The 71,542-nt window shown below is 50.3% G+C and overlaps 2 protein-coding genes across 2 annotated transcripts; both read right to left on the bottom strand.

Annotated features, from left to right (window-relative positions):
* Nucleotides 1-61,102: 61,102 nt before the first annotated feature.
* LOC137464190 (zinc finger protein 3-like) lies at nucleotides 61,103-62,123 on the bottom strand. Its single transcript, XM_068175507.1, has one exon. It carries the CDS (start codon nucleotides 62,110-62,112, stop codon nucleotides 61,204-61,206), a length of 909 nt encoding a protein of 302 aa, XP_068031608.1. The 5' UTR covers nucleotides 62,113-62,123; the 3' UTR covers nucleotides 61,103-61,203.
* A 6,681-nt stretch (nucleotides 62,124-68,804) lies between these two features.
* Nucleotides 68,805-70,279, bottom strand: LOC137464186 (serine/threonine-protein kinase pim-1-like). Its single transcript, XM_068175503.1, is given in 4 exon segments — nucleotides 68,805-69,011; nucleotides 69,013-69,137; nucleotides 69,424-69,600; nucleotides 69,823-70,279. Coding segments are annotated over 4 exon segments (966 nt in total).
* Between the last annotated feature and the right edge of the window lie 1,263 nt (nucleotides 70,280-71,542).

Below are 71,542 nucleotides of genomic sequence, written 5' to 3'. Positions count from 1 at the left end.
CCTCCCAAAGCCTTTCAGCAGTAGACTTGGAGAAGGACTTGCTATGTGCTAAGATGAGAAACTAGGAATGCAATAGAGCCGATATTTACCTGGAGATCTTCCATGTTTGACAGCTATTTTTATTTAAAAAACATGTGTTTTCAACCTTTGCCAGTTCACAAATCCTGCTTTTTTAGAACGGGAGCAAAACCTGATCCGAGTCAGAGATTAATGAATTGTTTTTTTATTGTTGTAAAAACGGCCTTGGGCTTCTGGCTTGACCAGTCCTGTGATGAGCAAGAAGCAGAGGACTGAGCAGTAGCTCAGTTACCTCCAGCCAGCACCTGGTGGCCACTCTTCTTCCTGGGTGCTGGCTTTGACATCCCATTCTACTTCCTGCCTGTCTCCAAATGTCGGCTCCATTTCCCCTGCACCCTTTAGGTTCAAGAAAGACACAAATTTCTGAGTTCTACAATGACAGCACTCGTGTGCTGAAGACTACCATGTCAAAAAAGATGTGAAGAGAATTTGGGAGGCTGAAGCACTAGTGTCCCTTGGATCTCAATGAAGGTATCAATGTGCAGCTTTTCCTAACTCCAGTGTGGATAATGATGGAGTAAAGATTTGATGATTGAGAGAAGCCTCTGCATGAATTAAGGGGCAAGAAAGACCATATGCCAGAGTCAATAGCACAGACATGATTTAATAGTAAATGTGAACTGGGGAGATAGAAAGCTAAAGGAGGAGATGGGCCAGGTGGGGAGAAGTGCTGAGATGAACACCAAGGAGGGTTGGGCCCGGACGGGCCCTCCCTTCCTGCAGGGCAGTTGCACAGGCTCAGCTGCAGCAGTGGTGCTGCATCCCCTCATCGTATTTGCAGGGCAGGAGGGGAGGGAGAATTGTGTGTGCGTGTGTGTGTGTGTATGGTAAAAAACTCTGGAAATTGCTGCAACCTTGTATTGGAGCAGTGGCCCCTTAGTTCCATGCGGTTCTGTTGTGTCACAAGGGAAATCTTCCTTTCTTCATATCACAATAGCTCCTTGGCTCCATGCGGCCTTACCTGTTGGTTTAATCATCTTCCATCATGTCACAATAACTACTTGGTCTGAAAAAGCTGCACTGTGTCACAATGGATCCTTGGCTCCATGTGTCTTTTCTCATGGGTTCAATCATCTTCCATCATGTCACAAAGGGTTCCCCTGTTTATCGACCTGGCCCCTTGCTTCCATGCCGTTCTGTATTCCAAAATGGAATCCTTGGTTTCTTCGTGTCACAATGGCTTCTTTGATCCGTGCGGCCTTACATGTGGGTGCAATAATCTTCCATCATGTCCCAATTATCTCCTTGGTTTCAAAAAGCTCCACAGTGTCACAGTGGCTCCTTGACACTATGTGGCCTTTCCAGTGAGTTCTATCATCTTACATCATGTCACAACAAACTCCTTGGTCTGAAGAAGCACCACGGTGCACAGGTGGCCCATTGGTTCCATGCGGTTCTGTCGTATCACAATGGCATCCTTGCTTTCTTCGTGTCACAATGCCTCCCTGGCAACATATGGTCTTTCCTGTGAGTTTGATCATCTTCCATCATGTCACAATGTTCTCCTTGGCATGAAAAACCTCCACTCTAGTCACAGTGGCCCATTGGCTCCATGTGGTTCTGTTAGGCCACAGTGGAATCCTTGCTTTCTTTATGTCACAATGTCTCCTTGGCTCCATGTGGCCTCGCCTCTGAGTTGAGTCATCTTCCATCATGTCATAACATTCTCCTTGGATTGCAAAGCTCTACAGTGTCACCATGGCTCCTCCATTTCATGTGGCCTTACGTGCAGGTTTAATACTCGTCCATCATGTCTCAGTGGTCTCCTTGGCCTGAAAAAGCTCCAGTGTGTCACAGTGGCCCATTGGTTCCATGCGCCATGCAGTTCTGTTGTGTCACAATGGAGTCCTTGCTTTCTTCATGTCAAAACGACTCCTTGGCTCTATGTGGCCTCACTTCTGAGTTCAATCATCTTCCATCATGTCAAAATGGACTCCTTGGTCTGAAAAACCTCCACTGTGTCACAGTGGCTCCTTGGTTCCATGTGGTTCAGTTAGGCCACAGTGGAATCCTGACTTTCTTCATGTCACAATGCCTCCTTGGCTCCTTTTGGCCTTACCTCTGAGTTCAATCATCTTCCATCATGTCACAATAATCTCCTTGGTATGAGAAAGCTACAGAGTGTCACCATGGCGCCATGATTCCATGTGGCCTTACCTGTAGGTTCAATCATCTTCCACCATGTCACAATGGTCTCCTTGGTTTCAAAAAGCACCACTGTGTCACAGTGGCCCCTTGGTTCCATGCAGTTCTCTCATGTCACAATGGAATCCTTGCTTTCTTCATGTCACAATGGCCCTTGGCTCCATGTGGCCTTACCTCGGAGTTCAATCATCTGCCATCATGTCATAATAGTCTCCTTGCATTGAAAAAGCTCTACAGTGTCACCATGGCTTCTCCGTTCCATGTGTCCTTACCTGTTGGTTTAATCATCTTCCATCGTGTCACAATAACTCCTTGGTCCTAAAATGCTCCACTATGTCACATTGGCTCCTTAGCTCCGTGCGGTCGTAACTCTGCGTTCAATCATTTTCCACCATGTCACTGTGGCCCCTTGCTTCCATGCGCCAAGAGGTTCTGTCGTGTCACAAAGGAGTCCTTGCATTCTTCATGTCAAAACGACTCCTTGGCTCTCTGTGGCCTTATCTGGGAGTTCAATCATCTTCCATCATGTCACAATGGTCTCCTTAGTCCACCGTGGCTCCTTGGATCCATGTGGTTCAGTTGGGCCACAACGGAATCCTTGCTTTCGTCATGTCACAATGCCTCCTTGGCTCCATGCAGCCTTTCCTCTGAGTTGAGTCATCTCCCATCATGTCACAATAACTCCTTGGTCTGAAAAAGCTCCACTGTGTCCCAGTGGCTCCTTCGCTCAATGTGGCCTTACCTGTTGCTCAATCATCTTCCATCATGACACAATCGTCTCATTAGTCTGGAAAAACAACAGAGTGCACAGGTAGACCATTGGTCCATGTGGTTCGGTCGTATCACAATGGCATCCTTGCTTTCTTCGTGTCACAATGCCTCCTTGGCACCATATGGCCTTACCTGTGAGTTTGATCATTTTCCATCATGTTACAGTGGTCTCCTTGGCATGAAAAACCTCCACTCTAGTCACAGTGGCGCATTGGCCCCATGTGGTTCTGTTAGGCCACAGTGGAATCCTTGCTTTCTTCATTTCACTTCAATGCCTCCTTGGCTCCATGTGGCCTTACCACCGAGTTCAATCATCTTCCATCATGTGATAAAAGTCTCCTTGGATTGCAAGGTTCTACAGTGTCCCCATGGCTCCTCCATTTCATGTGGCCTTACTTGTAGGTTTAATCATCTTCCATCATGTCTCAATGGTCTCCTTGGTCTGAAAACGCCCCACTGTGTCACAATGGATCCTTGGCTCCATGTGTCGTTTCTCTTGGGTTCAATCATCTTCCATCATGTCACAAAGGGTCCCATGGTTTATTGCCGTGGCCCCTTGGTTCCATGTGGTTCTGTATTCCACAATGGAATCCTTGCTTTCTTCATGTCACAATGCCTCCTTGTCTCCATGTGGCCTTACCTCAGAGTTCAATCATCTTCCCTCATGTCATAATAATCTCTTTGGATTGCAAAAGCTCTACAGTGTCACCATGGCTCCTTCGTTCCATGTGGCCTTACCTGTTGGTTTAATCTTCTTCCATCATGTCACAATGGTCCCCTTGGTTTCCAAAAGCTCCACTGTGTCGCAATGGCTCCTTAGCTCCATGCGGTCCTACCTCAGCGTTCAATCATTTTCCACCATGTCACAATAACTCCTTGCTATGAAAAAGCTCTACTCTGTCACAATGGATCCTTTGCTTCATGTGTCCTTTCTCCTGAGTTCAATCATCTTCCATCATGCCACAATGGTGTCCTGAGTTTGAAAAAGCTCCTCTGTGTCAAAGTGGCCCCTTGGTTCCGTGAGGTTCATTTACGCCACAATGGAATCCCTGCTTTCTTCATGTCACGCTTGTTCCTTGGCTTATGTTGGCCTTATCCTTTGGTATGGACATCTTCAATCATCTCAAAATTATCTCCTTGTTTTAAAAAAACTCTACTGTGTCGCAATGGATCCTCAGCTCCATGTGGCCTTACACATGCGTTCATTCATCTTCCATCATGCCACAATCGTCTTCTTGGTCTGAAAAACCTCCACTGTGTCAAAGTGTCTCCTTAGTTCCACATGGTTCTGTTAGGCCACAATGGAATCCATTCTTTCTTCATGTCACAATGCCTCCTTGGCTCCATGTGGCCTTACCTCCGAGTTCAATCATCTTCCATCGTGTCATAATAGTCTCCTTGGATTGAAAAAGCTCTACAGTGTCACCATGGCTCCTCCATTCCATGTGGCCTTACCTGAAGGTTCAATCATCTTCCATCATGTCACAAAGGGTTCCTCGGTTTATCGCCGTGGCCCCTTGCTTCCATGCCGTTCTGTATTCCACAATGGCATCCTTGCTTTCTTCCTGTCACAATGGCTTCTTGGATCTGTGCGGCCTTACATGTGGGTGCAATAATCTTCCATTATGTCACCATGGACTCCTTGGTTTGAAAAAGCTCCACAGTGTCACAGTGGCTCCTTGATTCCATGTGGCCTTACCTGTGGGTTCAATCATCTTCCATCATGTCACAATGGTCTCCTTGCTCTGAAAAAGCACCTGTCATCGTTTGACACTGGGAAAATTCCAGCGCCCCCCATGAAATTACACCTTCCTAAATAATTGCTGTGAGATATGATCAGGAACAGAGCAGAGCAGGCCCAAACTTGATAACTAGGTAGAAAACTTTATTAAACTACTACTACTTTGAAAACTACAAACATTAAATCCTTGATGAAGACCTCCCTGAACACCCCTCCTCCTCCCACCTAATTTCCAAACAAACCCATGATGAGACACCACCCAGGATCCTGACCAAGTTGCCACCCTTCAGATATTCAAATACTCAATCTTTCAAGGGAGACGGGAGTCTCTCCTGTGCCACAGACCCCCCAGGAAACACAATTGCCACCCCTGTGTTTCCATGTCACACATGGCAACCGCCCGGAGAACAGCTGCCATGGTGACACTCTCCTTTCCATGTCACAGTGCTCTCACCACCGTGCATGGACAGACTGCTCATAGGCCTCCTTTAAGGACGCTTTGCCAAGGACCAAGAAAAATAACAGTTCAGTTTCTCATCTCAGGACTACAGTCCCCCCCCCCCCCCCATTTTCCCCTGTGGAAGAGGGTGCAAGAACAGAGATCTTCTTCTCTTCTTCTTCTCTGAAGACTGAGGGCCTCTCCACACCCTCTTCAACTTTCCTCTCTTCTCTCCATTCTTCTGTTGGTAGTCACTGAAACAGGTCTCTTGGCCTACCAATGCACCCCACTAAGTACAGCCTCTGTCAGGAGAATTTGGTTCAGTCTATGGCTAACAAGAAAAGTCCAGCCACAAGCCATTCCATCATCTCCTTACAACTCAAAAATTTCCTCTTCCATCATCTTGGATCCCAGACTGTCTCTCTTCTACTTCAAATCAAGGAGGAGTAATATTTTACAAAGCTTTCATTTCTCAGGAAAGGGTTAAAAGTTCAGACTCCCTGGACGGCCGAAATCTCTGCCCAGCAGCCGATTCCCAAGGCCAAGGCTGGGCGCCTTCCCCCCCCCCCCCCCGCCTTCTCCTCCGCGCCAGCAAAGTTACAGGTGCCGTCCGGACTCTCTGTCTCTTCCCTCTAGGGGGGAATGACAAAGACATCTCCACTTCTCTCCACCCTTCTGTCCACAGGAGCTGGCTCGGTTCCAGTCCTTCTACCCCTCAGCTCACCTCGACCAGGCCTCATGGCTTCCCCTCCCCCACCCAGCCCCATGGCTGGGCTGGGGAGATCTGCACTGCACCCTGACAGGAACCAAAGAGAGCGAGCTCTTGGGAGTTCCTCCTTTAACACCCTGTGTTCTCAGAGGTGTATCCCTATCTTCAGTGATCACTTCAGGTGCCAATATCCAAACTTGACCACTGATTGGTTTGACCCAACTTCCTGAAAAAATCACTTCCATGTCAAACCACGACACATGATGGAAGATGATTGAACCAACAGGTAAGGCCGCATGGAGCCAAGGACACATTGTGACATGAAGAAAGCAAGGTTTCCGTTGTGACACAACAAGACCGCATGGAACTAAGGGGCCACTGTGACACAGTGGAGCTTTTTGAAACCAAGGAGACAATTGTGACATGATGGAAGATGATCAAACTCACAGGTAAAGCAATATGGAGCCCAGGAGCCATTGTGACATGAAGAAATCAAGGATTCCATTGTGATATGACAGAACCACATGGAACTAAGGGGCCAGTGTGACTCAGTTGAGCATTTTCAAACCAAGGAGACCATTGTCACATGATGGAAGATGAATGAAACCATGCGTAAGGCCACATGGAATGAAGGAGACATGGTGACACTGTAGAGCTTTTTCTGACCAAGGAGATTATTGTGACATGATGGAAGATGATTGAACGCAGAGGTAAGGCCACATGGAACAAAGGAGGCATTGCGACACAGAGAAGCTTTTTCAAACCAAGGAGAATATTGTGACATGATGGAGGATGATTGAAGGCAGAGGTAAGGCCACATGGAGCCGAGGAGTCGTTTTGACACGAAGAAAGCATAGACTCCATTGTGACACGACAGAACCGCATGGCACAGGGAACCAAAGAGCCACTATGACACAGTGGAGCTTTTTCAGACCAAGGAATTATTGTGACATGATGGAAGATGATTAAACCAACAGGTAATACCACATGGAGCCATGGAGCCATTGTGAAATGAAGAGAGCAAGGATTCCACTGTGGCCTAACAGAACCACATGGAACCAATGGGCCACAGTGACACATTTGAGCTTTTTCAGGCCAAGAAGACCATTGTGACATGATGCAAGATGATCAAACTCACAGGAAAGGCCATATGGTGCCAAGGATCCGGTGTGACACAAAGAAAACAGGGATTCCAGTGTGATACGACAGAACCGCATGGATCAACGGGACACCTGTGCACTGCGGAGCTTTTTGAAACCATAGAGACCATTTTGACATGATGGAAGATGATTGAACCAAATGGTAAGGCCACATGGAGTCAAAGAGCCACTGTGACACAGTGGAGCTTTTTCAAACAAAGGAGTCCATTGTGACATGATGGAAGATGATTAAATCACCGGGTCAGGCCAAATGGAGCCAAGGAGCCATTATGACACAAAGAAAGCAAGGATTCCATTGTAAAACAATAGAATCGCTGGAACTAAGGAGCCACTGCGACACAGTGGAGCTTTTTCAGACAAAGGAATTATTGTGACATGATGGAAGATGATTATACTAACACGTAAGACTGCATGGAGCCAAGGAGCCATTGTGAAATGAAGAAAGCAAGGTCGCCATTGTGACACAACAGAACCGCAAGGAACCCATGGGCCACTGTGACAAAGTGGTGACTTTTGAAACCAAGGAGACCATTGTGACATGGTGGAAGATGATTGAACCAACAGGTAAGGCCACCTGGAATCATGGCGCCATGGTGACACTCTGTAGCTTTCTCAAACCAAGGAGATTATTGTGACATGATGGAAGATGGCTGAACCCAGAGGTAAGGCTAAATGGAGCCAAGGAGCCATTGGAAAAAGGAGAAAGCAAGGTTTCCATTGTGACACGACAGAACCGCATGGAACCAAGGAGCCACTTTGACACAGTGCAGGTTTTCAGACGAATGCGATTATTGTGACATGATGGAAGGTAATTGAACTCACAGGCAAGGCCACATGGAGCCAAGGAGTCATTTTGACATGAAGAAAGCAAGGACTCCATTGTGACACAACAGAACCACATGGCGCATGGAACCCAAAGACCACTGTGACACACTGGAGCTTTTTCAGACCAAGGCGACCATTGTGACATGTTGGAAGATGATTGAACCTACAGGTTAGGCCACATGGAACGGAGGAGCCATAGAGACACTGTAGAGCTTTTTCAATCCAAGAAGACTATTATGACATGCCGGCAGATGATTGAACTCAGAGGTAAAGGCCACACGGAGGCATTGTAACATGAATAAAGACAGGATTCCATTGTGGCCTAACTGAAGCACATGGAACCAAAGAGCCACTGTGACACAGTGGAGGTTTTTCTGAACAAGGAGACCATTGTGAAATGATGGAAGATTATTGAACTCACAGGTAAGGCCTCATGGAATGAAGGAGCCCTGGTGACACTGTAGTGCATTATCAAGCCAAGGAGATTATGGTGACGTGATGGAAGATGATTGAACTCGGAGGTGAGGCCACATGCAGCCAAGGAGTCCTTTTAACATGACGAAAGCATGGACTCAATTGTGACACAACAGGACCGCATGGCGCATGGAACCAATGGGCCACTGTGTCACAGTGGAGGTTTTTCAGACCAAGGAGTTATTGCGACATGATGGAAGATGATTAAACCAACAGGTAAGGCCACATGGAGCCAAGGACTCCCATGTGACACGACGGAACCGCATGGCGCATGGAACCAAGGGGCCACTGTCGCACAGTGGAGGTTTTTCAGACCAAGGAGTTATTGTGACATGATGGAAGATGCTCAAACTCTCAGGAAAGGCCATATGGCTTCATGGATCCATTGTGACACGAAGAATGTAAGGATTCCATTTTGGAATACAGAACTACAGGGAACCAAGGAGCCACGGCGATTAACCGAGGAACACTTTGTGACACGATGGAAGAAGATTGAACCCATAAAAAAGGACACATGGAACCAAGGAGCCACTGTGACTCGAGTGGTGGTTTTTCAGACCAAGGAGACCATTGTGACATGATGGAAGATGATTGAACTTACAGGTAAGGCCACTTGGAGCCAAGGAGTCCTTTTGACACGAAAAAAGAAAGGACTCCATTGTGACACAACAGAACCACATGGCGAATGGAACCAAGGGGCCACTGTGACACATTGGAGCTTTTTCAGACCAAGGAGACCATTGTGACATGATGGAAGAAGATTAAACCAACAGGTAGGGCCACATGGAGCCAAGGAGGCATTGTGACATGACGAAGGCAAGGATTCCACTGTGGCCTGACTGAACCACATGGAACCAAGGAGCCACTATGACACAGTGGGGTTTTTTCAAACTCAGGAGACGATTGTGACATGATGGAAGTGATTGAACACACAGGTAAGGCCACTTGAAGCCAAGCAGCCGTTTTCACACAAAGAAAGCAAGGACTCCATTGTGACACGACAGATCCGCATGGCGCATGGAAGCAAGGGGCCACAGTTACACAGTGGAGCTTTTTGAGACCAAGGAGTCATTGTGACATGATGGAAGATGCTCAAACCAACAGGTAAGGCCACATGGAGCCAAGGGCCATTGTGACATGAAGAAAGCACGGTTAACATTGCGACATGACAGTACTGCAAGGAACTAAGGGGCCACTGTGACACAATGGAGCTTTTGGAAACCAAGGAGACCATTGTGACATGGTGGAAGATGATTGAACCAACAGGTAAGGCCACATGGAATCATGGCGCCATGGTGACACTCTGTAGCTTTCACAAACCAAGGAGATTATTGTGACATGATGGCAGATGATTGAACTCAGAGGTAAGGCCACATGGAGCCAAGGAGGCACTGTGACATGACGAAAGCAAGGATTCCACTGTGGCCTAAGTGAACATCATGGAACCAAGGAGCCACTGTGACACAGTGGAGTTTTTTCAAACTCAGGAGACGATTGTGACATGATGGAAGATGATTGAACAAACAGGCAAAGCCACATGCAGTCAAGAAGTCGTTTTGATATGAAGAAAGCAAGGACTCCATTGTGACACAACAGAACCACATGGCGCATGGAACCACGAGGCCACTGTGACACATTGGAGCTTTTTCAGACCAAGGAGACCATTGTGACATGACGGAAGAAGATTAAACCAACAGGTAAGGCCACATGGAGCCAAGGAGGCATTGTGACATGGCGAAGGCAAGGATTCCACTGTGGCCTGACTGAACCACATGGAACCAAGGAGCTACTGGGACACAGTGGAGTTTTTTCAAACTCAGGAGATGATTGTGACATGATGGATGTGATTGAACAAACAGGTAAGGCCACATGGAGCCAAGGAGGCACTGTGACATGACGAAAGCAAGGATTCCAGTGGTGCCTAATAGAAGCACATCGAACCTAGGAGTCACTGTGACACAGAAAGGGGCCACAGTTACACAGCGGAGCTTTTTGAGACCAAGGAGTCATTGTGACATGATGGAAGATGCTGAAACCAACAGGCAAGGCCACATGGAGCCAAGGGCCACTGTGACATGAAGAAAGCACGGTTAACACTGCGACATGAGCGAAATGCATGGAACCAAGGGGCCACAGTGACACAATGGAGCTTTTTCAGACAAAGGAGACCATTGCGACATGGTGGAAGATGATTGAACCAACATGTAAGGCCACATGGAATCATGGCGCCATGGTGACACTCTGTAGCTTTCGCAAACCAAGGAGATTATTATGACATGATGGAAGATGATTGAACTCAGAGGTAAGGCCACATGGAGCCAAGGAGGCATTGTGACATGAAGAAAGCAAGGATTCCACTGTGGCCCAACTGAACCACATGGAACCAAGGAGGCACTGTGACACAGTGGAGGTTTTTCAGACCCAGGAGACCATTGTGACATGATGGAAGATGATGGAACACACAGGCAAGGCCACATGCAGTCAAGGAGTAGTTTTGATATGAAGAAAGCAAGGACTCCATTGTGACACGAGACAACCACATGGCGCATGGAACCAAGAGGCCACTGTGACACATTGGAGCTTTTTCAGACCAAGGAGACTATTATGACAAGATGGAAGATGATTAAACCAACAGGTAAGGCCACATGGAGCCAAGGAGGCATTGTGACATGACGAAGGCAAGGATTCCACTGTGGCCTGACTGAACCACATGGAACCAAGGAGCCACTGTGACACAGTGGAGTTTTTTCAAACTCAGGAGACGATTGTGACATGATGGAAGATGATTGAACTCACAGGTAGGGCCACATTAAAATGAGGAGCCAGGGTGACCCTGTGGAACTTTGCAAACCACGGAGATTATTGTGACATGATAGAAGATGATTGAACTCACAGGTAAGGCCACATGGAGCCAAGGTGGCATTGTGACATGAAGAAAGCAAGGATTCCAGTGGTGCCTAATAGAACCACATCGAACCAAGGAGTCACTGTGACACAGTGGAGCTTTTTAAGGCCAAGGAGACCATTGTGACCTGATGGAAGATGAGCAAATTCACAGGTAAGGCCCCATGGAATGAAGAAGCCCAAGTGACACTGTAGAGCTTTTTCAAGGCAAGGAGACTATGGTGGCGTGATGGAAGATAGTTGAACGCTGATGTAAAGGCTTCATGGAGCCAGGGAGGCGTTGTGACACGACGAAAATAAGGATTCCATTGCGGCCTAAGTGAACCTCATGAAACCAAGGAGCCACTGTGACACAGTGGGGTTTTTTCAAACTCAGGAGATGATTGTGACATGATGGCTGTGATTGAACACACAGGTAAGGCCACTTAAACCAAGCAGCCATTTTCACACAAAGAAAGCAAGGATTCCATTGTGACACGACAGATCCGCATGGCGCATGGAAGCAAGGGGCCACAGTTACACAGTGGAGCTTTTTGAGACCAAGGAGTCATTGTGACATGATGGAAGATGCTGAAACCAGCAGGCAAGGCCACATGGAGCCAAGGGCCATTGTGACATGAAGAAAGCACGGTTAATATTGCAACATGACAGAACTGCATGGAACCAAGGGGCCACTGTGACACAATGGAGCCTATTCAGACCAAGGAGTTATTGTAACATGATGGAAGATGATTAAACCAGCAGGTAAGGCCACACGGAATCATGGCGCCATGGTGACACTGTAGAGCTTTTTCAATCCAAGGAGACGATTGTGACATGATGGAAGGTGATTGATCTCAGAGGTAAGGCCATATGGAGCCAAGGAGTCATTGTGACATGAAGAAAGCAAGGATTCCATTGTGACCCAATTGAACCACAGGGAACCAAGGGGCCGGCCACTGTGACACAGTGGAACTTTTTCAGAACAAGGAGACCATTGTGACATGATGGAAGAATATTGAACCAACAGGTAAGGCCCCATGGAGTTAAGGGGCCCTAATGACACTGTAGAGCATTTCAAGCAAAGGAGATTATTGTGACATGATGGAAGAAGATTCAACTCAGAGGTAAAGGCCACATGGAGCCAAGGAGGCACTGTGACATGAAAAAAGCAAGGATTCCATTGTGGCCTAACAGAACCACATGGAACCAAGGAGCCACTGTGACACAGTGGAATTTTTTCAGACCAAGGAGTTAATTGGGACTTGATGGAAGATGATTGAACTCACAGGTAAGGCCACTTGCCGCCAAGGAGTCATTTTGACACAAAGAATGCAAGGACTCCTATGTGACACGACAGAGGCGCATGGCGCCTGGAACCAAAGGGGCCTCTGTGACACAGTGGAGCTTTATCAGACCAAGGAGTTATTGTGACATGATGGAAGATTATTAAAACTCTCAGGAAAGGCCATATGGTGTCAAGGAGCCATTGTGACGCGAAGAATCTAGGGATTCCATTTTGGAATACAGAACTGCATGGAAGCAAGGGGCCACGGCGATAAACGGAGGAATCCTTTGTGACATGATGGAAGATGATTGAACCCATGAGAAAGGACACAGGGATCCAAGGATCCATTGTGACACAGTGGAGGTTTTTCAGAACAGGGACTTATTGTGACATGATGGAAGATGATTGAACCAATAGGTAAGGCCGTATGCAGCCAGGGAGCCATTGTGACACGAAGAAAGCAAGGATTCCATTGTGACACAAGAGAACCGCATGGAACTAAGGGGCCACTGTGACACAGTGGTGCTTTTTGAAACCAAGGAGACCATTGTGATATGATGGAAGATGATTGAACCTGCAGGTAAGGCCACATGGAATCATGGCGCCATGGTGACACTGTAGAGCTTTTTCAATCCAAGGAGACGATTATGATATGATGGAAGGTGATTGAACTCAGAGGTAAGGCCAAATGGAGCCAAGGAGGCATTGTGACATGAAGAAAGCAAGGAAACCACTGTGGCCTAACAGAACCACATGGAACCAAGAGGCCACTGGGACACAGTGGAGCTTTTTCAGTCCAAGGAGATCATTGTGACATGATGGAAGATGATTGAACTCACAGGTAAGGCCACATGCAGCCAAGTATTCTTTTTGACACGAAAAAAGCAAGGACTCCATTACGACAAACAGAACCGCATTGCGCGTGGAACCAAGGGGCCACGGTTACACAGTGGAGCTTTTTCAGACCAAGGAGTTATTGTGATATGATCGAAGATGATTAAACCAACAGGTAAGGCCCCATGGAATGAAGAAGCCCTGGTGACACTGTAGAGCTATTTCAAGCCAGGGAGATTATGGTGACGTGATGGAAGATGATTGAACTCCGAGGCAAGGCCACATGGAGACAAGGAGGCATTGTGACATGAAGAAAGCAAGGATTCCACTGTGGCCTAAGTGAACCTCATGGAACCAAGGAGCCACTGTGACACAGTGGAGTTTTTTCAAACTCAGGAGACGATTGTGACATGATGGCAGATGATTCAACACACAGGTAAGGCCACATGGAGCCAAGCAGCCGTTTTCACACAAAGAAAGCAAGGATTCCATTGTGACACGACAGAACCACATGGCGCATGGAACCAAGAGGCCACTGTGACACAATGGCGGTTTTTGAGACCAAGGAGACTGTTGTGACATGATGGAAGATGACTGAACCAACAGGTAAGGCTACATGGAGCCAAGGAGGCATTGTGACATGAAGAAAGCAAGGATTCCAGTGGTGCCTAACAGAACCACATAGATCCAAGGAGCCACTGTGAAACAGTGGAACTTTTCATTCCAAGGAGGCCATTGCAACATGATGGAAGATGATCAAACACACAAGTAAGGCAATATGGTGCCAGGAAGCCATTGTCACATGGAGAAATCAAGGATTGCATTGTGATACGACAGAGCTGCAGAAACTGCTGACAGAAATGCTGTGGGCATGGAGGTAGGACATAAGAGGATGCTGGGCACTGCAGCATTTCCTGGTCGGGCCGGGAAAAGAGCTAGGGAAAACCAGTGCTGTGTCCTCCCTCCTGTTTAAAGAGAATTCTTTTAAGGCATAGAAAATATACCTTTCATGCAGTGTTTTCCAAGATTCTTTCAAACCTTTTTCCTTGCCCTCTTGTACTGGCCATCTCTTGATTTTAAGCCTGACAAGTCCAGGGTATTCCCTGATGAATCAGAGTCCCCTCCTCACACATGGGATAGCCTGAATCAAAATGGGAGCCTAAATGCTGCTTAGGACAGAAAAACAAGTTTCCTACAAATGCCTCAGTACTGGAATTTGTCCTTATGCTAGACTTCCCTAAGATTTCTCTTCAAACAGTAGCACTGGCATTACTGTGCATGATTTAGGTACTAGAGCTGCCATATCGTAAAGAACCCTGCAAAGACACAGCTAGGTACCAAAAACATGTCCACACCTTGTCCTTAGCAGAGTTTCCTACGCACCATAAGAAACAAGTCATGTGTGCAAGCTTGTGGCAGGCTTTGACATTGTAAGCATCTTGAAAAGTATACAGGAATCCCATTAGAAGTACACACTTCGGGTTTATATGATATAAAGACAACACTACTGCTTCATATCACAGCTTGGACACCAAGAGCAAGTGGGATAAAACATCATCTAGGGTACAGAATGTTTAAAAATTCACAAAATACCTGAGCCGTTCTTGGTGGAGTATTTCTTTCAGAAGGTCCCAGAGACGGTGACTGGCTGGTGCTGGTGGCATTTGGAGATGGAGCTGTTTTTCTGTAAGGATGGTCCAACATTTCCGGTTACAAGGCAAAAATATCAGCAGTCATCGCTCTTTCCTCACAGCGAAAACAGACCTTCATTTCCCAGAGGGTTTTTTTGAAATGGCTGTTGTCCTGACTGAACTTACTGAAAAAGGGTCACCTCCAATGTCTTTCTATCTCTTTCACTGTAGCCAGGCCAATCAACCTGAATGTCTTTGAAGAAATGTTCCTTCAGACTGAAAGAATTCTCATTTGCATCCAGGCTGGCTACCTATGGGCAGACATTTAAAACGTCAATATTCACTACACCTAAAGGCAGACTACAGATGTAAAACTGGTAGTGCAAAGCTAAAGCAAAGCTGAAAAGAAAATCATGCACCAGTTTTCCAGGACTTTAGTTTGATGTGAAGAACAAAGCAGCTGTCATGTAAGAGGCAACAAAATTAAACAGGTGTGGTCCATTTGGGCTGTAGAAATTTGGATGTAAGTAAATGCCAAAGTGCTGCAAGCATGGAGGAAATGGACGCTATGAAAACCTCTCCCTGCACCAGAGATCCAGGTTTTTTGGTCTTTAACGCAGCTTTGAGAATCAAGGTACACTATGCCAGAACTCTCAGTTTTCACCATTTGAAATACATGGAGAGGCCAGGTTTTTCCTTTCTGTCTTCCTTTTCTTTTGAGTAGGACCTGGAGAACATCATCTCCATGAGCAAGTCCATATTTTTCCACCCTCAGGAGGACACCTGCTGCCCTCTTGTTTCACCCAGCTACATTGCCATGGCAGAGCACAGCCTGGACCTGTAACGGGGCATGTTTTCATCATCCAATGAAGCACCACAGGATGCTGGCATTTGTCTCTGCAAACAGAACTGCTTTTCTTTCTCAAGTGTCTGCTCAGAGGAAACTACAACTTCCTATGGAACTCTTACAGGAGATAACCTACCTAGAGCTACACTTCAACAGCTTAAAAGTAACAAAGATACCCAGAATCAGGAATTCACTTCTTAAAAGCAGAACTAAGGCTGTATTGGAAGAGAAGGAAGGCTGTGAGTATAAGAGCTCAGCAAGTTCTCCCTACTGGTTTTTCATGTATAGCAAAAAATAACACCACCTCCCCATGAAGTTAAGAAAAATGTGAATAACCGTTTTCAGGATGTAGTGCTGTTCACAAAGCCCTTTCAGAATGCAAACCAGTATCTTGAGGCAGTTCACACTGCAAACAAGAAACTACTCCTTCAAAATCTCCTTAAACATTAAGAACAAGCAACAGAAAGGAGAATTTTCTTTCATCTCTTGCCCTCTAAGGAGCTGAGTTTTGAAATCTTACCATCGCTTTTTTCCTAGCTAAAAAGGAAATATTGCTACTTGATACGTTAATGCTTGCATAATTCAGCAACAGCCTACACTGATGGGGACTATTGAACAAGGAAGGAAACAGCCACTGCATCCTTCAGTCAATGTGAATCGGATGAATGGCTGTAATAAAGAAATACCAGTGGCACTAAAAGGACAACTGGAAAATTATGAGAAATAATAGGTGCCAAGGAAGTTGAAGACTCAATCCACACAAGAGCAAAGAAACTCTGTGCTCAAAGTTGGGCCACCACCTTTCTCATGTAGGATTTGCCTGGAACACCCTTCCCTGGAAGGCAACCCCCACAGACCCCAGTAGAAGCAAATACCATTGAGAGGCCACCAAGTCCGTTCAAATGAAATACTGCCCTGTGCAGCTACCAAAATTCTCTCCTCTGAAACTTGTCCCAGGGTATTTTAAGGACCTCAGCTAAGTGTTTCACCCACTTGAGAGTTTCACCCTGTGAAGTTACTTCATCAAGCAGTTCAACAGTGCAAGGAAAAGAGGGAGGGTTCAAATAAGGCATGAGAAGCAACAACATTACAAAGAATTTATCACTGCCAGCTATTCTAGATAAACAACAACAAGTTTTGAGGATTTTTTTCTTTTTGTCACATGGACTTGCAGTTGGGTGGAAACTGGGTAAAACTGATGGGAAAATGTAAACAAGGAGCATTTCCTAAGCCTCTCATTAGATTCTAATTGAAACCTGAAAGTAAGACTGCTAAGAGTTAGCATTGCAGGCAGCAGCTCCAGGATCTCACCTCCTGAAGGATCTTTCCAAGGGACTCCTTGTCCTCTTCCACAACTCCCTCTCTCTTTAAGCAGGCAAGTAGCTCTGACTTCTTGTAATTCTTCAGAGCCAGTAAATGAATCACCACGTCTCTGATGGGTCGTTGAGAAACAGTACTGAAAGGTCTCTGGAAGAATTTTGCAGGGTTCGTGGGCATCGTTCTCTTTCTCTCAGGCACAAAATCTGGAGAGCTGTGTGGGGCTCTCCTGAGCTCTGGTATTTTCACTTCAGTTAAGAAAAAACAGAAAACAAATTGTCAAATGGGGAGTGGGAGGAAGCAAGGTAGTTGACGCAAAAGGATGTACCAAGACTGTTGAAACTCTATTTGTTCAGAATTTATAGATCAGTACGAATCCAGACAGTAAAGCATTAGGAAGGAACAGTCATTAAAAATGCCATGTAAAGGAGTGATACTGGAGGTGAGGTATTTATGAAAAACTCTTTATATGCATGGTGGTTTTCATATTACTTCATATGATGTCCATAAGAATGATATGGACAGTGGGATTAAATGCACCTTTGGCAAGTTTGACAACACCAGAGGCCTGGGATGCCATCCAGAGGGACATGGAGAACCTTGGCAAGTAGGGCCCTGGGAACCTCATCAGATTCAACAAGGCCAAGTGCAAAGTGCTGCATCTTTGGGGTTGGGACATGGCCTGTCCCTGCTGGGCAGGGATGCTGCGATGGGATGGGGCGGCTGGGATGAAGGTGGGGAGGACTTGGGGGTGCTGGTGGATGGGAGGCTGGGCATGAGCTGGCAACGTGTGCTGGCAGCCCAGAAAGGCAACCGTGTCCTGGGCTGCATCAGGTGAAGCGTGGCCAGCAGGTCAAGGGAGGGGATATGACGCAGCAGGCGCTGTTTTGAAACCAGGAACTCCTGCTTAGTGGCTGATGGAGACTTCATGCGTACTGGTGAGAAATCCGGGAGCTTTGTCCCTGCCATCACACACACGGAGACTGACCTTTCTTTACACGCTCCTTCAGTCTTTCAATGTAGGTCAAATTTTTAATGCCTTTCTCCACTTCCTGTTCCTTGGACCATGCCTCTCTGCTATTTGTCTGCAAACCTAAGTGCACAAACATCACACACTTCAATTATTGAGAACACTGTAAACATGCCAGTTGTCGAGTGAAGACACTACTAATGTTTGAGAAGTTCAATCCAATGTGGATAGAGAAACTTCCCACAGCATTCAAACAAAACACCTCCTAAAACCATACCCCTGAATGACTTCTAAAGAAAATTACCTGAAACCATAACCAAGCATTAAGATGAAAATTAGGTAAGAGTTCTTCACCCAGAGGGTGATCAGGCATTGGGACAGGCTCCCCACAAGGCTGTTCAGGGTACCAAGTCCACCAGAGCTCAGAAAACATTTGGACAAGTTCCACAGGCACCTGGTGGGATTCTTGGGGACAGAGCTGCACTTGCATATCCTTGTGGATCCCTTCCAACTCTGATTCTGATTCTCTGATTCTGTGACAAAGCCCAGTCCCTAACTGGTACTGCATGGAGCAGGTTGCAAAGGCACCCTGTACCCTACCAGCAACCAGACCTGTCTCACCTGAGTTTCTCTGTCCCAGCCTAAAGCCAAAGCGGCACCAAGTTCCACAATTGTCTCACTACTGCCAGTCCTCATACCCCAGTTACTGAATGTTAAATATTCCCTTAGGAGCTGTGTAGACCACCACCAAGAATCACACAAATCATCATCCACGTGTGAAACAGAATGTCCCCAGGGAGAAATCTGAAGTTTAGCTTTGTCTCTCCGGAAAGCCACCATGATGCTAGTTTAAAATGCTCTGCACTAGGCTAAGGCAGAGCAAGAGCTGCCCTTGCAGTGGCAGGGAAGTCCCTGCAGGCAGGTGACTGCAGCCACAGCCAGGTGAGAGCCTGCTTTTCTCAGGGCAGCTGGCTGTACCTGGCTCAGCTCACTGCTGCAGGCAGCACCACTGAGTGCCTGTACGGGGAATGTGCACCTCGAGTCTGCCTGGAGCCAGGCTCCTTGGGGAAACAGCACTGAGAGCAGATTAATAACAAATGACATCACCCAAGCACGTTGTGCTTTGTGGGAAATGATGGAATCCGTGGGGAAGATGACATCAGTATCTTCCTTTCCATTTCCTTGAAAAGAACGCAACACAGTGTTGTGGCAACACTCGCTTATCAACGACCAAGACAAAAAGTTAAATCAAGCAAAGTTTCCCATGCTGACCTTGTGGAATTCTCTACGCAACTTCCTCAAGGTCATTTTGTTTCAATTTCCCCATTAAATTTAAAGGATAACGACAGTGCCTAGATACTCCAAAACCAAAAGCTTAGCTACCAAGGCAGTGAATTTAGGTGCATGGAGTGGTCCAAACCTTGACCTCAATGCTCCAAATTGCATCCCATCAAGCAGTATGGGAACAAGGAAGGACTGGCAGGCTTTCTCAGGGGAAAACAAACCAGTGGCTACATGCAGTGACAAGAGACTGCAAGGTTGACCTGAGGGCATACCACCTCCAGCCAAGATCTCTGAACACAAGAGATCCCCTGTCCCGAGAATATGCTGCAAAAATGAATTACCAAGTTGAAAGTCTTACAGATATTGAGCAAAATGTGAAAGGCAACCATACCTCCAAGTGGGTTATACAATTGGACATTCTGCGCACTTCCATTGTGCAATGCCTCGCTGGCATTTGGCTAAAAGGAAAAAGATATTTTCTGTAAAAACTTCAGCCTACTCTCCATCACTGCTGATTAACTAGGCCCTTCACTTTAAACAAGAGCTGTATTTGAGAAGGCTTGCTGTCACATCACTAAAAAGGGCTGCTTTGACACAGTTCTCCCTCTGCAAGCAGCCGGCTACAAAACTGCCCTGAGAGAGCAACCCTCCCTTAGCCTCTAATGCAGCCAAGCGTTCAAGTAGCAAGTCATCCATTCCCAATTGCTGGAATTTATAGGCACAGGCTTCCCTTGAAATCAAGTGCCTGAGTACAACTGAACTGGCCAGTGTTCAGCTAACAATCCAGGTGAGAGTGGCTGACAAAAATGTAAGAATTTTGGACACGACCTGATGCTGGGATTTATTTGGTACTAAGGAAGCATATCCTGGAGTCAGCTCCAAGAAGAATTTCACCTGCATAAGGTGAATTTTGACTCTCAACAGGCATGAGAGCCCTTTCTCTTGTCCTCAGCTCTAGATGCAATTCTTTGCAGGTGCGAAATGGAAGCAGTTTATCCTAGGTTAATCAGATATTACAAAATTTGGGTTGCTTGGCTGATCTCATCATTTAGTACAGAATGTATTGCATTCCGCTGGAGGTTAAAATGTTCATCAGCCTAAGTACATTTTTTTAATGAAAACAACTACTGCCATCCAACTGCTTCATTCCACAGGCAAAATTGCCTTAGAAAAAATCTGAAAAGCTATGATAAATGGACTGAAAGATGTGCACTAATTACCATGTGAAGGGAGACATCAATACCGAAGATAGAATATTACTTAATTGAAGAACTGATGTAATTTAGAACCAATGAAGATTCATGTCTTTGGCTGCTAAAAATGCTAAAATTTCTTTGTTTGGAAAAGCTTTGAAAATGGTGTGCATGTAGCTGGAGCTCTCCACTATGCATCACAGCTGAGAATAAAGAAATGGCTACTCCTAATAGTAAAAAATACTGTTAGAGCGTTTCCTTTCTCCTGATATGTTCAGTGAGTGCAGGGCAAACACAGAACAATGAGAAATCTATGCATTTTGACCAAGAGCCATGCCCAGAGCATGAATTTCCTGAGTGTCCCAGCATGGAGAACATCTGATTTTCACTGGCATCTCCTCAATGGCATCCCTGGGAACCACTTCCATCAGAGAACTTCCCACTTCCACTGGCACCTCCTCCGTGTCATCCCTGTGAGTCGTTTCCACCGGGGCAGCTTCCTCAAAGGGGCCCTTGGAGCACCAGTGGGGCCCCAGCCCTGCCCGACAGGTCCCGCGGGGTCAGCAGCACCTGACACCAGCACCACGGCCAAGCCCCCACCCGCTGGCAACCCGCAGAGCCCGACAGCTGCCCCTCACCTGTTGGTCCTGGGACCCCTGGGTCACCCTGACGGGCATCGCAGCGCTGTTGGGGGCCCTGCGGGACGCAGTGCGGGCTGGGGCCCTGCCGAACGCTCTGGATCGTGCCCAGGCCCACAGCTCCACCATCCCGCTCTGCCTCGGGTGCTCTGGCTCCCACACAGCCACTGATCCTGCTGAAAAATCTGCAGAATGCAAAATATTTGTTAGGAAAATGTGTTCTTTGATGTTTCTCCTTTGTGGCTTTCAAGGCTCATCAACAAGGAGGGAGATTATTCCCATGAAACAAGAAGTAGCCAACAAGCTCTCAGTGATGGCCAGGCCTTTGAAAGGCAGGTTGCTTCTGGGCTGAATTGCCTTGTGGAGGTGCAGGGCTTGACAGGCTTCAGTTTCCTCAGACACAGGGGAGGTTAGCAAGGCTTGGGAAGAAGGATGTACCACTGATGGTGGACACAAAGAATGGAGAATTTATGGGCACACGGACATTTGGCAGAATCCCCAAGGAAAGGAACAAACTGATAAAGCCAATGTGGAAACTGTGCTGAATCACCTCCTGTGAGGTAAAAGGCCATTCCAGCTGGGGCAGACCACGGCTATCCACTCAAGAAGCCTCTCACTAAGAAGAAGGGAGAGTCTGAGCATGCAGACTATTGAGCATGAGAAGTGAGAGGATCATTACCCAGCAGCAGACAGAATACTAATTATGAAGACAACTAGGGAACTTGCAGTCAGTGAACACTAATTCCTTTCTTTGCTAAAATGTAGAAATACAAAGACACTCTGGTTCTTGTGGTGCTGGCTTTGTGAATTTGTCCCTGAGCCCCCCCCTTTCTGCACAGAACTGTAAATAATTACCTCCACTCAGTGTGTGGATCGGCCTCTTGAACAGCGTGTGCTAGAACCAACCAAGCTGGAACAACACTCGCTATCGCTCCGACACCTCTGCTCTCGACGCAGCCACCGAAGGGTCTGACCGGTCCTGCTGTGTGCTGGTGACAATGGCCACGTGTCCTTGGAAACGGGGAGTTCCATGTTCCAGGCTGGGCGTGATGCCACTGAGGAGCGGGACGCGACACAGTCGGGGCACAGTGAATTCACAATGGGCACACGTGGGGAATGCCCTGCCTTGTCCCATGACTGACTCAGCTCATTTCCAAGTGCAGAAAGGGGTGGGTGCTCTGGCCACACCAGTTCCTGCAGCAGCTTTGCAAACCAGGGCTAATGAAGTGTTTCTGCACACAAGTGCTGCACTTGGCCCTCTCTGAGGCAAAGGAGCAGCTTAACACCCCTAACCAGGGCAGCAAGGTGCAGCCCCCTCCTCCCCCAGCACTGGGTGATCCTGTCGTGGGCCAGTCAGTCTGTGAGGCTTCCAGCACATACACGGTCACTCAAATATTATCTCTTTGACAAAACCCCCCAGCCTTTCCTCATCCCAGTCTCCTAAAAGGAAACAAGCCAGCAGCAAGCCCAGGCCCCCATGTGCTGTGCGGGAGGAGCTGACGTGGAAAGGCCCACGCTGGCCCTGAGCACAATTACAGGCTGATAATTGTGCTGACTGCAGCTGGCCGTTGGAGTTACTGACACATGCAGATAAACATTTTATACTCAGTTTATGATGGTTTCATTGTCTTTTTCCCCCTACCCAAGATTATTCCTGATTTAAGCCAGCTGGCACCAAAAATAAGTGTTGTCCAGTCATTACAGGGAGAGGGAATAAGAGCATGCAGTTGAGAATGTGTTGAATATTACCATCCAAAGCACATTTTCAATGACATCTTGTATTTGTTTTCAAGACCATGTCTATACCTACCCATGTCTGATTTCCTGGCTGTCCCACTCACAAGGACAGTGCAGTTTGGGGAAAGAAAGGGAGGAAGCAATTCGTCAAACACCAGAGCCCACACCTGTGTCCCTTTTTGGGAATGACTGGATGGTGTTGATTATGGATCCCCCGTTAGGAACTATTGGAAAAGCCTGTGTAGGAATCATTAAAGGAATCCATGGAGGTGTTACACTGGACTCCAGAATGTCCAACAGCCTTTCTGTATCTTTTAAAGGTTATTGGTGACAACCCCTGCTCTGCTCAAGTTACCAGATTTGACTGACCCCTTTGCACTGCTCATACGTGAGTGCCTTTGCCTTGCACAGGAACTCCATATTTAGCTCCAAGAATGAAGGAATGAAGGAAGTAACCCTGTGGCATTTTGAGCCTATTTCTCAAAAAACGTCTAAACAATGTACTAGAGGGATGGCCAATGCACCTCAGAGCAGGAGCCACCATGGTCCTGATTGAGAGAATGTACTTGAAAATAAATGGGGAAAAAAAGTGACAGTTTATGTGCCACACATGGTTTTGTCTGGTGTAGAGCAAAAAGGAGGTCACTGGTTATCCCTGAGCAGAATCTGAAAGTAACAGGTGGTACTCCTGGAACAAAAGACCTTGAGACCCAGGGCCCTCAAAAACTTTCTTTGTCCTTGCTGCCTAGAGTGTGCCTAGAGTGACATGTGGGTCACCTTCCTGCCAGTTCAGTATGTGCAGGGCAGAGGGGGGAATGTCAATAAGTGATCGGTTGTCCTGAAGTCCCTTTTGCCGGGGCAGATGCCATGGGGGTCTCTCAGCCAGAGAAAGAGCAAGGACCCGCAGGGCAGATCCTGTGTCCTGGATCTGGCCAGGACAGGGGTAATTTTTGCAGCAGCCAGGAGGAGCACGGCCAGGACCTTGGGGTAACTGGCTATCACCTGCCACGTGGCAGGGGGAAATGGAAGGGATTTGTTCTTTTCTTTCTTTTCTTCCTTTTCCTTTTTTTTTTTTTTTAAACAAAGTCTTTTCCCATTCTTTCTATTAGAAACCATTAACATTTTGTAATAGCCTTTCCTTGCAACCATAACCATTCCAGTATTCTGCATTTCCTTACTTTTTAAAAGTTACTTTCTCCAAACAGAATCTTTGCAAGCTCACTTTGAACCCAAAACTGGTGGTACACCTCCTGCTCCAGCTCCTCTTCCTGCTCCTGAGGGTAAGTCTGCTTTTCAAGCAATTGCAGTCACTGGGATGTGGGTCCCCAGCCAGCGTCTCCCTTCATGCTGCACGGCTTCTGTAGGCAAACAACACTTAAATATAAACATCAGGCGTAGGAATGTGCCCCCTGTTGACAGAGTAAACAAGTTACCCTTTGTCTCCTTAAAAAGGAAAAAAGCCCAGAAGGTTCTCTCCTCAGTTTGGTCAAAAGACACCTCATAGGACCTTGGGGACTTCACCTCAAACTTAAGGATAGCTAATTGGACAGGAGCCAAAAAGTCCCACCTAAGCAATTCCCTAGAAAAAGAAGAGAACAAAAGAGTTCATCGCTTTTGTGAAGTGTTTTAGCAGGAGCAAGAACCTCTTGCCCTGGCTCGGGTTTTCTCGGTAAAGAGCTTTTTTATTTTGCCTTTTATTAAAACTTTTTGTTTCCAACACTGTCACAGGAGCCATCCTGCTTCTTTATGCCACCTGAGGTAGCTGAGCTACCAAGGGTATAATGCTTATCTCTGAGAGCTTAGGAGACCTGGCTTGAAGAGAAAAAGCATTAATAAGGGAACATTAAAACTAGCGCTAAGAAAAACGTTTTCTGATACTTTTTTCAGAAGAGAAAGGAGATGGTAAAAACTAGCACAGGGCTTAAAATTACTACAGTAAATTTTTTTTTTCTATTAGTACCTATTTCCTTGGATATATTTGGTTTTAGTTTGGGTTTGGTAGCTTGGTTGGTTGAATTCCTTTTGTTTTGGGGAGTGATGGTGGTGGATGGGTGCATGTTTGGTTTATGGCTGTTTTTTGGTTGTTCTTTATTTTACTGTTTCATATATCTTTCTTTGTTAGTTTTTTTTTTAACCAAAGATTTTTCCTTCCTTTATGTTATAAACCAATATTTGTAACAGCCTTTCTTTGCAACTACAACCATTTCAGTGTTGTGCAGTTCCTTGTTTCTTAAAATGAAAACATTTTTTAGATTGAAAATTACTTTCTCGGGATAGAATCTTTTTGGGGTCGAATTGGACACCAAGTAGCCAGAGCACCTCCTGCACATGCTCGTGACAGTGATGGTAAGTCGCCTTTTCAAGCAATTGTGGTCACTTGGATGTGGTTCCAAGACAGCATCTCCCTCCATGCTGCACGGCTTCTGTAGGCAAATACAGCAGTACTTACATGTCAACATAATGGAGCAATACAGAAGCAAACAGAAGCTTATGAGCCATTTTTCAGAAGAGAAAGGGGATGGTGAAAGCTAACACAGGGATTAAAACACAGTGATTTCTATGCAACAGGGTTGATAAAGGACTGACTCAAATTTGTAGAGAGTGTGGGTCTCCAGGACGGTTTGGATGGATGAGAGATCTCTGAAGTCAGGTCTTAGAAGATGTGGTTTATTAAAAGGGGGGAAAGGCCCTGCTTGGAGTTGCCAGGCGCAACTCGTGGCAGGCCCAGGGAGAGAGGGAGAGGGAGAGAGAGGGAGCGAGGCTTCCAGGTGAGGGTCCCAGGGGAAGGTCCAAGAGAGCGTCCGGTCCCTCGGGCACACCTTATCAGGGGGCTTCAAGGTGGGCTGGAACAGGACTTGGGCCAATGGGGTCACAGATACCTGATACTTCAGGGGAGGGTCACAGGTGTGGGATGAACCATACATTGGGGGTGAGACAGAGCATTCCATTTGACCTTTGGACCCATCTGCAGGTAAAGGGCATTGTTTAATCAGAAGGGGGGATTGCTTTCAGCCTGGCTATACTATTGTTTTCTAGTTATTCAGTAGTCAAGGTTTGTTATTTCAAATCTAGTTCTCATCTCAATGTCTGGATTTTCCAAATCTTTTGCCAGGCAATCATATTTATAAGGTTTTCCTATTTCATCTTCCCCAGCACAAATTAACAAGAGGGATATTTGTTAGAGCTACCATTACACATCACACACTTTAAGCAACCTGTACCATCAAGCCCAAAGCTAATATGGCTCCGTGTTAAATATTCCTGATGGATTACACATCCTTGCGTGAAGATGGAATTAGGATTTAAAGCCAGTATTTATGCATATACAAGCATTGTGCAAGAACATTGCAGATTCCAAATGGAAACCAAATATCACCTGTACAGCATAAACACTGCAATAACATGAGTACACTTCTCCCATCAGGTTCACAGGAAGCTCAACCAATTCTCTGCTTGCAAATAATCTCTTCTGGCATCTTTTGGGGCCCTAAACCAGGAATGTCACACCTAAAGACTGTGGGACCATGAAAATTCCTCCAGATACAAACCAGTCTCCAGGTGACACAAGTGACTACGGCAGCCTCCAATAATGTAGCGGGACCCAGGTTTGCTGTGTTCTCTTTGTCATCGTGGGTTTGTAATTCAGACTCACAGAGGGGCTTGAGTTGGAAGGGACCTTAAAGACCCTCGAGATCCAGCCCCCTCTGCCACGGACAGGGACGCCTTCCACTGGAGCAGGTGACTCAGAGCCCCTCCAAGCTGTGGCAAATACCCAAGGACCCCTTTTTCTCTGTTTTGCAAGGTCAGCTTTCCATGCTCACATTCACAGATGGCTCCAGTCTCACACAGAGCATTGCTGGCTGGTCACTCTTATCTCCACAGCCCAGTAGAGATCCTATTTTGGATGGCTCTCACTGCTCCCAAGGCCCCAGGGAGCAGCCACTGCCTCGCCTCTGTCACCCGAGGACACAAGGAAAAACATTGCACTCAGCTTTGGTCACAATGAAGAGACTAATTTATTTCTTCTGACTCCAATCATTTCTAGTTTTCAAAAGGTGCCAGTGGATTGGAAGGTGAACGTGCCACCTCTCCAACGACACTGGACAAGCTACCAGTCTATCAAATTTCTCTGCCTCTATGAAGGAATGCAAAACAATAGGTTGTTTACAGAAAGTTGCGTGAGAAAATTCTCTACAAGAATGTAAACTCAGAAGGCCTTAGAAAATCCTGAGAAATCAAGGCAACACTCCTCCTTCTGCTTTCCCTTCCAGGATCAGTGATTTCCTGCCGCTTCCTCCATGTCTGACACAACTGAAGAGATAAGGGGCTGAGGATGCAGCTTCTGGCAGAGAGTTGATAACACTCAGCTGAGTATTTTATTCTCCTGCCACTGAGTTGTCAGGCTGCTTACACAAAAAAAATCCTCCTGCTTGGAAAGGGGCTGGTGTGAGCAGCAGGAATTGTTGCTGGCTGGAACATTTCAAAGAGCTGGACAAAAGAAGCATTTTGTGGAAGGCCACCAGCTGCCCTCTGTCAGCAGCACAAGGTGTGAGGTCCCCCTTGAAGGCCATCCCTGCACAAGGACAGCCTGGCCTCCTCCAGTACCCAGAACACCTTTCAGGCTTTCGGGCTGGCCTCGTCCCTCACTCTGGAGAAGCAGGTTGCTGTTGGAACTCTCATAGCCACAGCTCCCGGCTGGATTGCCGTGTCTTACCACAGACAGCCCTGGAGACAACAGTACAGACAAGCTCCATCTGCAATAAAAGGAGACTTGGTTCCAGCTTTTCCCTTGGACCAGCGTGCAGCAAGCACACCTGGGCCTCATTCAGGTCTGTGTGGGCTGGTAGTCAGCTTCTGCTGGGAATTTAAAGCTTTTACCCTACTTTCCACAATAAAGAATGGAGCAAACCCAGCTGCACCAAACCCCAAATTTCACTCTAACAATCACAATTTTCATTTTCCTCTATTCAAGCCTTGAAGAAAACAAACTTTACTTGAATGAGCTGGAGGCACAGTGTCCTCCCAGATCATTCTTGAGTAGGACAACATTCCAGGGGAAGCCTGGCAAAGCCAGAGTTTACTGATGCTCAGGAAGCTTTGCAAAAGCTTCCACCTGCAGTGCTCTTGCACCCTCCTGAGCTCCTGGAGCCCTCAGTCACCCCAGGCACAGTTTGGACAGCAAGGGGATGGTTCCGTTTGGGACATGTGGGGACAGGAGGAGGGAAGACTTTGCAAACACTGTCACGAGGGCAGGGCTCTTTTCCTTTATGGTGCCAAGTGGTAGCACATAATCTTTGAGTTAATGTCAGGTGCTGAGGGGCACAAATTCTCAGTGAGAAGGACAGAGTGTCTCCACTCGCACAGCAAGGTAAGTGAAGGGGAAAGCGCAATCTATCTTTCATGGGAGGAGTTCAGTTTTTAACAAAATATTTTTGCAGGAGACCTGCCTAGGCAGCGGTGATTGAGAGCATTTTATCAGACTCACAGAGCATCCCCACATCTGCTTTGCCACATTTGCTCTTTTTTTCATGGTGAATGATTTCTGCTGCCAGGGTGGCTCCTGCTCGGAGTTCTACTCCCAGTGGAGTCCCGGAGTCTCCTCAGCAGGCCTTTGCAGCGAGTTCTGAGCCAACGCGTGGCTCTGCTGCCATCCCAAATCTGCCCTTCCCTTGCCCAGCCTGAGTGCAAGTGGGGCATGTGCTGGGCATGGCTGGAGATTTTCATGGCCAAAATCCTCCTGCATTTACATCTGCACCTGGCTATGGGTGGCACAAATCACAAAACACCCACTGCAGTTGACAAATGGCATTTCCTGCAGATTGCTACAGCCGCACTGCTGATCGACAAACACACGAGAATCCATTTCATCCATTGGAAAATGTCATTTATTACAAATTGCTACACCCACACTGACAATACAGAACTATACAAATCTCAATTTAGGTTAAAACCAGGAATTTATTAGATTATTACAACCAGTCTAGGTAAAAATATACAAATACCAACTTCAGTTAATAAAACTTAATTTATTGCCCACCTCTACAGCAACTAACTATACACAAAGGTTAATTAGGGGTTTAACAACTTAATTTATTACATATTTCTACAAGTGTAGAGCCCATATAGAAATAAAGAAATATGCATACCCTCTCTAAATAGCCCTACACTAAGAATTCAATCAGTAGACTTATACAACAATGCCCTCCATCCATCTTAAAATAAAATTAAATACATATGTACATGCACATATATATAAATGCACATACAAGTATAACAGTCTACAGATGTAAATATAAACATCACATGCTACATACAACAGACATACATACATATATATATATATATATATATCAATAGATATAGAAACCAAACCTGTCTATAAATATACAAATATCACTGTTCTAAGGTAAATACACATCCAACTGCATCAACACAAACATAACTGCAACATAACTTAAAACAGAACAGCAAGCAGAGGGATCCCAGCTGCCCATCTTCAAAGCCTCTCCCTCGGGCTCTTCCTCCCGTGCAGAGCAGCTCTCCTGGACAGGGACGGCAGATGGCACAGCTGGGAAGCAAAGGGAGCACTGAGTCAGTATGGGGACGTTTTCCTTGGCAGCAGCTGCACTTCCATCAGGGAAGGGAAGATCTCAGAGCCTCCCCAGGAGGGTCAGAAAGAAAAAGCAGCCGAGCGGGCCAGGCTGTGGTGAGCGCAGCCGCGGCGGGACTGTCCCGCAGCCCCGGCAGCCCGGCACAGCCGGCACAGCTCCCGGGCCCTGCCGGCACAGCTGCCTTGCCCAAGGACAGCCCCTGTGCCGGCCGGGGCAGCTGCGCTGAGCAGCCCCGGCACGGGCAGGGCCCGCTGCTGCCCCCGCCGGGCAGTGCCCACGGCCACAGCCCACGCCACCCTCAGCCCCACCCTGCCTCCCCGGCCCTGTGGCCTCACCTGGGCTCTCTCCAGCGTGGCAGCAGCAGGTCCCCGTTCCCTGCTCTTGCTGCTGGCCTTCAGCTTCTCCCTGCTGGCTCCCGTCAGTCTCCGACTGTCCTCAAGGTCTCCACTGCAGCTGTGGCAAAAGCGGAGGCTCTGCAACTGGTTCCAAGGCCTGGCAGAGCTGCAGTCCCGGAGCCCTCTGTGCCCCCTGCCGGCCCCCTCCATCCCCTCAGCCCCGCCATGCTCTCGGCAAACCCCAGCCCCCTTCAGTTTCTTCAGCCCCTCACAGTCCTCTCAGCCCCTCAGTCCCTTCTGACCCATCCCGTCCCCCTAGACCCGCCACCCCTCGGCCTGTGCCACTTCCCTGTCACCTCAGTGCCACCATCGCCCTCGGCTGCCCCACAGCCCTCAGCCCCAGCAGCACCTCAGGGTCACCGTCCCTTCAGCGTCACCGCCCCCTCAGCCCCCTCAGTCTCACCGTCCTTCAGCAGCTCCTCAGGGGACAGTGCCTGGGGCCACCGGCAGCTCCCACCGCTCCAGGGACGCCCGGGGCTGGAACTGCTGCTCCGCCCGGCCCGGCCGCCAGCTCGGACCCAGCACAGGGAGAGGGGACAGAGGGAGCACGGGGGAAAAGCAAGAGGTGAAAAAGGCAGCCGAGGGGGGAAAAAGGTAAAAATGCAGCCTAGACCTACACAGCTCCATCTATGCATCTAAACCTCCATGTAACTGTAACTAAATAGCAAAACATATTTACACATATATATAAATATTACTCTATAAATATATAAATGTAAATCTCAAAATGTATAAACATAACTACATATATAAAAATATAAATCTATCGCATCTATAATGATATATATAGATTTAACTATATAAACACACCTCTATAAATCTATAAATGTATCTATTAGGTATATAACTAGAACTGCAGAAATCTATAAATCTATGTATAAACAGAGGGATTCCACCTGCCCGATAGTCATAGGCTCTCCCTCTGATCCTCCTTCTTACGCAGGGCAGCCCTCCTGGCGAGGTAGATCACGTGGATATCTGGGAAGCAAAGGGAATGCTGGGTCAGTATTGGCCTCTGTGCATCTTTCCCTTTGGAAGTAACTGTCCTTCCACCAGGGACTGTCAGACATGGCCTGAAAGGCAGACTCTCACTTGGCAATTTGAAGCCTGCTCTTTAAAGAGCAGGCATTCTTCCAAGTTTTCAAAACTTATGAAGTATCCCAAAACTTTTACGTATCCCAATAAACTCACAGCACTCACAGTGCAAATAGCACCCACGAGAGCTTGAAACACAGTCCCAGCTGCCACAGAGAAGCCCGGGATTGTTCTTTCTCTGAGGACAGACAGACCTCAGTCCTCATTGAAATGGCTGAAGCTGAGGGGTGCTGGGGGCTGAGTTATGAACTGGCACCGTTCCCTGCCACCTACAAACTGCCCTCTGCAGTGAGCAACAGCTCCTCCAAAACAACCACCAGCTCTGGGATGAACAGCTGGGAGGGAAAGAGCTCCCTACCAGGCCTGCAGGCTGCACCAGCTTTGCACAAGAATGCCGATCCAAAGGGCTCTCTCTGTCCTTTAGTTCTCCCTAATTTGGGGTAATTTCAGTTTTTCCTTGAGCTACTGGATTTATGATTAATGATTTGTTTAGTCTCAGAGCTTCTGCTGCTTGCATTTTTAATGTATCTCACAACAGCTACCAGCAGACTGGTACTACATTGATTTAATGCTTGGAGACAAAAAGCTCAGACTTCTACACTGACTTTTTGCTGGGGTTTTCTTCTCTTGCTTCAAGAGTCACTCAGTGTTGCCTCCAGAGCACTGACACCCAGCAGCAAACTTATCCATGGACATCAGCACAAACCTGGGACACTGGAGCTGGTGACACAACTCCCACAGGGTCAGGTTTATTCCCTGCTCTCTTGCCACAGCAGAGGACTCAGTGCCCAAGCCTCTGGCGAAGCGTGGAGGGCAGGGCTCGGGCAGGCTGTGCATGTGCCTTTGAACTAAAGGCACCAGGAAGCACCAACCCTGCAGACAAGAACTCAACTCTTCTCGTCTCCCTTCCTGCCAGAGGCAGGCTCAGAGCAGCCGTCTCACACCTCTCTAAACCAATGGGGCTCTGTCCTTACCAAGCTCCTCGGGCTCCTGGGAATTGTTCCCACAGCTCTTGGTGCCAGGCAAAGCTCCCTCTGCTGCAGCTCTGTCCACAGGCTCCCCTCCTGAAGACTCAGGCACAACATTAATATTGCCCTTGAAAGAGAAACAGAAAGAAAGAAACCCTTCTCACCAGTAACACAAAACATCTGGTCCAACAACTCTGTGGCTCACACTCTTAATCCCTTGCTCCTAACAAGAAGTCTGGGCCCCAAAGCCCTTCAAAAGTCAAAAAGATTTGACTTCTCAAACACCATCCAAAGGCTGTCAAAGGTGACAGTGTTGAGCGTGGGGGTGACACTGAACACATGGAATGGCTGCTAAGGAAGGACTCCTGCCAGCTCCTGGCACAGGGATGTGCTCCTCCCTGCACAGCCCTGAGCACAGCACTCTCATCCAGGCTGCAGCTTGGCAGGGACTGCGTGGGAACACACATCCCTTCCCGCAGAGACGCCCGAGAGCAAGGTGACTGAGCTCTGCAATGTGGACAGCAAGAGTGGCCAGTTTGCCCAGCTGAGGATCTCCCAGATGGAAACTGGACTGCAGGCCCCAGGTTATGGAGAGGACAAGAAAGCTGCAGCTGCAGCCCTGCCCCACCCACGGCTCTGGGAGCGCCTACACGCACGGCAGGGCTCTCACAGCAGCAGCAGCTGCAGCCCAGCCCTGCTTTGCCTTGGCCTTGCCACCCAAAAGAGGCACAGCCCACATCTGCTGCTGGAACAGAGGCACCTCTTGCACACCCCTCCCTGCACGGGACACTCTGCCTTCAGTGGCAATTCTCCAAACACTCTTCTCTTCTCTCCCATCTAACAAAGCCTCTCAGAACCTACAAAGCTTCCACTTCCACACCACAAATGCCCCAGCACGAGGAATTCTTCCCAGGAAAATGAGCACCCAAACTTGGCCAACACAGGCTCACACCTTCTCATCCTTACTCAGGGGGGAGACTTTTTCATTCCCTCTTCTTTAGGAAATCTTGCTTTACCAAGAAAATCCTTCCCTGTCTGTTCACAGCTGAACTCAAGAAGCCTTTGCTTCTCAGCCCTGCAACAGCATTCAAAAGCTGTCAGTCCAGCCCCTTTCATCCCTGTCCAATGCAGTTACCTGAGCAGAGGGAGAAATCATCTCCTCCAGTGTCTCCAGCACCATGTCCAGATCCACTGGTGGCAATTCCTCTTCCCCAGGAGTATTCCACAGCCGGCCGGGGGCTGTCCATGCTGCATAACCAGCACTGCCAGCTGGACCACTGGGAGCTGAAGTGTCTGGGGTGGCTGCAAGAATCCAAACATATTGGTCAGGCTCCACAATGCGGCTTTGGGACGCAGAGCTCTAGTGCTGCCTTGGACCAAATATCACAGGAAGCACACAGCAACCTCAGTTCCAGAAATTTATTCAGACTTCCCAGGGGATTGGAAGAGCGAGTTCTTCCTCTACAGGAAGATGGTCTACAGGAACCAGCGGAAGGATGAGCTCAGGGAGGCATTTAAGCTCCAGGGGAACCAGTGGAATGATTAGCTCACAGTTGAGATGAAATCTGCCCTTCCTGGTTGCTCTGATGAAACCCCAAGAAGTCCAGATGAGACAAAGACTTTCTTGGGGAGATGCTAGGAAAACCTCAGACTCCTGAGCACCTGCACTTTGCCTGGAAGCGCCTGGAGGCAGCTCTAAACCCTGAGGTGAGGAGCGGTGAGGTCCTGGGAGGAGAGCACTGTGTAGGAGTGGGAAGAAGAAAGGAAGCAAAGGGAAAGCTGGTCTTTGGGCATGTTTCCCTTGGCAGCAACGGTACATCTGTCAGGGAAAACAAAAGCCCCCATCCTCCCAGGCAGGGTGAGAAAAAAGAAAAAAGAAACAACCAACACGTTCAAGGGCTATTCAGCTAGCAGCTGCTGGTCTACTGAGCTCTCCCCTATTCGCTCAACTGTCTGGGAAAACTCTCCCGCGTTGCCCTTCCCTGGTAGGAGACAACTGCCAGAAAGCCAACTGCCAGCTCTCTTCCCCACTGCCCCGGAGGGACAGGAGACTCCCTCCAGCTGGGCCGGAGCAGGACCGAGCCCTCGGCTCACACGTACTCACGGAGAGCTCCCCAAGCACCCCGGGGCCGCGCAAGGAGCAGCGGCAGCCAGGGCGCATGGCAGGGCCAGCTGCAGCCGAGCGGGCCAGGCTGTGGTGAGCGCAGCCGCGGCGGGACTGTCCCGCAGCCCCGGCAGCCCGGCACAGCCGGCACAGCTCCCGGGCCCTGCCGGCACAGCTGCCTTGCCCAAGGACAGCCCCTGTGCCGGCCGGGGCAGCTGCGCTGAGCAGCCCCGGCACGGGCAGGGCCCGCTGCTGCCCCGCCGGGCAGTGCCCACGGCCACAGCCCACGCCACCCTCCGCGCCCGGAGCTCCCACCCCGACTCACCGGCTCTGGGCGGCTGCCCGGCGGGGAAGGAGGGCACCTCCCGCTCCGTGCGCAGCTGCTGGAAGCGGCTGGGCTGGTGGCTGCGCACCTCCCGCCCCGCCGCCAGCCGCTGCCTGTTGGCCCTGGTCAGGCGCTTGATGCGGAGCAGGAGGTCGGGGCGGTCGCGGCGAAAGTTGGGGTTCCTGAAGTGGAGCCAGCTGCCGGCATCGCCCGGCTCAGCTGAGCCAACCCCGCCCGGCACCTTGTGGAAGCCGTAGAGGTTGAGCTGCCGCACGAAGCTGCCGAACTGCGTGGCTTGGAAGGAGTCCGGGGCCGGCCCCGCCCCCTCACTGCCCGCCCCGTGGGCGTCGCCCGGGCTGAGCAGCTCCCGCTCGAAGAGGGAGCGGTGGATGAGCAGCCCCCGGGCCCGGCTGTCCCAGCGCACGGAGCGGACGCGGGGGCTGTTCGCCAGGCGCCACAGCTTGGCGGGGAAGGCGCTGGCTCTGAGCCCGGCGGGCAGCGGCAGCTCCGCCATGGCGCCGCTCGCCGGCTGTCGCCACAACGGCCCCGGCGCAACGGCCGCGGCTGCGCCGGCGGCGCGCGGCCTGAGGGGGGCGCTGCGCTCGGGCCCGCGCGCGCCCAGCCGCACTGGGCGGGGCCGAGCGCGGCAGAGCCGGGGCTGCGGGCACAGCGCGGGCGGGGCGGCTCCCGGGGCTGGCTGGGCTCCGCACGGCGGGGCCAGGTGCGAACCCTCTTTTTCCCTGGCTGCAGTCATCCTTCTGCCTTTGCTTTGCAGTACGGCCCCAAAGTGCCAAGGCAAGTGCAGGAGCTTTCAGAAAGGTCCAAACGGAGAAATCCCATCGGAAACTCTTGCTCTTTGTCCAGTGAAAACAAAACCACTCTCATTTCTGCACAGCTGAATTCAGGAAAAAGGTCTTAGTCTAAATAGCTTCCCTCTTTGGTACGGGTTGCAAACAGAGGTCCTCACTTCCAAGCAGACAGGTCAAATGGGAGAAGGGGAAATGATGAAGAGACTTGAAGACATTTCTTTTGGACACACTCCAGCCCCTCAGTGTCCTTCCTGAATTGAGGGGCCCAGAACTGAACACAGCGCTCAAGGTGTGGTCTCTCCAGTGCCGAATGCAGGGGGACAATCACTGCCCTGGCCCTGCTCCCACAGCCTGTCTGGCACGGGATGTTTTGCCCACATTCAGCATCTCTGACGCCCTTCCTGCCCCGTCCGGCCAAGACACGGCTCCAGCGGCGGACAGGGAGGCGGCTGCTGTGCCGGGGCCGCGTGTGGGTGAGGGCAGCTCTGCCCGCGCTGCCATCTTTGGTGGGAGTGCCGGTGCCGGCTTTGCCCCCGCTGACGGCTGAGGGTGGAAGGGCAGCCGGACGGGGTGGTGGTGGGTCTTGGGGCTGGGGTGGTGGGGCAGCCTGGGGCCGGGGAGAGCCGGGAGGTGGCCGTGTGGAGGACGGAGGGGTCGCTGGGGGCTGGAGGCAGCGCACACCTGCGGAGGGAGGGAGGGACGGGCCCGCGGCGTGTCCGGCTGGCGCTGTGGGAAGATGCCGGGGACAGGGGCAGGACCCCTGTGGGATGTGGGAGAGCGGAGGAGGTGTGGGAGCAGCCAGTGTGTGTGGGAAGCTGAATCACAGAATCGGTCGGGGTGAGATTGTAATAAATGGGCCAGGAGACCAGCTCCTTTTTAATGCCTTTATTCAGTGATCAGCTCTGGGTGGGGGCCTGAGGGGTCGCGCACACCGCCGCTGCTCCCTTTGGTGACGCAGAGGAGGAGGTGATCAGTTTTGCTTCACAGCAGAGCTGGGGCTTCCGTCCTCATGAGTGTGCCTAGGAAAATGCTTTCTGGCTCATTGGCTAGGGTCCTCATTCTAGTCCAGTCCTACTTAGGTGATGGTGACCTTTAAAACCTTGTTGGTGGAGTAGAGGGACTTCCCACCAGTAGGTCCAGTCACTTAGTTCTTCAAATTTTGAGTTGGCTCGTCGTTTCTAGGGTCTTTTGTTGGATTTTCTTGAGCTTTTCTTAATTTGCATATTCCCGGGAATGTTTCCGGCCGCCATTTCGGGAAGCAGAAGAGGCGATACCCAAAGGACTCAATGAGGGTACAGGTAAGGGGAGGTACAATCAGGGTGTATGTAAGGGAGTTAACAGTGGGGGTACAACAAGGGTTTAACAGTTATCAACATAATTAGCTTATTACAACTTGAAGTGCCCATTAATGTCTCTACCATTCAATTATTTGTAATCAATATCAACCATTCAGTTATTTGTAAGGATGTTAGCACACATCTTTCCTCTCAATCCCTCCTCTTCTTACTTCTCAATTGGTCTTCACAAACCCTAGCTATTATTAACCCTTTTTCACAACATGGACCATTTGAAACACCCCCTGTCGACTTTTCCATGTCTGGTCCCTGCACCAGATATGGCAAGTAGATACAGAGAATAAAGTAGATAATTACAGTTCATACTAACCCATTAATCACTGGAAGTCCTTGTCGATTGCTACTGATAGCCAAGGTCTCCCATGCTTTTGTTCCAGCTGAGATGTCCAAGTCTTTGGGGCTTTCGAGACCTTGACTCGAGTGTGATGGGTCCATCCGTGTCCAGGTCTCCTGGCTGCTCTCTCTGAAATCCTGGTTGGATGTTATGAACAGCAAAGTCCAAAGGCAGCGTCTGTGCTAACTGGGCTTCCTGTCAAAGAGATTTCACAAGACACGGCATACTGGCCACATACTGGTTTAAATATAGATCTTCTCCTCCCTGCCACCTTGAAAATGAACAAGGTAAGAATCTCAAACAATTCAAAGGGGAATAATTGGATATTCCCATGGCTTTGGCTCTCATTCTTGCCAAAGCTAATGGCAAAAGCTGTACCCATGGCATCTTAGTTTCTGTCACCAGCTTCAAAGGGTGTTTATTCCTCCATTCACCCTTTTTACTTGACCTGAATTCTCAGGGTGCCAGGGGGTATGGAGGTCCCACTGAAATCTCAAAGCAGCCATAATCCCTTGAAGAATCCCCCTGTAAAACAAGTTCCCCCATCCAAGTCCACTGCCTTCACAATCCCATATTCAGAAACCATTTGGTAACTGATTGTTATGAATTATTTATGTAATTATTGGCTTTCGCTATTATTGGCTTTAGTAAATTATTTTGATATAGTACAGTTTGTAATCTCTTTTTAACTGCTTTTGATACAGTGTAATTTGTCAGCCTTTTATGGTTAATACCCTAATCCCTGTGTAGAGTGTATATCTTAGTGTGATATGTATATTATAGTTTAGGCTTTCACAAAATATTAAAATAGAGGCTATGGAATATGTATTATAACATTAACTTTTGCAGAAGTAATTGTAGCTGTGAAATAAGAACTAAGGCCTTTATTGTTGTAACTACCTGACAAGTAGTGAAATAGCTAATGTGGGTTGGAAGTACTTCTAAAAATGGCTAGAACATCTGTATGATAAGATAATTTTGAAAAGAACCAAGCAAGTAACACCAAAAGAGCAAGGAGGAATCTACCCCTGACCCTTCGGCTATCAGTAATTCTAACCACAGACCAGGGGGCCTCGTGAGGAAATAAAAGACAAGACTCTCAAAATCACATCTGCATTGTGGCATGTAGTATAAGAAGGTGAGGTCAGGGGTTGAACTAAGATAAAGAATTCCCTGGAACATGTATACTCAAAGGAATGTTTAAATATGCATAATTTTCATGAATATGTATTTGACTAATGCAATGAAAAAGTATGTAAGAGTTGTTATCGTTAACCGTGTGCATGTGTGTGGATATTCTCAGTTCAGTCAGAGAGAAAAGAGAGAGAATTCTCCCAGGCCTAGCCTGGGAAAGTTAGGAGAAGGAATGGAAACAATTATTACCTCTCTTTCTGTTCATGTTGTTTATAGATATGTTCTACCACAGTGGGCTAGTCAGAGTGCACCAATGGTGTGAAAGGTTTTCACTTTGAGACCAATCATATTTCACCTTAGCGATGCTGGTTATCAAAGAGGAATGCTACTTGTTAATAAAGATTATTCTTTGCCTTCTGAAGATGGAGTCTCTTCATTTCCATCCCTGCCTCGGCAGCGACACATGTGGCTATGCACCCAGTGCTGTTACTTTTGCTTTATCCCTTGTTACACCTTTAAAAAATTTTAAAGGGTGAGCCTCGTTTCTCACACTGACCAAATAGTTGCTGAGGCTGCTAGAAACTCCTCTGGCCACCCTGCCAGCCAGCGTACCTCTACCAGAGGATATCTAAGCCCTCTTGTCCAGGGCATTTCAGTGAAATACACCCAACATCCCGGGCAAGGACAGAGAGCCCAAGGTAATTTCCCTGCTTTGCAATCTCATTTGTAGTCAGGCTATTAATTTCAGCCAGGCACCCCTCATTAGCTCGTTTTTCTAAAACAAAAAGACCCATGGCAGTACATCTTGAAGAATGTCTCTGCCAATCCTCAAAAGTCCCAATGACCCACCCCATGGAGCTGTCCCAACACCCTTTGCCAGGGTCAAAGCTCTTGGCATCCACTGTTTACTGCCCTTTGTTAATCAGTTCTCCTTCTCTCTTGTGCCTCACTACCTTTAATAATCTCCCGCCCCTCTGGTGGAAAAGACAGCACCAGCACCACCACCTCCCCCTCCCCACCCCCGGCGACAGCTGAGTCACCTGGAGCAAAGGGAGGATCCCAGAGACCTCTGGCAGAAGCCTGCCTTCTGAACATCTCCATTGAGCAGTTGATTACCTGTTGTCTCTTCTGAAAACCCTGCCTGATGTCCCTTAACTGCTCTTATTTCTACCTCCTCAGGCAAATTCACCACCTCCAACAAGTGAGTAATTGAGCTTTGAGGAGGGAAGGTTTTTTCCTGCAAGTTAACCTAAACCCCACTCCCTCTCAGCTTTCCTCCCAGCTTTCCAAAAGCCTGTAAAACCCACGCGCATACTTGGAATCTGTAAACATTCTACCACCAAGCTAACTTGAGTTTGGAATTCCAGCTAAAGTCAGTGCTGCTGCTAAGAGAAGGAAAATGGTTCCATGACAGTTGTCTTTTTAAATTTGAGCTGTCATTTAATGTTTCTCTTAAAAGATACCTCACAGGATCCCCGTATGTGCTGTTCCAATAACTCACTTAGAAATAATCTTTATGCTGTTTTGCATAGGATGAAGGGCACTGCCAAGCTGAGATGCCTGTGAAATGCTGAGATTTGGCAAAGCAGTGTACCAGCTTCATCTACAAAAGGCAATGGCCTTGTTGCTTTCAGTAGAACTGCTCCATTCAAGCAGGTAGGAACTGTAAGGTTCAGTTCATAACCACTAGATTGACTGTCAATGCCACTATAGGCTGAAATGGAACGAGTCAGGTTTTACTGAGAGGGTCTGTGCTTCATTCTCTTCTGGTTTCATTCAGTCTAGAGGCTGGCACAGCACCAGTGGCTGTGGGAGGAGAATGCAGCTCACGTCTAGTGAAGATCTGATTGGTTCCATGTTTCATCTCCAGCCGCTCCATTTGCGTTGGAAACCTTTTGAGGATACACTTGTAATTTTGCTCAAAATTACAACCGGAGATGCGCCGGTGCCAGGAAGAGGCACGCAGGGCCGGGCTGCTGCCTCCTGCAGCTACAAGGGCCTCCTGGCCGCCTGCCCGTGCCGAGGCTCAGGCTGCTCCGGGCTCTGCCAGGGCTCTGCTGCGGCTCCACCCCGGGCAAGGCCGGGCCCGCTCTCACCTCACAGTCTGCACCTGACAGCTCTGCACCGGAGGAGACCTTTCAGAGCACCCTCTCTGATCTTTCTGCTTTCTCAGCTGAGCATGGCTCTCCTCCAGCCCAAGACATTGCACTTAGGGATACAAGTCCAAGTGGCAGGCGCCCCAATGCTCTCGAGTCACAGCTGAAGGGCTGCATCAGCACAGGGTGTTTGGACTGCCCCACTCCCCCTCTGGTTTTTCCTGCAAATGTCATTGCCCTTTCTGCCTCAAACAGAAGTACCACAGCAGGGCAAAAACAGACCAGTGGGCCGTATTCCAAAGGCAGTGTGGTCTGAAGAGGATGAATGAAGAAGAGCCTTCCCCACTTTCACACCGTGCCAAAGACTCCCTAAGTGTCACTTTGCACCCTTAAGGAACAACAGGCAATTCAGAAGGAAATCTTGAGGTTATTCACGGAGTGAGAAAGAAGGGAATCTTCAAGGTGAGTTGTGGTTTCAAACTTTATTCATTTCCAGTCCTACTGTTCCCTGTCCTATTAGACAATCCTACCTTAACACTAACCCTAACCCTAACCTACAATCCTAGTCGAAGTACATGGTAATGGTCCTGATGTGATTATCACATTCTTGTCTCCTTCCTCTTCTTCACTGAACAATCAGTGGCACCAGGCTGGACGCAGGCTCAGCAAATGTTACAAATGGATGCTGCCCAAAGGAAAAAAAAAAAATCAACAAAAACAAATGAACCATGAGTTTCCAAGCTCAGTATTTCACAGGATTCCTCTGGCTCCTAGAAAGATGCGGAAAGAGGAGCAATGGGACCATCTGTACCCCATCTTTATGTGCAGGACCTTGCCATCACAGGCAAACCTGGCCCAGAATCCCACTCATCCCTTTATTCTGGTTTCTCCATCTTGCTGGGATTTTTGCCCCGCCAGTGCTCTAGAAGTGGTGCTTTCTGTCCCTGGGGTTTCTTCCTTTCAGGAAACTCCAGTGACTCCCATAGGTCCCTGCCTTTGAAAGACAGGCACCGTGCTAATTTCCACAGGGAGACAGAGCAGTGTCTACCTTTCCATGCCCTGCCCCTCCTGTGCTGGATGGCACCTTCCTTCCCAGCAGGGCCAGCCCAGTGGCGCTGGCTCCTACAGTTCCCTCTCTGCCACACAACCTGGCAGTAAGCCTGGGCCAGTTCCCCTCTGCCCGAGCGTGCCAGGCAGCAGATGGGGCTGGGACAAGTCCCTCTCAGCTGTCCCTGTTTGCGTGCCAGAAACCTCTAAGGGTGGGGTGGGGGGCACAAACCAGAGGCTCACAGTGAGCCCCTCACAGCCCCTCCTGCCCACAGCCAAATCTCTCCAGACTGCTCTGCCAGGACTGGCATCCTTGGGTTCCTCCACCACCATTTCATGGCTCTGTACCCTGCATTGCTCTACTTCAATTCTTTTGCCATTAGATAAAACTGAACACCCCACCAAATTACAAAACAGGGCGACAGAAACAGAGGACAGAGCGCCTCTCCTCTGAGGGCAGGCTGAGAGACCTGGAGTTATTCAGCCTGGAGGAGAAGAGGCCCCAGGGAGACTTCATTGCTGAGTTCCAGTACTTCAAAGGGGATTCTCAGGAAGTAGGAAAGACCTTTTTTCACAGGCTCAGTTGCAATAGGACATGGGATAATATTTAGAATATATAATGGGGATTGAGTCAGATTAGGTCTAAGGAAGAACTTGTTCACTTGGAGCATGGTGCCACACTGGCAACTGGCACAGGTTGTCCCAAGAGCTGAGTTGCATTTAAAAAAGTGATTTTAATTGTTGCTGATCTCTTGCTCTTTGAGTCATGTTGCTTGCTCTGAGTATGGCTCTGGTAGTAAGTACTGAAAACCAATAATGAGCTTGTGGTTTTCTTGCAGTGCATGCAGGTTTTAATGATTATTATCTCCTACATTTATTAAATACATAAAATATGTTAAGAAGACAGCACCTTGTGGAACAATTTCTGATCACGTATAGATGTTCTGATCTGACAGATGAAGTCTGTCTTCTTTTTAAATGGGAATACACTTAGTATTTATTCAATTATAAAATATTTATGGTCTGCAGCTAAAACCCTGAAACTTCATTCTTTAATAGTAGTAATGTCTTTAAAGACAAGATTTAATCTAAGTTACCGATCCCCTTGTTGATGGCATTTGTGTCTCTTTGGCCAGTCAAAAAAAAAAAAAAAAAAGTGTGAAAACATATATCATCGGGCAATTTTTGGTCATGAAAAACGTGAACTGTGCCTAGACACAAATCCATAGGTAAAGTGGTCACTTTTTATTTAGAAAGAGCTATTAATTAAATGCCAGTACAGTGTTATTTCTGTACAAAATACTTCATGTAGACAAAGGTAAAGTATTTTAGTATTTCTATTTCTGTATTATAGGATACCAGTTTAGTGCTTCATTTAAACATGTTTCTTTTATCAGTGTATTTCACATTTATTGCCCATAAACTCTTGCACTTTTGTCTGGAGAAAATAATTATTGCAGTCTTGCATGCTTAAAATAATGCGAAAACGACCATATCAAATAATGTAAACACTGATTTTCAAGAACTGAAATAAAAGTTTTCCAGTTTGATGTTATAATATATAATTTCACTTAAAATTACTCAACTGGTTAATAAATACGTTTTCTTATATACCTATTTATATGTATACGTATACATACATATTTATGTGTGAGTGTATATATATAAATTTATATTTTTTTTGTATACATTTTTCACTTTACGTATAGAAACTTGGTTTTGACTCTTATTGTTATTGTTTGCGGTGCTTGAGGGCTGATTCTGCTAATTGCCAAGTAGATTTTAACTGCAATGGTAGTGGAAATTATGATAGAAGAGGGCAGTTTGGAGGACTAAACCTTCAATTTGTGTTGTGTTTGTGATCAGTTGCATGTCTGTAGTTTGAATGTATGTATCTCTGAAGACAAAGCATGTAAAAGAGAGGTTTTTTCCCACATCTGTGCATTTGATTCATGACAGAGATTGTGAAAAATGCAGATTATATGGCTCTGCACAGATATTTACTATATGTATTATGCTAGGTTGGAAAGTTATGCTGTAGTAACATTTTAATAATATAGTAAATGTAGTTTTGTAATTGAAATTAAGCTTTAGTAGTTAAAATAGAAAATATGTGTGTGTGGTATTCTTTTTGCTCAAGAGAAGGAGAAGATAATCAAGAAATTCTTCACACAGAGATAACAATTACAAAAACCACTAAATCTTCCAGAGGAGAGGAATTTATGGCTTTCTTTATCAACAAAAAACCGAACTTCTCCAAACTCGACTTAGACTTCAAGGCGCCTGGGATTAACAAGAATTCCTCAACAAGTACCAGACGAATTTCTTGTTTTAAATAAAAATATGCATATTCATGAAGTGATTTCTGTATGCAACAGGTTACCCCTCTTAAGGAGGGAATTCTCTTTTATCGGGGTCCTTCTCCTGGCTCACTTTTGTCCAGAGAGAGGTACCCAGCCCAGGCTGTAACTTTTTGCTGTTATTGTCTCTTTAATTGTCCTAACTCTAATTGTTTAATCTTTATTACTATACTTGTATTAATTTTTTTTCCATTTTATTTTTAGTAAACTTTTATAAATTTTTAAAACAAGTGATTGGCGTTTATAACAAATGGTAGCAGAGGATGGTTCTTAATACCTCGCTGTGGGTGCTGTAGGAGAATTAGAGTGAGAAGACGCGTCCTGCCCTGATTAGGCAGCCTCGCTCTGTTCCCCTGGTGTGACCACAGACCGCAGGTTATGATCCGATGGACAAAAAGAGACAATAAAGCAAAGAAAAGGGAAAGAATTCCTAAACCGCGGTAATTAGCCCCTAAGACCAAAGTGTACACGAAGAACAAAGACCCAAGGACAAGGGAAAGGTAAGTATTTGTTGGGATGGGTTGGATAAGGGGGGATGAATGTGTGTGAATGGGGTGGATAAGGGGGGATGAATGTGTGTGAATGAGAGGCGGGCTGGTTACCCCAGACCTGCTAAGTGAGTGCAGTAGTCTCCCATGCTGCGTTTCCGTCTTTTTCGCGAGAAAAGCGGCCAGTACAGAGACGAAGCAAATGATAAAAGAGTGAGAGAATCCCCCCGGGGAGATTGAATTGAATGGGCTGGGTTGAGGGATTAATATTCAAGAGCACCCAGGGTTGCTGCTGGGTTGAGATATTAATCCTCAAGAGCACCCAGGGTTGAATAAGTGAAACAAAAGGTACCTTTACTTGTTGTGTACGTGACGGTGACTCCCGCACCAACAAGTCCCCTGAGGGTGGGGGCTTAGGCAAAACCCTGCAAAAACTTGAGTGAAAAAGTCTGCTGGGTTGAGATATTAACCTTCGAGAGCACCCAGGATTGAGTAACTCAGGGCCCTTCCCAGAGGCCCAGCGGTACTGAAACCCAGAGAGGCTGCCCCCAAAGCAAGGATGGCTCAGTATCGTAGGACCTTTTAGCACCACGGCTGCGTAAAGTAGTCGTCTAACCCATTCCCCCTGGGGGAGGGGGTGTGGGGAGTCCAGATCGGGCAAGGTACGGAGGTCCGAACCCCTGACTCTGAGGCTATCTCTAGGGAAGAGGGATAGCCAAACCTCGGGGAGGTGGAAGGGGTCAGGGTGGGGGCTTACACGATTCACGATTCTCTGGCAACAGAAATCCCTTTGTGTAAGTCTAAGAGGTTTGCTAACGTTTCCTTCCTCTGTGCAATAAAATAAAGGGAAATGTAGAAGTATGAATGGACAGGCCTGAGGGTGTAGATGTGTGTGCGAAAGTAAGTGGAAAATAAAGGTGAGTAAATAGAAATTAGTGGAAGATATGCAATGCAGATTGTTTGTTTTGAGCTAAATAAAAGTAAGTAAGTGTGCACGAATGAAAGTATATGTAACAGTATTGTGAAGTCCAGAAGTATGAATGAACAGGCTTGAGGGTGTGAATGTGAGTGAGAGTGAGCGAGAGATAAAGGTGAGTAAATGGAAATGAGTGGAAGATATGTAATGTAGATTGTTTATTTTGAGCTTTATTTTTTTAGAGGGAGCTATATTATGTCGAATGGTTTGTGAGAGAAAGGATTTTTTGCATGGGTAGTTGAAAGAAGGTAGTGTTTAGGTTGTTAGAAAATGTGAGGAAAAAAAAAGAGCATGGAATGAATAGATAAGATTTTGGGAAAAAAAAAAAAAAAAAAAAAAGGGACAGAAAACCAGTAAAAAGGAAGAAAAAGGGGAAAAGGGAGTGGAACAAGAGGGAACCACACCACTCGCAGCCGAGCCGCTTGTCCCGGGCCCTGGCTCGCCGCTTGTTTCAGCTCCGTCTGTCCCAGTCCCGGCATTTGTCCCTGGTCTCAGCGAGCCGCTCGCTTCGGCTCCGCCTGCCCCGGTGCCGGTGCCTGTCCCGGTCCCTGCGCCCACCCCGGGCTCTGGCTCGCCGCGTGTTCCTGCCCCGGTTCCCGTGCCCGCGGCGGCGGCTCTGCGGGTTCCCGTCCCGCTGCCTGCGGCGGCCCTCCCGGTCCCTGTTTCGCCGCCTGCCGCGTCGGTACCGGCCCCCGCCTCGCTGCTCGCGGCTGCCCGACCGACCCCCTCCCCATCCTGCCCGGTTTGTCCGCGGCTGGTCCGCTGGCCGCGCCCGGCGGGCTCCCGTTAGTCCCGGCTGTCCCGTCTCTGGCCGCTTCTCCCGCAGCGGTTTTCTCGGCCCCATCCCCCGCGGTTTTGCCCGTTCCGGCTACACTGGGCGCTGCCGCCGCTGCCCTGCCTCTGCCGGGAGCGGCCGGCTCAGCCGCCGTGAGCCACGTGGAGGCTGACCGCACTCCCATCCGCTATCCCCCGGACATGCTGCCCCCTTCAGCAGCTCCGGCAGCAAACCCCGCCCGTGCTCCGCCTCTGGAGGAGCTGGCCTCTATGGTATGTCCTCCTCACACCGCCCTTCCTGCCCGGAGCTCCGTTCCCTTGGAAACCGCAGCTCCGGCTCCAAGGAACTCCCTGTCCCGAGAAGATGCTCCTTATAAAAATACTTGAGGTGCAGTTAAGAGGCAGCTTTCTCCTGATTTTTCCTCACCACACGAAAATAAGGCTACAGAAAAATACGGGGAGAAAGAAATTGGTCTATTTCCACTGAGAGAGGTCCCGATGGGAGGGGGTGGGATTGGATTTGTGAATGCTCCCCTGACTTCTTCCAAAGTCAGAAATTTTAAAAAGGAAATCAAAGGGATTTTAGAAGATCCCATTGGCACAGCTGAACAACTTGACCAATTTTTAGGTCCAAACGTTTATACCTGGGAAGAGATGCAGTCTATAATGAAGATACTATTTTCTCAGGAAGAAAGGGAAATTATAAGAGTTGCAGGCATAAAAGCCTGGAATAAGGAACATCCACAGGGGCCCTCTGGAGAAGACATAATGCCAACTGAACCTCCGGAGTGGGGTCAGAATAGTGAGCAGGGGAGAAAACTTATGAATGACTATCGCAATACAATAATCAAGGGAATAAAACGGGCGGCACCTTGAGAGCAAAATGCTAAAAAGGCTTTTGAGGCACAGCAGGGGAAAGAAGAGACTCCAACTGAATGGTTGGACAGACTTGGGAGAAATATAAGGCAACATTCCAGAATGGATCCTGAGATTGATGTGAGAAAAGCTTTGTTAAAGATTAACTTTGTGCTTGGCCAGATAATGGAAAAAATTGAAGATCAGCATGACAAATCATTAGATGATTTATTAAAGGAGGCTCAGAAAGTCTATGGCCAAAGCCAAACTAAAAGCAAGGATTGTGGCAGTCACCATGTGAGAAAACAATTACAAGAAAAAAATCAAAAACACACAAACACTACTCCTAGATATGACAGTAGTAGAGACAGGGGAACAGAAAAAAATAAAACCCCAATACAAACCAAATCTCAGGAGCATTCCAGGAATGTCTGCTTTTACTGTAAGAACAAAGGACATTATAAGAGAGATTGTCCTAAGAGAGCAACAGATCTGAAAATCTTCTGAGAGATGAGCAAAGAGGAAGAATAGGGGTGTCAAAGGCTCTATTTTCTAGGGGACAGATACCATCTAGAGCCTGTGATAACTTTAAAAGTAGGTCCCCAAGAAGAAGAATTGGAATTGGTGGTAGATACCGGAGCAGAAAGAACCTGTTTGTTAAATATTCCAAAAGGTTATAGTGTACCAACAGATAATCTAATACATGATTGTCTAGAAATTATCCAGTACCAAACAAAAGTTCGAGAAGACCTTGAAGAACAAGTCCTTTCAGAAGGGGAGATAATTTTTGTGGATGGTTCCTCCAGGTGTCTACAAGGAAAAAGAATGTCAGGGTATGCAGTAGTTGATGGGAAAAACATGCAAACTATTGAAAAAGGGAAATTACCTTCAAACTGGTCAGCTCAAACCTGTGAATTATATGCTCTAAAAAGGGCACTGGAATATTTAGTACACAAAAAGGGAACTATATACTGATTCAAGGTATGCCTTTGGAGTAGTACATACCTTTGGAAAAATTTGGGAAGAAAGAGGATTGCTTAATTCAAGAGGAAAAGGATTAGTACATGAGGGGCTCATTTTAGAGGTTTTAGAAGCATTAAGATTACCAGAAGAGATAGCTGTAGTACACATTAAGGGTCACCAAAAGGGAGTGACTCCAGAAGTAAGAGGAAATAACTTGGCGGACCAGGAAGCTAAGGATGCAGCAGAAAACAGAGCTGAAAGAGTTATGCTAATATTAACTCCAAATGAGGAGAAACTGGAAATTCCAAAATTTAGTGAAGCAGAAGAAAAAGAATTAAAGGAGATAGGAGCTGAACAAGATGAATCAGGGAAATGGAAACTTCCGATGGAAGACAATTACTTAATAAAAGCTTACTAGAAGAATATTAGAAGACATGCATCAGAAAACTCACTGGGGTACTCAGGCTTTGTGTGATCATTTTCTAAGGAACTATGGGTGTATTGGGATTTTTGGGATAGCAAAGAAAGTAACTGAAAAATGTATAACTTGCCAAAGGATAAATAAAAAGGTAATGAGGAAAACCACATTGGAAGGTCGGAAATTAGCTCTTAGACCATTTCAAAGTATCCAAGTAGATTTTACTGAACTTCCTCAAGTTCAAAGATGGAAGTATTTATTACCATCTAACTCATTGGGTGGAAGCGGTTCCCACTGCCAAGGCCACAGCCAACGTGGTAAGTAAAACCCTTTTGGAACAGATTATTCCAAGATATGGAATGGTTAATAGGATAGACTCGGACAGAGGAACACATTTTACGTCAAAAGTGTTACAACAATTAATTCAGACCTTGGGGATAAAATGGGAATTACACACCCCATGGCATCCACAAAGTTCCGGCTGAGTAGAGAGGATGAACCAAACTTTAAAAAGAACTTTAACTAAATTAATAGTTGAAACCCGAATGTCATGGGTACAATGCCTACCTTTAGCCTTACTGAGGATCCGAACACAACCCAGGTCAGACCTGGGAGTGTCACCTTATGAAGTGATGTTTGGATTACCTTTTCTGACCACCCAACATGAAAATGCTACCTATGAGGTAGGGGGAAAGAGTGTTAAAGGATATATTAACACCATTGCAAAAACTCTTGAAAATTGGAGGTTAAAAGGAATAATCCCCCAAACCACACCTTTAGACTTTAAAATCCATAATATTCACCCAGGAGAATGGGTGTTGGTAAAAACATGGAAAGAACAATCTTTAACTCCACAATGGGAAGGTCCTTTTCAGGTATTGCTGACGACCAAGGCTGCGATGCGGACCAGGGAACGAAGGTGGATCCACGCCAGCAGAATCAAAGGACCTGTGAAAGAACCTAAGGAGTGGACGATAACCTCTGAACCGGGTGATATAAAATTGACTCTTAAACGGGGAATGGGTGGTAATGAACTGGGAAGACCTGAATGATCAAAGAAATATACACAGGATCACACCTGACTGGGAAGTAAGACCGAGCTTACATCAGTGGTTTCAAATACTGCCTGGACAAACTTTGAGGTGTCTCCGGTACCCTCCTTGGGAAGGAATACTGCCACCACAGACAGGAGGATCGGGACTGTTTCGGACAGAAATCTCCTGTATTTTGGCCTTAGCCTGTGATTTATACAAAGAGGAGGGCGAATTACAACCTCAATCAGTGCCACGTAATATACCCTGTTTGATTCACCCAAATACTGGGCATGTTAGTTGGGTTAAATGTAAATGTTTGAATTGTGGGAAAAATTGGTATTGTAGTTCACACAAGTGACGCCCCCATTGCAAGAAGTGTCGAGTGTCAACTAGATCCCCTATCCAAGCAGAGCTCGAAACAACTGAAATAATAACTTTGTTTTGTGGATGGGAATTATTAGTGCCTGTTGAATGGGAAATAGCTGAGGAACAGTGGGAGACCACCGTTAAGGAGTGTCAAAAACGATTTGCCTGGAAATTAGCTAAGAGAAAGTGACAACAGAAGAGAGGGCAAGACCAGATTGGCCTCTATAATCGCCACCAAGAAGATCACATACACCTGCTGTGGGTTGCAACCCCATAGGCATGGGAGGTGGGAGTATAAGCCATACTGGACCTCTCCTTTTTCTGTCACTCATTTTCTGTCTTTTCCCTTTTGGGATTTCGACAAGGCCATGCTACAGGTGTTACCAGAAGCTGTATATGGAAAGACACCGAGGCTCCTTTTTTATCTCGCACACTCATGTCAACAGTCACTGTTATAACCCATCCAGATTAGGAAACTGCATGCACAATGGACAAAAGTACTGGATTACTGAGAATCTAGGAATAAGTGGTAACAGGATGGGAAGTGAATGCCCAAAAGGGGAGAAATGGATTTGTTTCACATACGCTATTGGGAATAAAGCACAGGATTTGGTAAAAGAGCAATTGATAAACAAAAAGGCTAAGCCGGCACCAGCACCTAAACCTGTACCAATCTCACTTGACAATTTGTATACCAATGCTGAATACTAGCTGGTGGGATAACGTGTTGGGAATAGAATGGTGGAAAAAGCTAGGTTTCTTCCTGTTATGCGCTACAGCTGGTCTAATATTTCTTCCTTGTTTGATCCCCTGTTTTATTCGACTCATCACCAGTGTAGTTCAAGGCATGCAATTAGTGACCATGGATCAAAAATTGGATACAACAAAAATGGTGCAAAAGATTATGGTATTAAAGAAACAAAATAATATAGAAGACCCCTTTCAAGAAGCTAGATTGATTTATGAAGAAAATGAACAAAAAATGAAGGCTAGAAAGCAGTAAATATTGCTCGAGCCAAAGTAATTATAAAAAGAAAGAGGAAGGATTGTGAAAAATGCAGATTATATGGCTCTGCACAGATATTTACTATATGTATTATGCTAGGTTGGAAAGTTATGCTGTAGTAACATTTTAATAATATAGTAAATGTAGTTTTGTAATTGAAATTAAGCTTCAGTAGTTAAAATAGAAAATATGTGTGTGTGGTATTCGTTTTGCTCAAGAGAAGAAGAAGATAATCAAGAAATTCTTCACACAGAGATAACAATTACAAAAACCACTAAATCTTCCAGAGGAGAGGAATTTATGGCTTTCCTTATCAACAAAAAACCGAACTTCTCCAAACTCGACTTAGACTTCAAGGCGCCTGGGATTAACAAGAATTCCTCAACAAGTACCGGACGAATTTCTTGTTTTAAATAAAAATATGCATATTCATGAAGTGATTTGTGTATGCAACAGGTTACCCCTCTTAAGGAGGGAATTCTCTTTTATCGGGGTCCTTCTCCTGGCTCACTTTTGTCCAGAGAGAGGTACCCAGCCCGGGCTGTAACTTTTTGCTGTTATTGTCTCTTTAATTGTCCTAACTCTAATTGTTTATACTTGTATTATTTTTTTTTCCATTTTATTTTTAGTAAACTTTTATAAATTTTTAAAACGAGTGATTGGCGTTTATAACACACCCGAAAAGGCTTGAGATCCCTGCAAGGGATCTGAAGCCCACCCTGAACCTGCCCGGTTCGGCCCAAAATCCCCAAAGGGGCCGAGCCCGAGGCCGAGCCCGGGATCGGCTCCGGGGTCGCTCCGGGACCTCCGTGTTCGCCCCGGGCAGTTTTGGCCGCGGCCCCCGGACGGGCCTGGGTGGGACCGGGAGGGACCAGGGAGGGTTCGGGAGGGCTCGGGGCATTTGGGGCTTTTTTGGGCTTTGGGGGATCGTGCTGGGAGTTATGGGGGAATTGGTGGGGCTTTTGGGGAGAGATATTGGGTTTGGGGGAGCTGGGGAATTTTGGGGAGTTTGGATTTTGGGGGGGTGTATTGGTGCTTTGAGGGGGGGATGCATTTCTTGGGGTGTTTGGGGGTTATTTGAATTTTTTTGTGTTTTCTTTTGAATTTTGGAAGGTTTTTACTGGATTTTGTGGGATTCTCTGGAATTTTGGGGCATTTTATTGGAATTTTGGGACCATTTTGTGTGATTCTTTGGGGATTTCCATTTTAATGGATTTTTTGTTTGTTTGGGTTTGTTTTTGGGTTTTTCTGGGGTTTTTTTTGGTGGCATTTGGTGAGTGTTTTGGAGTTTTTTAGGTGTTGCCAGGATTTCTTTGGGTCTTGGGATGATTTGGTAAGGCTTTTTGTGCTTTTAGGGACACTTTTGGGGGGGATTTGTGGGGTTTAATTGGAACTCTGTGGGCTTTTATTAGGATTTTAGGGTGTTCAAGTGGGATTTTCTGAGATTTAATTGGGATATCGTGTATTTTATTGGGACTTTCTGGGGTTTTAATGAGATTTTGGCACCTCTCAGCCGTTCCCCACACCCAGGGACAACCCCAAAGCCCCCCCAAAATTCCACTAAAACCCCCCAAAATTCCCTAAAAATCCTGATAAAACCCTCCAAAACCTCAAAGAATCCCACAAAATCCCACTGAAATCCACCAAAATTAAAAAACAATCCCAAACATTTAAATAAAGCCCCCAGAAATAAGTCCCTCAAAATCCAAAACCCCCCACATCCAGAAAACCCCCCAAAACCCAATAATTCTCTCCAAAAACCCAATAATTCCCCCTAAACTCCAAACAAAATGCCCCAAAGCCCAAAAAAGCACCCAAAGCCCCCCAGAACCCCCCAGACTCACTGGGGGCCGTCCTGGGTATGTCCCGATGGTGTCAGGGTACACTGCGCTCCAGTGCCAGCTAAGGTTTCATATTTCTGTGGCTCTGATGTGCCAGGCCATCGGATCCACACTGACCAAAGATCCGGTTTTCCCGGGCCTCTCCCTGGCTCGAGGCAGGGCCCCTCTAGCCCTGGTTATCCTTTCTTCCCTGGGCATTCATACTAGAGGCTCCTTCAAGGGGATCTGACAGATCATACCCGGCAGCTCGGTCACGGGAGGCTGAGGCTACCTTCACCTTACTGTAATCCTCTCGGTCAGTGTTTCCCTCCTTGCGGAGACACAGCCATGCTGCCAGGACAGCAGTGAGTTGATGAACTTTGGACCTGATTGGCATAACAGATTTGATATTCAGAATGCCTTGGCAAGAACAAACAGAGCTTTGAAGACTGCAAGAAGACTGAATCAAGAAAGAAGATTGAATCGACTTCTATGAGCAAGACATGTTGCAAAATGGATAAGTTTGTTTATGTGATGATTAACCCAATTATTGTACAAAAAATTTCTAGTCTTCCTAGAATTTTGTATAAGCATGTGTAGCCCATGTGAAAAACACGTTCACTCTCCTGTGAAAATGTAAAAAGTTTAATAAAGGACAATGGGAGACAAGGACCATGGAGCAAAGGTTATTTATGGCCGGGTGCATCTTGGCACTCAGCCTAGACCACCCTGTTACCTTCGGGGATCCCCCTTAAATACCTTTTCCCTTACACCAGCCTGTTGCATATTCATAGCCCCTTATGCATACCCATAAACGAGTTCACATTTTCCAGGATCTATTTCACATGGCCCCTCCTTGGGTCTGCCTTTTCAGAGCATGCGTGTTCCTTGGCTGGGCTTTGGCTCCTTCTCTTTATCACTTCCAGTTCGGGCCTTGGTCCGCACTGCCTTCAGACAGTGAGTGCTGATGGTTGGCAGATCTGTACAGGTGTGCTCATCCTGTGTTCATTGGATGTTATCCCATCCCAGCAGGCATTTTAACACAGGCATACTTCTATCAGCTATTGCACTGCTATGTCTAAGCTTAATTAACAACAAAATTAAAGACTATGTCTTTGTCACAAAGTAACTTTAATATCACACATATAAAATCCATTTTAATATTTGCAAAAAGCCAATATTATAATATGTGTCTATACCAGGGTGAAGGAGCCCTTTCCCAGGCTCCGGCCCTGGGGGACACGGTGAGGCTGCTGGGGGGTCCCTGTCCCCCTGTCCCACTCCCCACGGTCCCAACCCCGTCCCCATGTCAGGCTCTGGGGTCGATCTCGTGGAACATCCTCTGGGGGGGACTGCGGCACTGGGGGCCAGTGGACCCGGGGGGACAGGGGACCCCGCTGTGCACGAGCAGCGTTGGACTTCTCTGGGGGAACTGTGAGGGGGCAGGGGCGGAGTGACCTCCCCAGTGACCTCACACAGCCCCTGTGATGTCACACAGCCCCTGTGATGTCACACAGCCCCTGTGATGTCACAGCCGCTGTGACACAGCCCCCTCTGGGACACCCCACAGCCCCTGCCGGTGCTGAGCCCCTGTGAGCTCGGTCTGTGCCCTGCTCGTATCCCTGCGATGCCCTGGCAGTGCCCCAGCCCTGCTGGGGCTGTGCACAGGAGCTGCTCCTGGCCAGAGCTGTCCCTCTGCAGCACTGCCCTTGCCAGGAGCTGCCTCTGGGCCAGGAGCCCGGCCCAGCTCAGCAGCACAGACACAGCACCAGGACTTTAATGACCTCTGGGGCCGTGGTGCTGTTTGCATCAGACTCAATCCCTCAGAGTGTGCTCAAAACACTTCTCAAGAACTCAAAGTGAGATTAAAATACTGAAGTTTCTTCTACTGTAAATACATCCCTGTGAGGGACACAACTGAGAAAGTGTCCCCAGGTTCCAGCTAGAGCAGAACATTGGGGGCACTGATGACAGCTGGGGACAAGCAAGGGAAAGGTGTCTCTGGTGCTGAGCAAACCTGGATGTGTTTCAGGAATGCAAAGGGCCAAGGCCTGAGCCCCAGCCCCTGGCAAGGCAGACCCTGTCCCTCCCTCCTTGCTCAGGGCTCTTCCCGGGATGGGCACTGCCATGTGGGGATGTGCCATGCCAAGGGCAGGACCATGGGGCGGCCCCTGCCCGGCTGCTGAGCAGGGACAAGGAGGCAATGAGGCCCCAGGGCTGCAAGGGTCACTTGTCCCCTCGTGGCCTCAGGCCCAGGGCCAGCAGCCACGGCCAAAGGGCTGCACAGGTTGGCTCTGTCAGGGCCTTGCAGCTCCTGCACATCCCTGTGCCCTGTGCAGCCCAGGCTGTCCTGCGGTGTCCCTGCCCTGGCCTCTGTCCCTGCAGGCTGTCGTCATCCCCCGGCTGCCCCACCTCGCTGGCCCCTTCCTTTGCTGACAGCTCTGCCTCCTGCCTGCCCCTGCCTGGCCACACAAAGCCTTGGGCTGCTCCAGGCTCCTTCTGGGGACGTGTTGCACCACAGCCCTGCCCTGGGAGGGAAATTCCTTTCTCCTGGTGCCCAGTCTGGGCCTCCCCAGCTGCCCTTGGCATTAATTCTTTCTTTCTCAGCCTGTTTTCCACTATGTCAAAAGGATCCACCATCTCTGAAACTGCTCTTTAAACACTCTCGTGGCTCTCCTCCACTGTCCTCAGTCTCCACCCCACTGAGCACAGAGCTCCTTTGTCCCTATACAGTGGTCCTGTGCCCGAGGCCTCCAAACACCACCTTGGGAGATCTCTGGGCCCTCTCCGAGGTGTTTGCAATTGAAAACATTCAGCCCATAGTCTCAGAAAATCACCAGAGGACAGGGCCAGCCGGACCTGTCTGCCCTGGCTACTTTTGTTTGGAGTAATCCTTGGATATACAGAATTTGGGAGGCCCAATTCTCATTTTGGCCATGGTCCCTGGACAAGGAGGCCAGTTCTTTTCCATAGGAAGGAAGGAACAGAGCCCCAGTGTTTCAGGGGCAGATGAGAGGTGACCACCAGAGGTCAAGGCCAGCCACAGCTGGTCGGTTTCTTTCTGTGAGATACCCTTGCATGGAGGAAACTTTTTAGGGAGAGTACCAATTTTGGCAATGGGCATCTGAAATGAGGGATGGTTCTTTTCATAGTAAGGAAAGCACAGAGCCCCAGTGCTCCAGGAGCTGATGAGAGGCAGCCCTTGACATCCCAAGATCAGCCAGACCTGTCAGGGGGCCCCTGGGAGGCCAAGCCAGCCAGACCTGTTCCATGTTCCCTCGGTTCCATGGGGCCCCACAGTGTTCCAATGGTCCCTTGCTTCCATGAGGCCCTGAGGTGTCACAATGCCCCCTTGGTGACACGAGGCCCTGAAGGGTCAGAATGGTCTCCATGGTTCCATCAGGCCCCACAGAGTCATAATGGTCTCTGGGGTCCATGAAGCCCCGCTGTGTCACCATGGCCCCTTGGTTCCATGGGCTCCAGTGGTGCCACAATGATCCCCTTGCTTCCATGAGGTCCCCACCGTGTCACAGTGATCTCCATGGGAAGGAAAGAACCGAGCCCCAGTGTGGCAGGGGCAGCCACCAGAGGCCAAGGCCAGCCAGACGTGACGGTACTGGCAGATTTTTCCTGGGAGCAACCCTTGGATATACAGAATTTTAGAGCTGGAATCCCAATTTCAGACATGGACACCTGGAGGAGGATGGTTCTTTTCCATAGGAAGGAAAGCACGGAACACCGGTGTTTCAGGGGTAGATGAAAGCTGGCCATCAGAGGCCTGGCCAGCCAGACCTCTCTGTCCTGGTAGCTTTTCTCTGAAAGCAACCCTTGGATATAGGGAATTTGGAAGTGGAACCCCAGTTTTGCCGTTTCTGCCTAGATAAGAAGGAGGGTTCTTTTTCATAGGAAGGAAAGCACAGAGCCCCGGTGTTTCAACAGCACAGGAGAGGCAGCCCCCAAGAGGCCAAGGGCAGCCAGACCTGTCTGTCCTGGCAGCTTTCACTTGGGAGCAATCCTTGGATGTAGAGTTGTGGAGGTGAAATCCCAATTTTGGCCATGGTCAAGATGGATGATTTTCTCCCATAGGAAAGTAAAGCATGAAGTCCAAGTGCTTTGGAAGAAGATGAGAGGTGGCCACCCTTAGGCCAAGCCAGCCAGACCTGTCTGTCCTGGCACTGTTTGTCCAGGGGCTATCCTTGGACATAGGGCGTTTTGGAGGTGCAATCTCATACCTGGCTGTGGGTGCCTGGACAGGAAGAAGAGTTCTTTTTATTAGGAAGGAAAGCACAGAGCCCCAGTGTTTCAGAGGCACATGAGTGACAGCCCTCCGGAAGCCAAGGCTTATCAGTCCTGGCAGCTTTTGTCTGGGAACTATCCTTGGATATAGGGAATTCTGGAGGCAGTTGCCCAGTTTTGGCCATGGGTGCCTAGTTGAGATGGATGGTTTTCCCATAAGAAAGAAAAGCACGTGGTCCCAGTGTCTCAAAGGCAGATGAGAGGTGGCCCCCAGGTAGCCAAGGCAGCCAGATCTGTGTCTCCTGGCAGATTTCATCTGGGAACAATCTTTGCACTTAAGGAAATTTGGAGAAGGAATCCCAGTTTTGGCCATAGGCCCCTGGAGGAGCAGGACAGTTCTCTCCCATAGGAAGGAAAGCCCAGAGCCCCAGGGCTTCAGGGGCACATGAGAAGCAGCCCTCGACATGCCAAGGTCAGCCAGACCTGTCCAGCAGCCCCCGGGAGGCCAAAACCAGCCTCACCTGTTCCCTGTCCCCTTGGTCCCACAGTGTCCCAATGTTCTCCATGATTCCACGAGTCCCTGTAGTGTCACAATGTTCTCCTTTCTTCTGCAGTGTCACAATGGCCCCTGGCTTCCCTGAGGCCTTGCAATGTCACCATGGCCCCTTGGCTCCCTGCGGCCCCGCTGTGTCACAATGGCTCCTTGGTTCCACGGGCCCCACAGCTTCATCCTTGACCCTTGGTTCCATAGGGGTCCTGAGTTTCACAATGGTCCCCCTGATTCTGTGAGGTACCAGAGTGTCACAATGGCCTCTTTGCTTCCATGAGGTTCCATAGTGTCACCATGGTGTCCTCGGATCTGCATTGTCCCAATGGCCCCTTGGTTCCATGAGTTTCTGGACTGTCAGCAATGGTTTCTTTGTTCCAACAGGGCCTTGATGTGTCACAAAGGCTCCTTGGTTCTGCATTGTCACAACTCACCCACGGCTCCATGAGGTTCCCCAGTGTCACCATGGTGTCCTTGGGCCGCAGTGTCACAACTCACCCACGGCTCCATGAGGTTCCCCAGTGTCACCATGGTGTCCTTGGGCCGCAGTGTCACAACTCACCCATGGCTCCATGAGGTTTCATAGGGTCACCATGGTCGTTGTCAGAGGCTGGATGAGATCGATGTCCTGAGACACCTCGGGATGAGCTGTCAATCAGTCCCACAGCAGGCAGAGTTACCCAGGCTCTGATTGCCCGAGCCATCAAAGTCCCACTTGGAGGGAGGCCCACAAAGGCTCAGGGGCTTAAAACACGGAGCACGTGCTCAGGCTACGGTCCGTACCCTGCCTTCTCCTGGGGTTTGTGTCTCACCCACACTGGAACCCCAGCAGTTGGTAGCCATATGCATTTCTTTCTGTGGAGCTTCTGTCTTCCTGCCTCTCTGTCTTCTCCTTCTAATGCTCTTGATATGGAACATCTTTGGTACCTCAACAACTTCAGTGCTTCAAGGTTTCCAGGTGTAATGGGCTGAGGTAATGACGTTACTGCTATGGTAAGTGTTTTATGTCGACTTGGACATTTTATTAAATCTTTTTCCAAAGTTTCTTGATGTTCAGTATTTTGCCAGTAAAATTTTGTGTCATTTTGACCTCTTGAGAAGATACAGTTGGTGTTTCTCCTGTGCACCAAACTCCAGTAAAGGAACCCTTGGTTACTGTGAGAAATGACCGCTCACGTTAAAATTGTTAAAAGGCTTATTCAACCTTAACAAAAATTACAACAAAAGGACTAAATAAGGACAAACAGGCCTGGGAGCTTCCCCCGTGGCTGCCGACCACGTGGCTGGCTCGTCTTCAAGATGGAAGCTTCGCCTTTTATACCCGGGGGTTGCCTCAGCCGACCCTGGCCCCTCCCACAGGCTGTCAGTCAACTCTTCTCTGCTGTTCATTGGTGGAGTCTGCTTTCCTGCGACTCGATTGGAGGGTCAGGTGCCGTCATGCCACACCCCCTCCCCCTAGGAACAAGTTTTTGTGCACGCCTTCTTTGTGCCTGTGCTGGATGACTCGGGCTGTCTGACGGTAACAGTACGGGGGAAAGGGACTGTGGGGAGAACAGAGGGCATCGAAACAACAGACTACAGCAACATAATTATACATCAATAAAGCTTCTCTTAGTATTCACACAGTATTCATCCCTTCATTGTGAGAGCAAATCACCTCATTATCCATCTATAACACAAAGGGACCCAAAATCACTGTGAAAGGGCTTGGTTTGATCTAAAATTACCCAAAGAGACCTCACATCCACCCATATGGGCCTAAAATCATCCAAAGAGGTCTAAAATCCACCCTACAACTGCCCACTTTATCCTAAAATCACCCAAATGGGCCTAAACCCCAACAAATTTGGCCTGAAATCAGCCAAAGGCATCTAAAATCCACCCTGCCCAGTTTATCCTAAAATCACCCAAATGGCCTAAACCCCAACAGATTTGGCCTGAAATCAGCCAAAGGCATCTAAAATCCACCCTGCCCATTTTATCCTAAAATCACCCAATTGGGCCCAAACTCCACCCAAATGGGCCTCAAATCATCCAAAGGGATCTAAAATCCACCCTAAAACCAACCAGATTTGGCCTAAAATCAGCCAAAGGGGCCTAAAATCCACCCTAAAAGGCTTGAAATCACTCCAAGGCATCTGAAAGCCACCCTAAACCTGCCCAGTTTGGCCTAAAATCACTCAAATGGGCTTAAATTCTCCAGGATCGAGACCAAAGCCAGCAGCAGAACCAGCACCAGCAGCAAGACTGAGACCGACCCTGGAACTGAGATCAGCTCCACTACAGGGACCGGCACCAGGACTAGGACCGAGAACCAGACCAAAACCGCACCAGAACTGGCACTGGGGACCAAGACTGACACTGGGACCAGCACCAGGAGCGCTTCGGAACTGGGACTGGCACCGGCAGTGCTCCAGGACTGGGATTGGGATGGAGACTGGAACCTGGCACCTGCACTGGGACTGCTCTGGGACCGGGACCAGGACCGAGACCAGGAGCCCTCCAGGACTGAGACCGAGACCGGAACCAGCACCGAGACTGGCAGTGCTCTGGGACCAGGACCGAGACTGAGATTGGCACTGGAAGCACTCTGGGACCAAGACCAGCACCAGTAGCAGCACTAGGTCCAGAACCACTCCGAGACCAAGACTGAGACCAGCACTGAAACCGGCACCAGCACTGGCACCGAGAACGGCACGCTCCGGGGCCCAGACTGAGACAGGGACTGGCACCGCTCCGGGACCGAGACTGAGACAGGGACTGGCACCGCTCCAGGGCCCAGACTGAGACAGGGACTGGCACCGCTCCGGGGCCCAGACTGGGACCCGGCACTGCCCTGGGATCAAGAGTGACACCAGGACTGGAATCAGCACCGGGAGTGCTCAAGGACCAAGACGGACACTGAGGCTGGCACCAGAAGCGGTATCAGCACTGGGATCTCTCTGGGACCGGCACCAGGATTGCAAACGGGACTGGAAATGCGATTGGCACTGGGATCCCTCTGGGACCTCTGCGTTCCCTCCGGGAGTTTTGGCTGCATCCCTGGGTGGAACTGGGAGGGACCCCTGGGCAGGGCAGGACCGCCTTGGTTCACATCATTCTGGTACAGCCATCCTGGTCCATATGGGCCTAGTTTGGATGGCCCCAGTCTATAGTCCTAATCCATATGGTCCCAGTCTGTGAAATCCCAGTCCATGGGATCTCAGGCTCTACAACCCCAGTCCATACGATCCCAATCCTTACAGTGACATTTCACTGCCAGCCTTCCTAACTTCACCCATGGTTGTTGCAGCTCCTGCACCGGGAATTAAATCAGGGCAGGGTCTTTGGTGGCAGCTGCCCTGCTCAAGGGAGACACGGAGAGAGAAACAGAGCAGGCAAAGAAAGGCAGGAGAGAGAGGAGGACACAAACACAATCAGCTGAGAAGGTGGCAGTCTGAAAAACAGAACAGCAACTGACTGAAAATGAATGGGACAGAAATCAGTAACTCTGAAAGTTTTATTTGCTATCAAATACATCCCATCCACCCAGCCTCACACAATCCCAATCCCACCACTCCAAATTTGGATCCCACTTCTCCCGATCTCCTTCCAACCCCATCACACCCTGGCAGCTGTGGAATCGAGTGAGTTTGGTGCAGGACAGAGTTTTTTTGAGGTGGGAACAAACCATTGTGAGGTGGGATTGAGCCCTTATGGGACAAAATTCAGTTGTTTCCGGTGGGATTTGAGTGGTTTTGAAGTGACAGATTGATCCCTCTTGACATTTGGAGTGCAAAGATGAGAAGAACATTGCCCAAAATCACCCCAGAATGCACAAATCCTCCAGAATATGTCTCCAAATCCTAAATTCCCCCTCAAAACCATATGAAATGGTGAGACTTTTGACATTTTTGATAAATTTCTTTCTTTTCACCCCTGTTTTAGCTGCTTTCAAGGGATGAAGATGAATCCCAAGAAAATTAAGGCCAAACCAAAAGGAGAAGCAGCCAGGTGTGTTCCCATCATGGATCACAGGAATGTGGGTCACCAGGGCTGTGCCCAGCGTGGTTCCTGCGGTGGGGATGGAGCCGGAGCAACGCACGAAGCTCTTCCCGCACTCAGGGCACTCGCAGGGCTTCCCTTACCGGTGCCTCCGTTGGTGTCTGGTCAAGGGAGAGCTGCTGGAGAAGCTCTTCCCACACTGGGGACACTCGTAGGGCCTCTCCCTGGTGTGGATGCGCCGGTGAGTGATGAGGGTGGAGTTGTACTTGAATCCCTTCCCGCAGTCGGGGCAGCAGAAGGGCCTCTCCTCCGTGTGAACCAGATAGTGCCGGAGGAGATGGGAGCTGATCCCAAATCCCTTCCCACATTTGGAACACTCATAGGGCCTCTCCCCAGTGTGGATCTTTTGGTGCCTGCTCAGGGCAGCACGCTGCCTGAAGCTCTTCCCACACTCCCCACACTCGTAGGGCCGTTCCCCAGTGTGGATGTTCTGGTGCCTGATCAGGTCGCAGCTCCTCCTGAAGCTCTTCCCACACTCCCTGCACTCGTGGGGCCTCTCCCCAGTGTGGATGCGCCAGTGCATGACAAGACTGCTGTTGTGCCTGAAGCCATGCCCGCAGTCGGGGCAGCGGAAGGGCCTCTCCTCTGTGTGCGTGCGCTGGTGCTCGAGGAGATGGGAGCTGGTCTGAAACCTCTTCCTGCATTGATCACACTCGTAGGGCCTCTCCCTAGTGTGGGTCCTCTGGTGCTGGATCAGCTGGGAGCTCCATCTGAAGGTCTTCCGAAATTCCGAGCACTTGTGGGGCTTCTCCCCATCCTGGAGCTGCTCGTGGATCACCAGCTCCGAGCTCTGGCTCAATCTCCGGCCATCTCCCCGGCCCAAGGTGGGTCTTTCCTCCTCAGATCCCTGCGATCTGCGTTTACAGCCCCTCCTCGTGCAGCATCTCCAGGGCTTTTCCTCCCCGTTGGGTTCCTGCACTCTGGAGCCGCTCAAAACGGCCTCTTCCACGAGGTTCTGCTGCAGGGATTTGTCATCCCTGCTCTCCATCCTCAGTTCCTGCTCTGGGGGAGGAAGGACAAGGACAGGGTCTTCCTCTTCCTCACAGCCTCCCAGGGGCTGGGAATGGGAAATCCTGGTTTGGGGAAAACAAAGGATGAGCACAGTGAGTTTGAAGGTTCCTCTGCCTGACTCCATCTCTAGAAGTCCCTGGCCACCTGGGCTCCACTGAAACCTCCCAAACACCAAGATTCAGCCCTGAAAAAGCCTCCCAGGAGTTCCCCGTCCCTGCTCCCTCCCCTTTGCTGTTCGGGGCTCCCCCCTGTCCCAGCTGCTGGGGGTCACGCTTGGATTGGGGGTCCCCCTTCTCCTCGCTGCCTGCCCTCCCCAGGCTGCTGGCAGTCCCAGCAATCCCAAAAGCTCCCCCCTCTTGGCTCTCCCCATTTAGGGCTGCCGGGGCTTTTTGGGCTCCCGGGCTCCCTTCTCCCCTTCCTCTCTGCTTGGGGCTGCAGGGGCTCCAAGGAGTCCCCCCTGGCCCTCTCCAGGCTCTTGAGGGTCCCGCCGATGGCGGCGCTCCCCCCTCGCTGGGCTCCCCACTTTGGGCTCCTGGGGGACACAGGGCTCTGCTCCTCCAGGCTGCCTCTGCCGGCAGCCGCCACCGGGACCCCCAATGTCCCCCCAAGGGGCCTTTTCCGCTCGGCTTTGCAGTTCTTCATTCTCCAAACATCCCCCCAAAAAACCCGACCCAGGGACCCCCCAGGATATCTGGGCCGAGCTTCCCCTCCCCGGGCACCTGCGGGATGGGGGGCGATGATCCCACAGGTGGGGGCTGCGAGTTCAGGGAGGGCTCGAACGTGTGCTTCCTGCTGCTGTCCTTGATCCGCCTTTGTCCCTCCTCTTCCTCTTCCTGCCGTTCCTCCTCTTCCATCCCCGCTCCTCCTCCTCCTCCCTAACCCCACCTCCTTCTCCTCTTCCATCCCTCCCCTTCCATCCCTCCTCTTCCATCCGCCCTCCTCCTCCTCCTATTTCCACCCCCCCTTTCTCCTCCTCCCTAAGCCCACCTCCTTCTCCTCCTTCATCCCTGCCCTTCCCTCCTCCTCCTCCTCCCCCAGGAGCAGCGACACCCTCGGTGCCCCGTTCCCGCAGCCCTGGCAGCCCGCGGCAGCAGCGGGGATGGAGCCGGGACAGGTCGGGATGGGCAGCGCGGGGCTCTCGGCTGCTCCCACCCGCTGTTCCAGGGGGGAACCCGGCCCGGGCAAAAGGAGAGGCAAACTGGGAAAACTGGGGGCTGCACATCCAAACTGGGCCTTGCTGGGGACCCTGCCTGGGCACTGCCAGCCCTTGGGGCTCCTCTGGAGACATCCGGGAGGGGGGGAACGCACAGAGGGCTGGGGGATGCCTGGAGTGGCAGCACTGGCAGGGACTGGGCTCTACTGGGATCATACTGGGATCATACTGAGGTCATAGTGGGAGGCACTGGACACATACTGGGAGTGTCTGAGAGTGACTGGGAACACAGCCTGCACACCATCCCCCATACTAGGGGGTGAGTGGCAGCAACTGGGAGCACACGGGGAGCCAATGGCATCATACTGGGGACTGACTGGGTTGATCTAGCTGGAGGCAACTGGGGTCCCGGGAGCCCCAAACTCCTCCATCGCTAAATGGGGAGATGGAAAAGGGGGGAAACTTTTCATATTCCTGGGACTCCTGGGGAGGGTGGAGATTGAGTAGACAGGGAGCCCCAGTCCAAGCGTGACCCCAGCAGCTGGGACAGGGGGGAGCCCCGAACACCAAAGGGGAGGGAGCAGGGACAGGGAACTCCTGGGAGGCTTTTTCAGGGCTGAATCTTGGTGCTTGGGAGGTTTTTATGGAGGCCCAGTTGGGCGGGGGACTTCTAGAGATGGACTTGGGCAGAGGGACCTTCAAACTCACTATGCTCATCCCTTGTTTTTTCCCAAAGCAGGATTTCCCATTCCCAGCCCTTGGTTGCATGGAGGAGGAGGCTGCGATGAAGAGGAAGACGTCCCATGACAGCCAAGCAGGTGAGGAGGAAGTCAGTGCCCCTTTCCCCCTCTCTCCTGCTCCATCTCCCAGCCCAGCACGGCCCCTGGCTGCAGGACAGCCCCGCTCCGGAAGCACGGGAAGAGCTTCAGGCAGAGCTCCCACCTGATCCAGCACCAGATGATCCCCACCAGGGAAAGGCCCTGCGAGTGTGGGGAGTGTGGGAAGGGTCTCCAAGCTGCAGCTCCCAACTCATCGTCCACCAACGCAACCACCCTGGGGAGAGGCCCTGCGAGTGTCCCCAGTGTGGGGAGAGGTTTCAGACCGGCTCCACTCTCCTCAGGCACCAGCGGATTCACACGGAGGAGAGGCCCTTCCGCTGCCCCCGACTGCAGGAAGGGCTTCAAGCACAACTCCAACCTCATCACCCACCAGCGCATCCACACCAGGGAGAGGCCCTGTGAGTGTGGGGAATGTGGGATGAGCTTCACCCAGAGCTCCAGCCTGATCTGCCACCAGAGGATCCACACTCAGGAGAGGCCCTACGAGTGTCCCCAGTGTGGGAAAGAGCTTCTCCAGGAGCTCTGACTTGACCCAACACCAACAGAGGCACCGGTAAGGGGAGCCCTGCAAATGGCCCGACTGCAGGAAGAGCTTCGTGCACTGCTCCAGCTTCATCCCCCCACTGGAGGACCCACCAGAGCCCTGGTGACCCACATTCCCTGTGATCTGTGTCGGGAAGACACCTGGCTGCTTGTCCTTTTGGTTTGGCCCTAATTTTCCTTTGATCCATCTTCATCCCTTTGAAACAGGCAAAATTAGGGTAAAAGTCAATGAGTTCATCAAAAGCATTAAAGCCTCAGTTTTTACTGGTGTTTCATGGGAACGTGGGATTCAGGGAGATTCTTGGGAGGCTTTGGGGGTTTTGGGACTATTTGGTGTAGTTGTCTCCCTTTCTTGGCATTCAAAGCGATGAGAGGGTTTGATCTGTCACCTCAAACCACTCAATGCCACTGAAAACTACTCAATCCCACCCCAAAATTACTGGATTCCACATCCCCTCAGGGTGGAATGGGGTTGGAAGGGGATTGGGTGAAGTGAGATGCAAACCAGGAGGGGTGAGATGGGCATTGGGTGGGGCAGGATGGGTGGGATGGCATTTGGGCAGTGTGAAATGGGGGAAATCCAGCTTGGGAAGGGGGTGTTGATGTCCAGCAGGGGTGGGATGGGTTGGGGTTGGGACTGGGGAAGTGGGGTGGGGACTGGAATGAGACAGGCAAAGTTTGGGGATGATGAAGGGAGGGGGAGGCCGTTACTGAGTGAGTTTTGGATATGAAAACAATGACACGGCCCACGGCCCCAGAGCTCACAGCAGCTGAGATGGTGCTGGATCCAAGGCCAGCTGTGGATCTCTCTCTCCCTCTCACTCTTCTCCTGATTTCCTCTTCTCGAAATCCACACCTTCTCTGGGCACTTCTCAAATCCACACCTGCTCTCTCCTGTTCCAGGGAAGTCTTTTTTCTGAATCCCTCCCCAAAACCGACTCACTTTCCACCTGGATCCATTCTCCCTTGTGCTGTCCTTGCCTGCCCTCGTACAAAGTCCCTGTCCAGCTTTCTTGTAGCTTGCCCTCAGGTACTGGAAGGCCACAGTTGTTTCAAGCCCAAGTCCCTTGGCCAGGCTGAAGAAGCCGAGCTGTGTCAGCCTTTCCTTGCAGGAGAGGAGCTGCAGCCCTCGCATCATCTCGGTGTCCCTCCTGGGCAGCTGCTGCAGCGTGTCCACGTCCTTGCCGTCCGTGCTGGGGAGCCCGGCAGAGGCGGACGCAGCACTGCAGGCGCAGCGTCAGCAGCGGGGAGGAGACACGGCCCTGACTGCGGCTCCGGGAGCAGCACTTGGCGATCGGCCGCCCGCACGGCAGAGAGCCGGGGCCCTTGTGCCTGCCCTTCTCCCCAGGGCGCCTTTCCCCGCCCGCCCGCTCGGGGGAAATGCACCCTGTGCCGACCCCTCGGTGCCGCCCCTCGCCGCTGCCCCGGGGGCTCCCTGGGGCCGTCTGGAGGGCCCCAGGCCTCACCGTGCTCAGCCCAAGGCCGTGGAAAAGCAGGTTAAAACACCCGCCCAGAAAGTGCCCTAGGAGTCCAAGGTCAATCTTTTGTCCACAGCACGGCTTTGCTATCAGAGTCTGGACAGGATTATGAAATCACCAGGAGAAAAGAGCATGAACAAGTTCTGCTTTGGCACTGCCTCAAGGCTTTGAGGGAGAGGCTTTGTGCTGCTTACTCACTCACAGGGATGCACAAAAAGTGTTGAAATGGTAAAAATAGTCAAAACCTCATAGAAATTGGAAGGAAAACCTGAGGCACGGGCAGCTAGCGCCTCAGAAACACGTGGCTTTTGCTCCTCTCTTCTACCTGCGAGCTCCCTGGGCAGGGGCAATTCTTCCAATTGCCTCGGCGTGGCTGTGGCTGGAAAGGGCAGCGAGCAGATGGATTTAGCTTCTCCTGGCAGCCCCTGAGATGCCAGTTGTCATTTGTGTGCGCCGAGGATTCCGCTTCAGACTCGGAACTTGCGCAGCTGCTCCTCAGGCGCTGCTCGCACGCAGGCGCAGCGGTGCTGCAGCAGCTGTCCCGCACACAGGGAGGGCTCTGGAGCCTCCCCAGGGCCACCAAGGAGCGCGGGAGGGAACGTGCCCAGCACCTGCTGCAGGACCGTGGGGCTGCGGGGCATCCTTGGCTCTCTTGGATGGGGGAGGGAGCGAGGCAAATGGAATCCAGATGAGACAGGGATCAGACAGCCCCATGCCAGGCAGCGTTTTCTCCTCTGAGAGCTCCTCCGAGCTGAGCGAGCTGGTGAAGCCTGCGGAGCAAATGAGACCCAGGAGTGAGGGAAAGGCTGGCTGGGAAGGAGTCAGATAAACCCGTGTGGGCATTTCCCTTTCCAAGGGGCTCCTGGGCAGACAAAGGAGACAAAGGAGACAAGAAGGAGGCCCCACCTCACGACATTCCCTTTTTTCCTTCAGGAGCTCTATTGCAGTCACTGCATACAAGAGTTGACTTGATCCCCTTGATGCCAGGGAGCACCAAGAGCTTGAACCTCACTGGAGTCCAGCCCTGCCAGCATATCACTGAGCAGAGGGAAAAGATGAAGAACCTGGGCAGGGATTGAGCCAAATTGGCATTTTGCCACTTCTGATTTCCTCCCAGCTTTTGCAGCAGAGCGACAACCCCATGGCTGCAAACCACTCCCTTTTGCAAGGCAGACGTGGACCACGCTGGTAGCTCAGGGCTCTTGAAGGGGCTGCTGCAGCTGGCACCAGGAGCTGTTGTTGAACTTTTCCCATTGCTTAACCCCCCCTGCCAAATGCCATCAAGTGGCTGAGGAAGGACACAAAAAGATTAGCCTGGAGGAAGGGAGGCCAAAACCTTGGAAAAGGATGAAAGAAATGCTCTGATCACGACGATGACAAAAAAATATAACAATTTATTTTTGACAGCAAATGAACACCCGCCGCCGTCCAGCCCTCCCAGACTGGCAGGCCGAGCCTGGCATGAGGTGCTGGCAGCCTGCGGAGAGAAACCAGAGAGCCATGGTCAGTCACAGAAGGCTCCTGTCCCCCTGTCCCACCATGGCCTGGGCCCGGGCCAGGCTGCTGGCTGTGCTCAGAGCCCAAACCTCCCGAGCCATTCTCTGTTTGGAGAGAAGGGCAGCGTGGCAGGCCACGTTCCACCTCCTCCGCTTTAGCACAGCACAGCAGCCTCCTCAGCAGCTGCCAGGGTGGGATGCCCGTGTGCCCGCTGCCCGAAGCCCTTCTGCCAGCTCAGCTGTGGAGCCACGTGCCCACCTCTGGAGACCTGCTGCCAGGAGAGGAGCCGATCCCACACAAGGTCCTCGTCCTTCTTGAAGGGGATGTCCCCGCAGACCGTGGCCCCTGGGGTAGCGCTGGCACTGGAGGTGCTCCACGGACGGTGCAGGCGCTTCCCCATCCGGTCCAGGCATCAGGTGTAATCTTCCTGGGAAAACAAAGAACAAATGCATGAAATCAATTCAAAATGAGACCTGGAAACAAGAAGAAACTACAAAGCCTGTCACCGTTTCACGGGCCTGAGGAGGGTCTGACCACTCCATGCGAGAATTAAACCTGTCCATGGGTGGGGAAAAACCCCACCTTTCCCACCCGTGAACGCACCCCTTCCTCGAGGGCCGGCAAAGCAGACCAGCTGGGGCACGGCTTCGGAACCCGTCCCCCTCTGCTGCCCCCATCCACATGGATGGATGCTTTGTCAGGCTGGCTGCCCCCGCCCCAGCCCGTGCCAGGCTGGCTGGCAGAAGCTGTCAGCAAGGCCAGGAGCCGGCTCCTCTTCCACAACACCTGTCCCCTGTCCCACCAAAAAGCAGCTTGGCGGCCGGGGAAAAATTAATATTCCCCAGGGCCACCGAGCAGGGGAACCTGCGGCGCGTGGCCAGCCCGAGCCCTGCCATGCCTGGAAGCACGAGCATCCCCCCCGCCCCTGCGCCGGCTGGGGACTCATCTTGATTTCATCGGGGCGCAGAGCGTGTCCTCCAGGAAGGGGCCGCAGCCAAAGCCACTCGGCTTTGCCCCGCCAGCGGCAGCTCGAGGATGGTGTTCCCAGCTCCACGTGGTGCTCCAGAAGAAACACGCCAGCTGTGGCCTCGGCTTGCAGGCTCATCTCGATGCACTGAGCTGCAGGGGGATGTTTCCCCTGTTGCAGTCTGTGGCACCTTCACCGCACTGCCACCCCTTCTCCAATGGGACGGGGAGCACTGAGCCGCTCCCTCCACAACTCGCCGGGGACCAGCGGAAGCATCTCCTCGGCTGCGCTCTCTCCTCCGGGCCGCGGCCGCAGGGAAACGCTCCGGGGTTTTCTTGGAGTGCCACGAGACGTGTGCAGCTGGTACTTGCTGGGCTCCTGGATCCTACTGAGCAGAGGGATGGATCTCTGCTGTCTCCTGGGCCAGGCAGGGCTCCTGCAGCCAAGAATGCTCAAAAAGGTCTTCCAGTGATGGCCTGTCTGCGGGCTCCATGGATAAACACCACCTGATGAGGTGCTGGCACCCTGCAGAGAGAAACCAGAAACCGCCGCTCAGTGGGACAAGGCTCCTGTCCGTGCCCTCCCACATTCCACGGTGCCCAAGCCACACTAGGAGTGCTCGGAGCTGCAGCCAAAAGCTTCCCATCGATCCTCCCTTCCGGAGGAGAGCAGCCCAGAGGCACACGTGCCACCTCCTCCAGCTAACCCAGGAGATCAACCTCCTCACTAGCTGCTGGAGCGGGACGCTTCTGTGCCAGCTGCCCCCTCCCAACCCCGTTCTTCCTCCCGAGCCTTGAAGGCGCATGCCCACCTTGAGACACCCGGGGCGGGAAGAAGAGCTGGCCCCGGATGATGTCCTCGTTTGTGTGGAAAGGAAGGTCCCCGCAGACCAGGTCATAGAGCAGGATGCCCAGGGACCAGATGGTGGCTGGCTGGCCATGGTAGCAGCCAAAGAGGATCCACTCTGGTGGGCAGTACTCCGGCGTTCCTATGGGACACGGGCACAGCTCATCAGGCCCATGCTGCTCCCTCCCTCCCTCCCTCCCAGCCAGCTCCCGTTCCACAACAGCCAGCCCCTGCCCCGCCGAAAAGCAACTTGGCTGCAGCCGGCTGAAGAAGGATTCCCCCTCCTGCCCTCCCTCCCTCTTCCCCCTCTGCCAGCAAAGGGGGGAACCTCCGCTGCCCGGCTGGGCCCCGGCTTTGGGCTCACCTGACATCCGGGTGTAGAACGTGTCCTGGAGGATCGTGCCGCAGCCGAAGTCGATGAGCTTGGCCTCGCCCGTGGCCAGGTCGACGAGGACGTTCTCGGCCTTGATGTCGCGGTGCAGGACGCCGCGGCTGGTGCAGTGCCGCACGGCCTCCAGCACCTGGCGGAACAGCCCCCGCGCCACGGGCTCCGTCAGGAACCCCCGCTCGGCCAGGAAGTCCCAGAGGTCCTGACAGCGCTGCGGACGCTCCATGACCAGCGCGAAGCCGTCGGGCAGCTCGAACCAGTCCAGGAGCCGCACGACGCCGCGGAAGCCAGGGCACGACACCATCCACAGCAGCGCCAGCTCCATGGGCACAAGGGCGCCGTTGTGCTGCGGGGGGACCGCGATGCCCTCAGCGGGGGCGATGCTGCGCCGCGCCTTGGGCACCCCCTGCCCGGCCCCAGCGCCGCTGGCCATTGCCCGGCCCGGGACGCTGCGCGGCCCCCGCTCACTCCCCGCTCGCTGCCCTCGCAGCGTTCCGGCTGCCACCCTGCCGGGCCTCGCCTCAGCCCCGCCCGGCACGCCCCGCCGGCTTCTCCCGCTGGCCCCGCTCACTCACCAGCCGCGCCCACTCCGAGATGCGATCGCGGCGCACTCGCTTGATGGCCACCTGCAAGCCAAGGCGAGCGCCGGGCTGAGCTCTCCGCCCGCCGCCCGCCGCCCGCCGCCCCCTCCGCTCCGGCCCCGTCTCTTACCGGGGCGCCGTCGGCGAGCCGGGTCCCGGAGTAAACGCTGCCGCAGCCGCCGCTCCCCAGCAGCGGGCCCTCCCGGTAGAGCTGCTCCAGGGGAGGCTTCTCCGCCCGTGCGGGCGGCACCGCGCTCCCGCTCTTCTGCCCCGGGAACCCGACCGCCCGGCGCGCTGCTGCTTGCCGAGCCGCCCCGGGCTGCGGCGGCTCGGGGCCGGCGGCCGAGCCGAGCAGCGGGGGAGCTCGGAGCAGGGAAGCTGCCGGCGACGCTGTCGGGGCCGGGGCGGGCGCGGGGCGGCAGCGGGGCGGCTGCGGGCGGAACCGCGGGAGGGGCTTGGTTCGGGGCCGGGGCCTCGGCCGGGGCCGGCCCAGAGCCCGCGCCAGGCGGAGCCAAAAGACCGCGCTGCTCCGCCAGCACCAGAGCGAGAGGCACTTCCAGCAGCGCCACAGCCAGGTCGGAGAGAGCCCGGCCGAGGCGGCTCCGCGGCGGGACGGGCAGGGGCGGGCACGGGGCGGCCCCGCCGAGCGGCGCCTTGCGGGACGCGGCATGAGCCGGGCTGGGAGAGGCAGAACACGGACGGGATGGGACGGGAATAGAGTGAGTGTGAGAGGGAGAAGGGGATGGGGAGCGAGTGGAAACTCGAGCGGAAAACCGATCGTGAGAAGCGCTGCTGCTGCTGCTGCTGCTGCTGCTGCTGCTGCGGAACCGCCGGAGCTCGCGAACGTTCCTCCGTTGCCTCCGCGAACCCAACGGAGGAGCCGCCGCGAGCGCCGTGGAACGAAAGACACTAACGAACAAATAAAACCCCAAAGTAATTCCTATTAGAGAAGTAACCAAATCAAACAATGTAGCAATAAAGAAGCCTGTTGGCTTGTGGCTTCTTTCTTCTTTGGCTGAGACGAAGCATTTCATGGGGAAGAATTGCCTCTTCAGGCACTTTATCGAGTGTGGACAGGAGTGGAGCATTTAACTTTCATGTAGGAAAGGGAAATC

The sequence above is a fragment of the Anomalospiza imberbis genome, chromosome 38 (assembly GCF_031753505.1).
Source record: "Anomalospiza imberbis isolate Cuckoo-Finch-1a 21T00152 chromosome 38, ASM3175350v1, whole genome shotgun sequence".
Taxonomy (NCBI): domain Eukaryota; kingdom Metazoa; phylum Chordata; class Aves; order Passeriformes; family Viduidae; genus Anomalospiza; species Anomalospiza imberbis.
Note: the sequence above shows the minus strand (reverse complement) of the source record. Positions and strands in the feature narration are given on the sequence as shown.

What these genes read in the sequence shown, in the direction of transcription:
- LOC137464190 (XM_068175507.1), bottom strand. Translation starts at nt 62,112, where the DNA reads ATGGAGAGCAGGGATGACAAATCCCTGCAGCAGAACCTCGTGGAAGAG.